This window comes from Alligator mississippiensis, chromosome 7 (genome assembly GCF_030867095.1).
Source record: "Alligator mississippiensis isolate rAllMis1 chromosome 7, rAllMis1, whole genome shotgun sequence".
Lineage (NCBI taxonomy): Eukaryota > Metazoa > Chordata > Crocodylia > Alligatoridae > Alligator > Alligator mississippiensis.
The window spans coordinates 51,258,248-51,327,628 of NC_081830.1; the positions used below are offsets into that span (position 1 = coordinate 51,258,248).

The window sequence follows — 69,381 nt, forward strand, 5'->3', positions numbered from 1 at the left end:
GAACTAGGCTGAAACCAGGACATACTTCACAAATAATCCACTAAATAATTATCAGAGGTTAACAGCCTGAACTGAATTTGATATTAGAGAAGTGAAGGGTTCTGTATCTTTTTACCAATGCATGTATTGTTTCAATCGCACAGGCTTTTGTTTTATTTTTATTATTCTTTTAGATTCTTTCAGATCAAGAGTTTTTCAGAGTATTATAGCCAAAAGAATGAATGTCAGGAATGTGGAACAGGAACTGATATAAAATTAAATTATGACTATACCTCAGTTAAACAAAAAAATGTGCATGTATTTACAAAATAAATTAGAGGCAGCAGTGTAGCATGCTAATAATGCACCCAGGGCAGACCTCTCTCACTACTCCATTAAACAGCATGCAGAACAAGCTTGGGCAGCCAAGTCACAGAGTGCAAGGCATTCTTGGAATTGTAGTTTTCTAGACTGGTAATGGAGTTTACTGCTAAGGGATGGGACTTTTACCCTGCCCCCCCCCCTTTCTTTTTTTTTTGGTTTTTTTGTTTTGTTTTGTTTTGCTACTAAAGCCTATGTTGGGAGGGTGAAAAAATGCTGATTTCAGTGGCAAAACAAGGGGTTAATTCAGTCCCCAGAAGCAGCACTGCCACTCTACAAACTCCACTGCCATTTTACAAAACTACAGTTCCCAAGACATCTTGCACTTCATGACACAGATTGCCCTCAGTACTGCTATGTGCAGCCAGGAAGTGCAAGCAGAGCAAGGAATGAATGGGAGAATGAGGAGCTCCCTCCTCTTTCTAGCACCCATCCCCTTACACAGTGCCCGGGGCGTGTATCCCAAGGCTCACCCACATCACATTAAGCTACTGGAAAGAGTTTGAGAACACTTTTTAGATTTCTTTTTTCCTACAAAATAAGTCTTCTGCCCTCCAAAATGTCAAGGCAAACATCTTCAAGTCTCACCTACCACACTGCTCTGCACCTCTTGCTAGCCTTCCTTGACACTTTCCAGTGTTTATAATGTCATGACCCAAAGGTCTGATTTTTTTTTGTGTGTGTGTGCTTCAGCACTAAGAATTATCCCCGTGGGTTTACTGCTTCGTTGCACGGAGGAGTTCTGCTGCGCAGAGAACCCGCGTGCAGGGAAGTGTTCCCGCCACTTTGCAGCGATCTTTGCAGGGTGCATTTCCTTTGCAGCACAGAAATGCATGGTGCAAAGGTTTCCCGCTCGTCGTATGCAAATTCGTGCCCTGCAATTGGCTAGTTCTAAATTACTCACACGTGGCGGCTGCCGACTGGCCTGCTAGCCGTATAAGAGGCTTGAGCAGTTTCCGCCCAAGCTGAAGAGGACTCCGCATCCATCTCGTGGGGACTCTGGGTGTGCGCGGCAGGGTAATAGAAACCCTGTGTGTCGCTCAGAGGAGTTTGGCGGCCTGATCCACCGCCCACCTCTTCCCGTCCTCGAACGGAGCCTACTATAGGACGTAACGACGAGTTTAATGCGCGCTTGTCCTGGACATCCGGAGTTTGTCATGTTCTGTCTGCGTGGAGCCTTGCAACCTCCACGTGTGTTCGTGTTTTTTGTTGTAACCGCAACTCAAGCAAGTTCTCAGCCTACACCACGACCATCTCGGTGTAAGTAAAATAATCTTAAAATCAACCGTTACATGTCTGTGCCTAATTCTAGCTCGGCGCCCGCCCTCTCCGACCCGGCCTGCCCGGGCTGCTGGCCACAGTCCGCGTGCAGAACGACGTAAGTGACCCGGGGTCAGACCCGGCGCGCACATGGTGACGAGGATGGGATCGGGATCTCCGCGACCCATGATGGGATCAGGATCACCGCGGCCCATGATGGGATCCAGTGAAATCCTCGCCGCGCACATGGCGACAAGGATGAGCTCAGGAGAGGGCTCGCTAGAGTTAGAATTAGTTGAGAACTGCCCTTGGAGAAGTGGGAGACGCAGCGTAGCAAGCGTCGGAGAACTGGAGGCGCACCTCGCGTACCACCAGGTGGGTGGAACGGGCCGGAGATGTGTCCATGGACACCTTTCGTTAAGGGGAGAAGAGGGAACTCCAGAAGTCGGAGCCCTGGAAGGGAAAGAGATAAATCTTCACCCCGCGGCGTTCAAGCGTATCATGGGCGATGAGCGGGTCCTGTATAGGCCCCTCGAAGCTGTGACCCTTGCCGAAGTCGACCCGGCGAGCGCAGTAAGCCCGACCCCCACCCGGGAGTGTGTCCGTTGCTCACGGTGTGCCCGAGAGATGGGAGAGACGATGCCAATCGGCTGGTTTTCCCCGTGTATGGTGGTGCCTAGACTGAGGGGTTGTGAGCGTCCGTCCGAGCTCCACGAGGACCCGGAGACGGAGGATCGCACCGTAGATGAGAGAGTGGTCCTACGGTACGACAAAGGGGGAAAAATGAATACAGCTTTTCAAACTATGGCTGATTTAATGACTGAAACTTTAAGTTTAAAGACCCAGCTGCATATGGCCGTTCGAGCGGTCGGAGAAGCGGCTGAGAAAGGGGATCTTGAAAAGCCTCGACAAGATGGCGCCGAGCAGAGGGAAGACCGCGTGGAGGAGCCGGAAGTGAGGGATGGAGCTTCGGGAGAGCCTGCGAGGGTTCGGCCAGTGACTCCGCCCAGCGACGCAGCGTCGGTTCCGCCGACCACGCCCCTTTGCCGAAGGGAGGGGGAGTCAAGCGGAGGAGTGCATCCGCCCCTCCCGCCTGAGACAGCGACAACTCCCACTGTAACAATGACTGCAGCTCCGAAAGAAACAGCAACAGCAATGACAACTCACGAGGAGATTGATCAGCCTACAGTATCAAGCAGCCCAGTCATCGGTCCGCAGAATGCAGTTCAAGCTACCACCTATTACGCTCGTTCCAGAGCCGAACTGCAGAATTTGTGTAGGGAATCCAGGATCCGATCCGACAAAACTCTGGCTGTGTTGTTGGGACATCTGGTTGTGGAACTTGGGTCCGACCTCCTGGACCAGGAAGAAGCAAGCTTCTTGGTGAGACAAGCTTCATGGAGTAGGGGACATGTCACCGACATCGACATGGTGGCGTTTAGCGTCCATTGGCCTATTCCGATTCCAGCGCTTGTGGCAGGAGTGATTGAACAGAAGGTCCACGCATGGCACGACAACCGACCAGAGCACACCAGTGCAGAACAGCTTGTACTGGCTATTATCGGAGTTTCATACTGCGCCTGGAACCCAAGAGAATGCACGTTGGGACTAACACCGCTCCAACGAATGCGACCGTGGCCTCATCGTCACCTGCGAGACCCTGGAACCGTTCCAGTGACTCTCGACAGCATAGATAGTTGCCTTAAAGTTTACGGGCAGAGAAACATCGTGGTTCTGCGAATTGTGCTGAACCCACTGGTCGATCATCCTGTGAGTAGTCTCCTTCATCAGTTGTCAAGACTGCGCGTCCTAATGGAGCCAAGACTATCCAGTGATCGGGAGTGTCAACGCCCGACTGAGGCTCAGAACACGAAACACCGCGAATCCGAGCATCCAGTGTTACGCCAGAGAACACAGGAGGAGAGATATATGTTTGGATACCTCCTGCAGCGTTCTGGACTTAATAAGAGACAGCTTCGGATTTTAGGAGACGCGGGACAATGGCAGCTAGCCTACGAGTTAGGTTTTCATTATTTAGAAGAAGGCAACGAAGACTCATCGACAATTTCGTCGAGTTGCTGAGTCGGAAAAGAAAGAGAGCTGTCCAGTATAAAATCGTGTTTTTGTATTTGTATTTAATAGTACTGATAAGTTTAATTGACTGCATTATCGTGCGGTCCTGTGTGATTTTATAGATAGTATTGAATAACCATTTTAAGAGAGTTCTTTTGCAGATCTGGGATTCGGAGTGCGTGGTGGAGAGAGGCCCCGAGAGGGACAACATCACTGAAAGGAACGAAGACCTGACGCGCGATTCCACCATGACGCCCACCGAAGTCATGATTGTTCAGTTTTTTGTTATGAATGTGATTTTATGTATATGTGTGTGTGCCAGCTATTATTTGACTCAATCCCTTGAGGACGAACTTTTATTGTTGACTGATTTTGTTTTTGCTCGTTTAGTTTCGCGAACCATTGACAGAGCTATGAATAACCCGGATGATAGGTTTGAAGTATTGTGCCTTCAGCAAGGGGGGATGTCATGACCCAAAGGTCTGATTTTTTTTTTTGTGTGTGTGCTTCGGCACTAAGAATTATCCCCGTGGGTTTACCGCTTCATTGCACGGAGGAGTTCTGCTGTACAGAGAACCTGTGTGCAGGGAAGTGTTCCCGCCACTTTGCAGCGATCTTTGCAGGGTGCATTTCCTTTGCAGCACAGAAATGCACGGTGCAAAGGTTTCCCGCTCGTCGTATGCAAATTCGTGCCCCGCAATTGATTAGTTCTAAATTATTCACACGTGGCGGCTGCCGATTGGCCTGCTAGCCGTATGAGAGGCTTGAGCAGTTTCCGCCCAAGCTGAAGAGGACTCCGCATCCATCTCGTGGGGACTCTGGGTGTGCGCGGCAGGGTAATAGAAACCCTGTGTGTCGCTCAGAGGAGTTTGGCGGCCTGATCCACCGCCCACCTCTTCCCGTCCTCGAACGGAGCCTACTATAGGACGTAACGACGAGTTTAATGCGCTTGTCCTGGACATCCGGAGTTTGTCGTGTTCTGTCTGCGTGGAGCCTTGCAACCTCCACGTGTGTTCATGTTTTTTGTTGTAACCGCAACTCAAGCAAGTTCTCAGCCTACACCACGACCATCTCGGTGTAAGTAAAATAATCTTAAAATCAACCATTACGTGTCTGTGCCTAATTCTAGCTTGGCGCCCGCCCTGTCCGACCCGGCCTGCCCGGGTTGCTGGCCACAGTCCGCGTGCAGAGCGACGTAAGCGACCCGGGGTCAGACCCGGCGCGCACACATAACATATACCAGAAGTTGGACAGTCCTTACTGCTTTTGGGAACCAGACACAGATGACTTCTCGTTGAGCTGTACTCAAGTGAAGCCATCAATTTCAGAACAGGCCTCACATGGCCAATCCCTAGAAGTGGCTCTTAGAGCAGTGGTCACCAACTGATTGATCGGGATCAACCAATGGATCCTAGAGCCTCTTGCAGTCAAATGTGGGCTGGTAGGGCTGAGCACATGTGCATGTGTGCACATGCCCCCCAACCCAGCAGGTAAGTTGGTGGGGGAAGGGGCAGGGGCCAGATCGAGGTCCCCTGCAGTGAGGGGCAGCCCAGTGAGTGAGGCCTCAGCTGGGAGGGTGGTTGGTTGGAGGATCAAGCCTGGGCAGCTCGTCCAGGGGCTCCTGCCGCTGTGTGCACCCTGGTGGAAGCTCCGGGGGGCATGTATCCCTCCATCTGTGCCTGGCAGAGGTGGCTGCCACTGCAGGCTAGGCTTTGCCCTGCTGCAGCTGGCTCAGGAGCAGCCTGACACCACGTGCATCCCAGCCTTGGCTGAACATCATCTCCTGCCCACCCGGTGACTGGACGCACGTGGTGTCTGGCCATTCCTGGGCCAGCTGCAGTGGGGCTTGGGGTGCAAAGCCCAGCCTGCAATGGGAGCTGCTTCCACCATGCACAGATCAGGGGGGCACCTGCCTCCCCAAATGTGGGGCAGCATAGGCAGCTGCAGCAGCGGTGAGGGGGAGTAGGGCTGGAGCAGGGGCAGGCCCTGCACAGGCAGGGCAGGACAGAGCCATGAGCGGCTCATCTTGGGGGTGCAGAGAGGGGGGGCATGCACCCCAGGAGGGCACATTGAGGTGCATGGCCCCAGAATTGCACGGGGCAGGGTGAGGCAGGGCTGCAGCTGCAGGCTGGGGCCAGGCTATTCTCAATGGAGGCTGGCACCGCACTGCTATCGGGCTGTGTGGTGGCACTGGGAGCTGAAGCATGCTGGCTTGTAAGGTGCCGGTTAACGGAGCTTTTACTGTGCATTGTATTGATGAGATTCTGGCAGTGGCATGATTTTTAGCCATTACAGTTGTGAAAAAACAACAAAAAACAAAAAGCAAATGAAAAGAAATTAAGTTTGATTTCACTGACACCCAAGATTTTACCCCAAATACCATATTTTTTTATGGTCTCAGTTTACATCTTTCAGTACAGTACTTGGGGTTAGCATATTGATATTACTAGAAGTAGAGGTTCTTTAGTTCAATCTCTACTTTTGTCAACACCTATACAAATCCATGGTATCTTGATTCTGCCCTCAATGGGTTTTCACGGATGCCACTAAAATAATATTTTGAAGAAACACAATATCATAGCACTAATGTCCCAAATCTCTTTTCAGGGAGGAACACTGGAGCTGAAATGAAGCAATGGCAGGAGAATGGAGTGCTGCATTACATTATGCAGCCAGGAGTGGTGTTTCTATGGCAGCTGTTCACAGTATTTATAGAATCAAACATACCTCATGAAAACAGAGGTACACAGAACAGTTTTACCTATGGCAGTGACATTAACCTGGAGATAAATGCTGCTGCCACCAGGTAGATCTGCCCCACAAGCCTCTGTCTTTAGGAGGTCCATGAGTCGAATGGGGAAGAGCTGCAAGGCAGCATGCCTTCCTGCTGTAGCCATTTCTCCATTTGTCTCCACTGTGCCTCATGAAGACAGAGGAAGGCAGAACAGTTCCATCTACCTCTGCTGCTGGGAGACATCACGCAGGCTCCTGCCAGAGCTTCCTTCAAAACTGGCTCTGTAGGAGGCACATGGTGCAGATTCACTTGGCTACAGCAGTTGTGGCAGCAGTGTAAGCATAATATTATAAGGATCTAATCAATTAATAACTAATTAATAATCAGCATGCAGTTATAATATTTATATTATAATCATGATGTATTTATATTAGGGGGGGGTTTAATGGAGACTGCAAAATTTTGAAGTGTTTTGGAGGGGTGCCTAGAGTTTTAAATGGTTGAAAACCACTGCTTTAATCACTGCAAATTAGCCAGTAGCCATGGCTTATATCCCATCCAACAGAAAACAGCACAACACTTCCAAACACCATGGAGAGGCAGTGGGTCATCATTAATTCAGGAGTTGACTGTGATCTATAAAATAACTTAAATTCCTTCTTGGAGCACCAATGGTTGCACAGGAAACCTCTAAACAAGTGTGGCTTACCTGGCTGAGCATGGCGGCATGCTAAAAATACCAGTAGCATATGTCAGTAAAAAGAAACTGTGATCTCTTACTAAAATAAATGTCTTCTCATACACAACATAAATACTAGTTTCCCCAAAAAATCTTTCCCCATTTGTTTCTCTTTCAACAAGTCTGTGTGTGGAGAGTTCACAAGTGCGGGAACTATAGTAAGAGCCAAGATACATATTTTTGCTATGAAGTTGGCAAATCCTGCGTATGTTTAATTGATATAGATAACACCCCAGAAGCTATTTACAAATGTATAACTAGAGAAGGCCTCAAAAAAGAAAACTTTTTTAGTGCTCAGATTCTCACAGATCCTTATCACAAATCAACGAAGTCCCCATAATGAAAAGTGAAATTTAATTATTCACAAGCATTTCCCTTGAACTTTCTCTGAGCTTTCTGTGAATGATTAACAGACCAGCTGCTGCAGACAGAGCTTAATGTCTTCTTGCTGCCCTGTTAAAAGCAGTGAGTCATCAACACATGACGTCAAACTCTGCACTCCTCTGAAATGACAGGAAGAGGTTTCATTAAAAAGAGGAGCAAAAAAGAATATCAACGTAACAGCCTGACCTTCCTCCCAAACACTGCAGCTTTGGCCAGGAAGTCTCTTGATGTCATAAAAAAATCCAGCAGAATAAGAGTCAAACTATACTTTTCAAGTTCAGTCTGTCAATTTCTATTTAAAAGTCAACTAGTAAAACATGCTTCCCCACAAAAGCTGTTAATTACATAGTCACTGTTAAGAATTGGAGGCAGTGGCATTCCCTTGATTCAAGGATGATCTCTGCCATGGCTCACTGAAAGGTCTTGAGGTGACTTAAGAGTCCAATCCTTGAGCATCGACCTGTCCACAGAAGTTACATGTCTTTCCTCAGGGGAGGGTAGGCCGTAAGCCAGGATTTCTCTCCTTTCCCTTCCTCGGTGCTCTCTTCTGTGCTTCAAGACACTTTACCTCAAAACAGGCAGTCACTTGGTTGAGGTTTCAGTGCCATTAGTGTCTGTCAGCAGCCAGCTCTTCCCAGGTCTTGATGTCAGCATAAGTTTTCTTGAGGTATGCCTTCAGTGTGTCCTTGCAGCATTTCCTCTGGCCACCACAAGATCTCAGGCCATTATTAAGCTGGGAGTAGAGCACTTGTTTTGGGAGTTGAAAGTCGGGTATCTGCAGTCTACTGACACAATGCTGATAACAATGAGTGCCTGTACTGTATATGTGCCAGAAAGCTTCTCTGACATGCTGTAATTACACGGATACATGAGACACTCCAGGTGATTTAATTAGAGAAGCACTCAGAACCACTAATTAAAGCCCCCCCCCCAGAGCACATGTAAATATGCCCAATGGCTTCAGCAAGGATGTTGGCATTTGTGTGGCAGACTTTCCATTTGATGTGGAGGACTTTTCAGAAGCATCATTCGTGATACCTCTCCAAGTTCTTGAGATGACAATGGTAGGTCACTCACATTCCACATCTGTAGAGGAGCGTGAGGATGGCAACTGCATTGTAGACCTGGATCTTGGTGTCCTTTCAGAGATCACAATGAATAAAGACAAGTCAAAACAATTTCCCAAAGGCATTTGTGCTGTATTTCCTCAATGTTTACTCTTAAAGAGCAGTGGCTACTGAGGTAAGAGAAGTGCTTGACTACCTCCAGGGTCTTTCAATGGTAATTTGGGAAGGGGAGTCACATTTGTGGCCTGGGGCAAGCTGATAGAGCACTTTAGGTTTCTTGACATTAAAGAGAAGCCCAAACTTCAGGCAGCTTCCCTGAAAAGTTCCAGCATAGTCTGGAGGTTTTCTTCAGTGTGTGCAAGGATGATTCAGTCATCAACATACTAAAAATCAAGGATGGTTGTTTCGAGTACCTTGGTCTATGACCAAAAACATCCAAGATTGAAGAGCCCTCCATCCATTTCAGCATTCAGTGTCAATACCAGAAGGAAGGCAGTCCTTACTGAGAACCAAGATGACTGCCAGATAAACAGAGAACAGAGTTGGGGTGACACATTCTTGCCTGACATCAGTTTAAATGACAAATGGATCTGTCACCAATCCACTACATAGAAGGGTTGCAGACTTCTGTTCATGGATAAGGCTCAGGACCTTAATGCACTTTTCACGACATCCAAATCTGGCCAGTACTTTCCACAAGGCTTCACAATTGATGGAATCAAAGGCCTTAGTGAGGTCATTGAAGGCCATATATGCAGGCCTTGGTGTTGTTTCTTATACTTTCCTTGGACCTGGTGGGCAACAAAGATCATGTCAGTTGTCCCATGGGATGATCTGAAGCCACACTGAGATTCCAGTAAGACTTCCTCAGCAAGAGGAAGAAAATGGTTCAGAAGGATCCAAACAAGGATTTTCCCTGCTGTGAAAAGGAGGGTGAAACCTTAATAGTTCCCACACACAAACTTATCTCCTTTCTTGAAAGATGACAAGACCATGCCCTGTACATTTGCTCAGGAGAAAGATGCCACTGGAGTTGGCTTTCCCTCATCCTTCCTTCCTAGTGGTGCCACTCCAGAGTCCAGGTCACATCCAACTCTGATGCTGAAGTCACCAAGGATAATCATCTTCTCCTCCTTGCAAGTGTTAGTCAGTACGTGGTCAAGGGTGGAGTAGAACCATTCTTTGACATCATGTCAGCATCAAGTTTTGGGGTATATGCACTGATAACGGTGGCATATTGTTTGCTGCTGAGCTTAAGATGGAGGGTCATAAGATGTTTGTTAATGCCCGTGGGAAGCTCCATAAGTTAACTGACAAGCCGATTCTTGAAGCTGACACTGTGAATACATCCATCCAGGGCCAGTTTCCTTTTCCAGAAGGTATAGCCTCCACCCTCTTCCCTCAGCTGACCTTCATCTGGTCATCTTGTTTCACTCACAGCTGCAGTGTCAATATTGTATTTTGCTAGTTCCCTGAAGATGATGGCAGTTCTTTTTTCTGGTCGTTCTTTGGCATGGTTATCCATCACTGTCTGAATGCTCCATGTTGCAAAAATCATTGTCTTTTTATGATAGTTTCGACCGCAGAGAGCATGATCCTGCTGGACACAGTTGTCCAGCCAGAAGCAGATAAGATAGCCTATGTTTAGGGCACTTTTTGAAGCCCTCTCCCCTATGTGGGGTAAACAAAGGGGATCCTGAAAAGGACTGCTCAGTCATAACAGCAGCTGACAAATTGCACCCCTGTCTTATCTTGCACACCATCAGGCTACAACTGCCTGCATGCTGATTCATGGCTGGAGACTACTGGATTCACTAGTTTTGTCTCTGTCACCACTGATCCACCACTGCAGGGCTTTTGGATGTTATTACAGGAAAGCATGTTGTTTCCTGCAGTATTTATCATGAGGAGGCATGATATGGAAGCTGGTATGTGGAACAGCAACCACACAATCTTGACAAGGTGGAGATCTGAGTGCAGTGGCAAGGGAGAACCCTAGATGACAGGAGACCTCCATCTTGCTGAAGCCTTCTTCCATCTTTACAAATGCTGAGATCCCTTCATCATCATCTTCCACCTTATCTGCCATTGAGGATTTGGGGTTTGGACTGTGGTTTGTCTGGAACCTCCCCTCAAGCCTGTTTGCCATGAGTGACCCTGACAAGAGTGCAAGACTCTGGGCAACATACCTCTGAGGACCACTGGGGGACACAAGTCTCTCAGTCACTACTACAAGATATCAGTCCATAGAGAGGATTAACCCTTATGGCAGAACCAAAATGTGCATTTTTCACAGGAGTGATTCATCACTAAGTGCTCACCAAACTCCAAGGAAAATAATAAAAAATAAGGAGATGAAACTAACAAAAGGAAGATTGAAAGCCAAATACTACACTTATTTGATGTTTCTGAAGTGTTGATGAAAGGTTCTAGAAATTGGTCAGGTACCACTTTACAGGAAGAAATTGTAACAGAACCCTTACAAGTATGTTATCAAGCATCAGCAACCATAATGGTGCTATCTAATATATTTTCAAAAATACATTAATGAAGCATTAAGTTTGCACAGCAAATCAAGAAGCATGAAAATTACAGTGATGGCACAACCATAGCTTTTGCTTGTGTAAAACCCATTATACTTTCATGGCTGTAAGATCAAAGCAAATGGCAAAACTGGTAGTCTAGAAAGTACCTGGGGTTGGGTTTTGGTGGGTTTTGGGGATTTGGGGGTTTTTTTTGGGGGGGGGGGGAGGGGTTGTAGGTTTGAAAGCAAGACTTGTATTCAGCAGAGCAAGCTATTCTGTCATAAGGGAAAAGGGATGGCATTTTATTTACAAAAGACTACAAAGCAGTGGGGAAAAAAGAAACGCATTCAATAAATTAAGATGTAGCTCTTACATAGGATTCTGTATATTCTGACAGCTGTACTATTTTACCCACTTAACTGGATAATCTGAAACCAGGAGTTTATCCACCAGATTCAAGCTTCATTCTCAGTGGTTGTAAAATAAATTAAGTGCAAGCTCCCTCAGAGTGTTTTACAAGTCAAAACCCTTCTCTTTTTCCTTCAACCAACATGAAAATGTAATGAAGTAAGGGGAGCATCTCTCTCCAAGAAATTAATTTATCTGAATTCCTGGCTGCCCTGAGGATAGAATTGCTTATAACCAGCATCAGTTTACAACTTTCTCAAAACAGTTATGCTAGAAGCAAAAATACAAGAATTACCACCTTAGAGTCTTCAGTCTCTTGGCAAAGGGAATTCAAATAGGCATTGAAAGACCAAGAGAAGGTGGCACTGAGAATTTAGGTAACATACCTGTCTTGAATAGAATTGTGTGACGTACTGTGACAGAATCTGGGAGTTGAACCCACGACCTCTGAAAACCATGCACATGCTTCCTCATAGGTCAGCTGCTTCTGGTGTTATGTGCTCAACTTAGGCATTTAAGTTCCAAGCATGACTGACCAAACATATTGCAGTACCATAGGACACCAGCTCCAGGATGTGTTTTATAATCAATCAGTGAAGAGAACATGGTAATGCAGACAGCTCAAAAATTGCTGCTATACAAGACTGACCCAACATCTAGTTTCTGTTCACAATCATTTGGCGCTACATACCAGAGATGTTTTTACTGTTTGAATGTTTAAGCATTAGCTCCATTCTTAATGCTATCCTCACCTACATTTTCCACAATGCTATTTTTCCAGTAACACTTTAAATAGTATCCCTAGAGATAGGCTTCAAAAAATGTCTTCAGGATTGTCTTCTTAGTTTCTGAGGTATTGTCATGTACTGTTTTACTGCTAGCAGTTCCAAGAGGAAAAGAAACACCAGAAGCCTCAACTTAACATGTGCTTACCTCTAAGCATGTAGCAAGGGGAGGGAATGGATGATCTAAAATATGGAAGACAGAGAAAGTAAGGCCTACAAGGGAAGGAGCATGGGAAGCAAGACAGAAAGAAGTCAGGGCAAACGTTGTTGACAAGCAGAAAACAGGTTCCAAATAAGACACTGTGAAAAAAGGCTGTAAAGGTTGAATGTGGACTTCTCTTTTTTTAGAACAGATATAAAAATTGTCCTGCTTTTCTTTTCCCATTCCATGTATATGTGGTAGGAAAATATTGCACCTAGGCAGGATGCACACAGAGGCAGGGCCATCCCTGGGGGGGCATGAATTGGGGTGACCACAGCAGCATCTTCATGACTAGGGTCTGTGGGATCGGAGCGGGGGCCCCACATGGGCTGATTTGCCCCGGGCCCTGCACCCTGCTCAAGTCAGCCCCTCTTGAAATGAGTCCTTCCTTTATTTGCTGGGGATTATCTACTGTTCTTGGAAATCAGCACCCATTAAGGAGATTTGGCATTGCTTTCTCCAGCCCTGTTACTGGGTAAGCACAGACAGAATCACTTTTTCTGTCTTTAAGATGCTCCATTTTTACTGGCCATCAGTATCTGGGAACAGGAAGAGCAAGCTTTTTTCCTTCCCTTCCTCTGTGACTGTTGCTTTCTCTCACATCTATACCTTTCAAATTTCAGAAGACATTTCTGTCCCTCCACAAAGGGCTTGATATATCATTAAAAATATTTATACAACTTTTTCCTTTAACAGTAATGAAAAACTGGACAAAGTCCTAACATCTCCCCTAAATTAGCACATTTCTTGTTTTGGTGTTTGGCAACACTCTCCCCCTTCCCCACCAGGTTTTGATTGTACTGACTGAGTCAATTTGCAAAGCATGAGAAAATGCATTGGGGTTCTGTTCATGGAATGGCTTTGTGGAGCTGCTCCACAAGCCTACTACGCTCTCATTCAAATACTTTCTTATGGTCTACTTTTTCAGCAGCACCTAGAACAAGGTAATTAATACAACATTTGTTCATTATGGCAAGCTCATCAGGCCTTCATGCTGTGAACTGGCTTTCATTAAGCATTCATGTGACCGGAGCCTTAGTCCAAATCCCTTGACACACCTTCCTTCTCTTATTGCTGTTGCCCCTTTGCCCTAAGAAATTAACAAATATTTGGGGCTCCATGGGTTAGTTTTCCTGTTCATTGAAACCCACTGATTGTACAAGCCAGGTGTCTCATTAGAGGAAGCCTTGTTTGTTTATTTATTCCTTTGATTTACATGCATACAAATTTCTGTTTCGTAAGTGAACCAAAGCAGCAGGTCCCTTGCTTAGGATTTCCAAATTTTCCTCTCTAATGAATTTGGTTCCTCAAAGGGCTCAATACTTCTCCATGTTTTCAGGACCATGCTAATGATTGCTCCCACTGCCTGCTCACTGTTGACTGACATATACTACTTGCCAATCCATTCCTTACCTCCCTCTCTTTCCTAGCAAGTTCCTGTTGAACCACTTCCTAGGCATTGCATACATTACAGATTTCTGCCAGCGTAGCTAGGTCAACTGGCTACATGAAAAAGAGCATGGCCAATAGCTGTGACTCTCAAACTTTGGTACCTTATGTACCCCCTGCCAATCAATGTGGCAAAACTAAACCAGAAGTCCCACCATGGCACTTCCGGGTTCACGGCTGCGAGCCAAGTCCCACTTTTTCCTCATGGACCCTGGCCCAGGGCAAAACAGCCTGCACAGGGTCTCCCTCCCTATCCCCCAGTACACTGATGCTGGGGAGTGAAAGCCCCGGTGCACCAGACACGGTGGGAGGGGCAGCAGCCGGAACTTCTGGCCCGAGCAGACAAAGATGTCTCTAACCTGCCAGGTGAGGGGGTGGGCCAAACTCAAAACGCAGCACCCACGTACCCCCTGCCCGTGTCTCATGTATCCCCAGGGGTACACGTACCATGGGTTGAGAAACACTGGCCTATAGCCAGCTTAGTTGTGCCAGCAAAACAAGCATGAATGCACCTGCAAATGAACAGAAGAAAGTTTTTACCAGCAAAGCATCTGCTATTCTTGGGAGCTGTTCTGACTCTACTGCAAAAAAAAAATCTGTCACTGCATTATATCTACACAGGAAGGGTCTGCATAGCAGGAATGCTAAGACAAGATGCAGGAGGATGCTGGAGAATGGTAATTGCCATGCTCCAGAAGACCTGACTAATTGAGTCTGCTCCAATGTGCTGGAATTCTAGCACATCAGAGCAGCCTCCCTGCTCATGTATAGGCACTGCCAGGGACTTGCCTTCTTTTGTTTCCATCTATCACAATGTAAATAGAGTTTAACTGCTCCGTTTATTGGCTTTGATTAGATTTGTGATTGTTCAGTCATAGAAGACCTGCTTGATGATCTTCCAGCATAATTCTGAGGTTGCCTTCACCCACCTCTAAGGCTAGAGACAGACATTACACATAAACTGGTTTAAGTGATCAGAAACTGCTTTAAACCTGTAACAGAAAAGATGTTCACTGCACATAAACCAGTTTGAAGATGGCTGAAACCAGTTTAAGATTAACCTGGTTAAATGTAGTATCAGACTTAACTGATTTGGGTCAAACCAGTTTATGCAATGTCTGTCCCAGACGCCTTGCTGGTTTAAGATAAACGAGACTCCCCCAGCGTCCTGGCATGCTCTCTGAGCAGGGTGGGGCTCTCTGCTCCCCGGCTGCAGCTCTGGCAGAGACTAGGGATTTAAACTAGGCTTCTCCCTGCTAAGCCGGGATTATTCCCCCTGCCCCTCTGCCTTACATCTCTCAACATTAGTGAGTTGACAACACGCTGGCTATCTGTGCTGTGGGAGACAACAAAGGCAGACAGGCTTTTTGGAGCTAACCAACAGGCAGTTGGTAATATGCTTCCTTGGAAAAGCTGTCTAAAAAGAGTTTGAACTAATGGAGAGAGGCTTTGTTTTGTTAATGGGTTGATAAACAGTGAGTTAGGGGTGATAAATACTTCCTGTTGGGCTGCTGGGAAGTATGGGAGGGAAACATCACAGCAGCCTGCAACCCCTCCCCCCTCAACTCGCCACTGTCTAAGGGAAGGGAGGGCTGCTCTAGTGCCCTCTGGCTTCTACCCTGAGCCACTGCAGGCATGTGCCTGATTTTTTTCAGTCCAGAGGGGATGTCTAGACGGTTACAAACCAGTTTAGCCTAGCCAGGTTGGACTAACCTGCAAAGATTGAATCAATTCAGGCTTTTTGAATGTTTGTCCCTAGCCTAAATACTAAAATGCACACATTGTTGTAGTGTGCCCAAAGTTATTTAGGAAATTCTGTGATGCAGGATCACATCTTCCTTGCACTGTGGTGTTCAGCTACCACAGCACACTAAAGGGAGCTGTCCTGGTGCTGAATTCCAACTCCAGTAAATTTACAGTGAAGAGCCAAGGTTACTTCCAATTTGACTTCACTATGGAATCTCCATGCCACTGTCCTATTTTCTCCACAGCAGAAAGGACAAAGGTACTCAGTAGTACTGTGGCAGGTACAGGGAGAGTGCTAAGGCTCACCTGCAACTTTAAACAGACAAACTGCCATATCTGCCTGCCCATGTGTTATGAAAAAGGGAGCTAAACTCAGATGCAGCAAGTTACTGAATCCCCAGAAGGACACTCCCCTAGCAATTCTCTTAATTTAGCTTCTCCAGCCATAGGAACCAAATCTTCTCTCCAGGGAAGGAGAGTGTTTAGCATAAAAATAGCACTTCTATAATGCACAAGGGAGAAAAGGGAAGCAGAGGAAGAGAGGCTCTTTTAAGGTGTGTTCCTATTTTCCTTATTTCCTTATTCATTATTAGAGGTAAGCAATCCTGACTGGACTGAAACAGGTGCACTGTTTGCATGGGTTTGTAGATTAATATACCTGGGATCAAGCAGAAGGCATCTCCTGATGTGGTGTAGGTACTAAATGGACCTGGAGCATACTTTAAAATGAATACATAGTATTAGCCACATGGCATTAGGGGCAGAACCTTAGCTGTTATAAATGGCTGTAGCTCCATCGACTTAACAGAATATGCAAAAATTCACACCAGCCATGAATGTATCTGGAACATGTGAAAATGTCTCATATATGCTCAGATTAAAGAGACATTTGACTGGGGGGGAAATTACAAAGAGGGACCAGCTCAGTTCTGGTTAAAATGGGAAAGTCACAAAATGGTTTTATGGCCATCTGCATATTAAAACATCCCATCACAGGCTGACACCCTTGGAATTGCAATAATTAGCCACAGGAAAATAGCATATCTGTAGCTTAATTTTTTTTACACATCATTGCTCTTTGGGATTGCTGACTGATAATCTCATCAGTTGTTGTATCTTCTCTCTTAGCCTGGATATCATTAGTCATATCCTGAGCTAACAGGTTTCCATAACAGCAAGTATTAAGTTTCTTCCAGTACAGTCCTTTATTTCTGCTCTAACCTTTAATTTGCATACATGTGTCAGGCTAGGAATTCTATTCTTATAAAATAAAATCCCTTAAATAAGAAAAGATAGTTTGCACAACTAGATTTTATTTGTTATATGACCTTGCTGAAGCATATGCACTCTTAATGAATTTATTAAAGGTCACCAGATTTCACAGAATGATGCTTTTTTTAGCAGGTTGTGGCAGATTCCTGATAGTACTTAAAAACAAAAACCAAAAAACATCAACCAACAAAACAAAACAATAACCCATTACTGTATGAGTTGATTCCATGTCTAGGAAGAGGCACATGAAGTTAATGAGAGTCTGTCTACATGAATGGGACCAAAGTTTCCAACTTAAATTGATTTCACATGGAGGTAAAGCAACTTATTCCACAAGAACTGAAATTGTAGTGGCAAAAACATTGTGTTTTGAGGGGAAGTAGAATGTTATTAACTCATTGAAGTAGGAAGCTCTTCTCCTTAACATCTATTTCATCCTTTTCTATCAATAGGGAAGAATGTGCAAATATTTTTTTTCCAATGCATATCTACATTTTCTAGGTATTTTTGAAAGTCTCAGTGCTCAGTACTTAGCTCTTTATCTTCTCTCAAACTAATCCAAACTGCCCCCTAATGTATCATTATTGCATCTGTATTACTTCTATGGAGGCTAATGCTAAATAAAAGGATGAAGCTACATATAAATACTGAAAAATCTATATTTAGCCTTCTTACAGCACCATGTTGCTCATGCTGTTTGGTTCAACAAATAATTTTCAAAAGATAATCCTGAACCAGATATTACCACTATTTTCCCTGAAGACTGATTTACTTCTTTGAAAGCATGCACTCTTCATAAGTGTTGTTTGTACAGGAAACCTTCGCTATTCGTAAATCTGCTATTCATAGATTTGAATATTCATGGTGTGCCACACCAATGGGGTGGGTCAGTGCAAGCACCGCCACGGCTCCCTCTGGCGCTGCATCGAGCTCCTGCCACCATGTAAGCAGGCATGGAGCGCTGCGCGGGGCAGGGGAGGGCAGAGCCGAGGAGCATGGAGCGGAGAGTAGAGCCAGGCATGCGGAGAGCAAACACTGGGGACGGGGAGGGAGGCAGTGGCAACGTCGGCATCTTCTCCCCCAGAAGCAGCCCCAGGTGCTGTGGGGGAGCCCCATGCTTCCAGCTTCTCATGGGGGGGTGGAGCAGGGGGCGGCTGTGCGGCTTGACAGGGAGCCCCGTCGGTATTTGCAGATTTTTCCATTCACAGGGATCTCCAGAACGGATCCCCCATGAATGGCAAGGGTCTCCTGTACTTGTCTTGAACACCTCCATTTTGGAAGTGCTTCATTACAAAACAAAAACAGTTTTGAATAGCTTATAGTTATTTCCCCTAAAATGTTTGTAAACAGGCAAAATATTTCAGTGAACTAGAAATTGTAGACAGAGAGACAGAGAGAGATAAATCCAGTGACCTCATGAGACTTTGAGAGGTCTTGTAATACCCTCTGATCTTTTTCACCCCAAAACATCTTTTAACATCATACTTTTTCATACTTCCTTGGATAAAAATAAGTGTAATGATGTCAAAGTCTAAAGATGTCTCTCCAGTTGCCCTGATACATTCAATGATGCCACAATCCATGAGTCACAATTAGTAGCATAACAAAGAACTAGCCCTGTCACAACTGATAGGTGACAAGATCAGAATAAGAAGCCTGCAGGCAGAGAATGCTAATAAGAGAGAAAAGCTTCTCATTAGACACAGTCCACAGAAGCAAGCAAGGAAGGAAAATCTAGGCCACAAACATGACCGGATTCAATGGCTATTTTGGTAGAAGTAATTTTGTAAACTAGGCCAATTTTGCTCCAAGTGCTTCATCAAGGTTAGAGTTTAGATAACTGCATTGTATTTTATCTTGATATTGAGGCTGGCTATTAAGAATAGCATTACATAATAGACTATCTGAAAACCTGCTTTACTGATATGAATTGGACAACATTATTACTGAATGATTAAACAATCTAAAACTTTAGTAAGCTTCTGGTAGAATAAAGTGCTGTTGAAATTGAGTAAAGCAAAATACCAATGCTACCAAACTGGACAAACCACCAAGATATTTTTAATTTTGTGCTTTGGCTACTTTAAGAAGATCTAAGACCAAAGATAATGTAAGGACGCCTGATCCAGCAATGCACTACATGTAGCTAAGCCCCTTGCACAGATTCCATGGTAAAGACAGTGGGGATCCATAGAGATGGAAGGGCACACAGAGCCAGGGAGACTTTATGGATGCATTTGGTTCCAGCAGCTCTCTAATGATCCTTTGGTCCACTATCATAGGCTACAGTAATTCCTAACATATTCTAGTCTATACCATGTCTAGGATAGAACTAACCCAAGAATGAGAGCTACATTAGCTCCCCTGCAGTCCCCTAACTGAGCAGAGCAGAAAGTTTGCACCACACTATTTAACTCAGGTTCTATACTGATTGTGAACAACATAAGTACCTAGGCTATTCCACTAAATAGACAAATTCATAAAGCAATCCGTCTAATTATCTGCCATATTGTTGATACTAGGATCATTATTAAAGATGACAGGAAGCCTTCTGTTCCTTATCAGAAAGGCAAAAAAACTTGCGACTCTGTTGCACACAAGCAGCAACCACCAAGAACCTCTATTTTTATTAGACTGTCAGTGTAATATGATCATTATTATCTGGCCTGAAACAAAATCAAAGGAAAAAATAAAGCTTATTTAACATTTAAATGGCTATTAAAGGCATTCCTATAAGTGCTAACATTTCAAAAGATCCTTTCTGTACATTATGAACTGCTTTATTTTACAGACCAATATTTCTAAATGACCTCATTTTAATCCATGAAAAAAAATACTGGAGTGGCTATACAATGTCATGAATTGAATGTTAAAAATGAAAGCTATTTAAAGCCCTTTAGAAATGTTGCTATTCCTTTCTGTAGTACTGGAAGTATTCCTTTGACATCAATATGGGGAAAACAGATGGGAAGAGCAATTATAAAGTGAGCAGTGTGATACTACCAGCTGACTACTCACAGTTTTACTGGCAAACAGATTAGATAACAGAAAGAAAAAAGAGGTAGGTTGGTAATTAGCAAATGTGGTACTTTGTGTCAATGAGTCAGAGAGACGATGTCAATGAGTTTAGAAAATCATTAATGGATGAATGCACCAAGAACGGGGGAGTGGTGAAATAGTTAGAGTAATGATGTAAGAAGTTTATAGATGAAAAAAGTGAATTAGACATTGGCAACAGGCGGAGAAGACTGGAAGTGAATAAAGCCATTCATCTACACTTCTGGATGAAGTTTCATGTGTTATGTATAAGAGAACTTTATGATTAGATAAGTAGACAAAAAGGGTCTCACTAAGGGAAATGGAATAAAAGAAAGCATACCAGGAAAAACGTCTTCACTCTGAAGCTTATTATATTCTAGAATACTCTCTCAGGGGAAGTGGGCTCAAACCACAGAGAGAGCAAAGCGTTCAAGATTTTACAAAACAAAATAGTTCATTGGCAAAAGGTGAAGGAGCTCAGCAAATTCAACTTGTCAAAAAGGCACTTAAGAGGGGACACGATAGCAAACTTCAAATACCTGAAGGGCTCCCAGAAGGAAGAGGGAAAGCACCTTTTCTCTCATGCTGCAGAGGTGGGTGCAGACCAATGGTCTGAAGTTGCAGCATATAGATCGGATATCCAAAACAAACTTCTTCACTGTGAGAATAGTGAGGTAGTTGGAACAGACTGCCTAGGTAAGTTGTGGACTCTCTATCACTGGAGGTGTTCACAAAGAAGGTGCACAGCCACTGGTCAGGGATGATCTAAACAGAGTTATGCCTACTTTCTACCATGGATATTTCCCATGATTCTGGGCTTTGCTAGTTGCTTCTGCTCCGCCTGTTCTTTATTTAGGCCTGTGCAAAGCAGCAAGTATTCAATTAAGATTTGGCCGATTTGAGGGACAGTGATTCAATTTGGTAATTTGAATCACTGTCCTGATTTGATTTGGCTGATTCGGATTCGGAAATCTGGCTGCTGAATTGGCTACTGAAGCTTCGGACAGCCTTAACAGATAGGGATATGTTCCCAGGTGGTGAGGGAAGAAGGAAGCGAGGCTGGGACTAGGGAAGGAGTAGGGGAGAGGTCCCATCCCCACTCACCCCAGCTCCTGAGCTGCACTGTGCCATGGTGCAGGCAGCTGGTGTCAGCTGCTGCCAAGGCTACTGCAGCAGGGGATGGGGGGAATGGCAGCAAGTGGAGCCCTGGGCAGCACAGGAGGCAGCACAGCTTGTCCGCACTCACCCTAGCCCCCGCTGCAGCAGCCCCGGGAGCGACCAGCATCAGCTGCAATGAGAACTATCAGTGGATATGTGAGGTGGGTGGGGCACGCCTCTTGCTGCTCCATGCCCTCTGGGAGGGCTGGGGGCTGTGTCAGGCTCTTCCCAGGGCATGTGCCCCAGTATCTGTGCGTGGGATGACAGCAGACTGGCAGCACCAGGCTAATTCTTCCCGGCGCTCAGGGTGGGTGCACCAAGCGCTCAGAACAGCCCAGTGCCCCTGGATTTGGATGCAGGATGACAGCAGGCTACCGCTGTAGGCTAGAGCCACCCGGGGCTCCACTTGCTGCCACTCCCCCCAGCCCCTTCTGCAGTGGCCCTGGGAGCAGCTGACACAAGCAGCCTGCACCACGGCACAGTGCAGCCCAGAATATTTACATAAGTGGGTTCACTTTATGCAAGGGAAATCTGTATAGCCGATTGCTGAATCTCCGAATTGGCCCTGAATCTCTCCAAATTGATTCAGAGGCTTCCAATTAGATTCAGACCTCTTAATAAGTCACCCAATTTAAGAGATTCAGCCGCCGAATTGGGCCGAATCTCCTCAAAATCGAATTGGCTACTGAAGCTTTGCACTGCCTATTGCTCTTCCCTTAATCCCCTTTTCTGCTGTGTGCCAGGGTGTTTTTAAGCCTCCCCAGAAGCACTGGGTGCTGGCTACAGCTAAGGCTGGGGACTTCAACTGGGGTGTGTTGATTCTTCTGCTAGGAACAAAGGCAGAAGTTCCTGGCTAGCAGCATTCCCTCTAAGCTGTGTGGCTATGCAGGCATCTTAGAAGGAATGCTGCTGGCTAGAGGATCTTGTCCCTCTGCTCAGGGTCAGAGTGATCACCATATTTAGGGCCAGGAAGGAAGCTTACCCCATGATCAGACTGGTATGGGCTGCAGGGGTTTCTACTTCCCTCTATAGCATTAGGTGTGGCCCTCTACCTGGGACATCTTGAGTATGTATTTACAACCATTTTATAGAAACAGGACATTAGATACCATGTTTCCCCTACTTTACCTGTCCTTGGTTAGGGTGTTAGGTCAATGTTGTATCAGGGTTGAGAGTAGTCTTATGTAGGGTTTAGATCAGTGGTCTCCAACCTTTTTAAGTACGAATCACTTTTTTAATTGAAGTCCAACCCAGGGTCTACTAGGCACCAGTGCCACCCCTCCCCCCAGCCCTCCCCCAGCATGTCAGGCTCCTGCAGTGGGAAAGTGGGGCAGGGGCAAGTGGGAGGATCGGAGTCTGGGTGGCTTGTCCAGGTGTGAAGGGGGCTCCCGCCACTGCATGCACCCAGGCAGAGGCCCTGGGGGCCTGTGACTCCTCCCACCTGTACTTGGGGCACAAAGGGTAGTGCACAGCAGCAAGACATCCCTCATTAGACTCAAGGTACCCTTTGAAAAATGCCAGTTCTTGTTTTTCAGTAGTTTTTTGACTCAGAAAGCCCAAAGCAGGTCAGAATGGTTTTAACACTATGGAACCCTATTTGAAATCTCTGAGTTTGTCTTGTGAATCACGTTTGCACACCGAACAGTGCTAACATTGTGTGGCATCCTGTGACACCCTTAAAAGGATCTCCAGGTACCCAAGGATGCTACAGCTCCCCGACTGAAAATCACGGCTAGAGCAGGTGTTAAATGAAAGGAAGGGTAGTACCAGAAAAGAGCGATATTTTGGATGTGCATAATCAAGTGCTTTGTTGTTACTGAATTAATTATATAAGCTACAAACTATAATACATACTATGCCAGCCCCATATATGCACAGGGCAGGGTCAATTTTCACTGCACCTCAAGCCCCACTGCAGCTGGCCTGGCAGTGGCCCAATGCCACATGCAGCCCGCTGCTGAGCGGGAAGGGAGCAAGGCTCAGTCCAACGGTAGAATGCACATGGCATCGGGCCGCTTCCAGGCCAGCTGCAGCAGGGCTTGAAGCGCAGCAGTGGGACTTGCGTGGGGTCTGGGACTACCCACTGGTCCAGAGGTATCTGTGTTGGGGGGGCTCCTGCCCTGGGTGTACCCTGGCAGCCTGTGCCCCCCAACCTGTGCTCAGGGTGGAGGTGGATGCTGCTGCCTTCTGCACCTTGCACCCCACTGCAGCTGCCCATGTTCAGGCACAACTCAGCTCAGCAATGGCACTCACATGGGGTCAGGCCCTGGCCTGGCTGGTCCAGGGATGCATGGTGGGGCTCCTGCCGCTAGGTGCAGGCTGGTGGAGGCCTCAAGGGCCTGTGCCTCCCCCCATCCCTTCCCAAGCACAGGTGGGGGGCACAGGTCCCCGGTGCCTCTGCTGTGCTGCGTTTAGTAGTGGGAGCCCCCGCACAATGTGCTCCTGGACAACCAGATCTTCAGAGACCTAGCTGGACCAGGGCCAGACCCCACGGGAGTCCTGCTGCTACACTGAGCCATGCCCACACGTGACTAGTTGCAGTGGGGCTTGAGGTGCAGCGGCAACTGCCTCTGCAGAGATGGGGGGGCACATTCCCTTTGGGCTTCTGCCAGTGTGTGCCCAGCAGCCCAGGGGCCCCACTCACCTTCCCCTGCTCCTGGCTGGGCCGCGCTGTCCATCCCTCACTGTGAGGGCCTCAATCTGGCCCCTGCCCCTTCCCTCCCCAACAGACTGACCTGCTGGGCTAGGGGCAGGGAGGGGAGTATGTGGATGCATGCATGCACACCCCTCCCTCCCCCCCCAGCCCAGGATTGGCCAAAAGAGTCTCTGCAATCAAATTGTCAGTCATGATGGACCAGTTGGGGACCACTGGTTTAGATTATGGTTGTAAAGGATTGTTTGCAGAGGGATGATACTGCCTCAGGCAGGGGGTTGGACGAGATGACCTCTGGAAGTCCCTCTGAGCACTACTTCTCTATGACTATGAGAGAGTTAGACAAGGTAATAGGCAAGGTTCCACTCCTCCTCTCTTCCAATCTGCAATATTTTAGCAAAATGTCCCACAAACACATGCATAAAACTGGTCCAGATACCCAGTTCTTCTCACGTTCTCTCATTTTCTTGCCATCTCTAAGTGCAGTCTGCAGAACTACAAATGGTTGTTTAAAGTACTCATTCTTATGAAAAATTAGAGTAACTTGCAATATTTAGAAAACTGGGACTGGCCCATTTCAGACAGATTTAAGAGGTCTAGCTGTTCCTGGACTTTGAGATGTAGGGGAAGTTGGGACTCCAGGAAGGGGTGGAATCTAACTCCTTCTTGCTAGGAGTAACCTCTCATTAAAGACCAACATTTCTAAGGTGATTTTAGTCCCCAGCCTTCCCCTGGACTCCCAAGTTCCAACAAAAAGGAAGGTTAGATCAGCAGCTCAGGCCAGTTTCAAAAGAAAAGTATGATACTGGGCCAAAAGCACAGAGCATCAGAGAAATGGGTTCTAACAGTACAGTGGAATGGAAGATCGTAAGGCAGCTAGGAGGAGTGACATAACTTTATGGAATTAAGTAGAAACAGTGGGCTTCAGGAGTGAAAGGACAGTATTTTCAATCAAAAGGGGTAAGAAAGGGTCTGAGCTGATGAGAAGCAGATGAATTTTTGGTTAACAACTTCAGAGAAAATCTGTGAAATCAGACCCCACAAAAAACTTTTGTCTTTAGAAAAATTATTAGACCAGGACAATCATTACATTCAAAATAATGAACATTTCTACAAAAAGTGTAGTGTAGTCAGCAGTAGACCAAAACTAGTATAAATATCTGTTGCAAGTATTTTCTTAATATCCAAGTGAAAAAGCTTGTAGCCAGAAGTCATAAAACAAGGAATCCACCCTAGGGGGCGAAGATGGTAGCTAGATTAAGTTTTATAACAGTTTAACAAACTCATATACAGTATAATACAGGTATGCAGTTGTGACCCATACACTGCTGTAGATGACCTTCATTTTGACTATTATACAAGCAAATCCCTTTAGTTATTGCTTTTTGGTATCTCTCAGAGGATCTGGCACATAGGAAAACAAATTTCAACAACTGAACTTTACAAGTAATATGCAGCATCTCTGTCTCTTCAGATGGATTTAAAGTTAAAATGCAGGTTTGTTCATGTATTCTTCCATTGTCTGCAAGAAAAAGCAATCAAGGTGTTACAGATTCATAAAGTACAACCAAAAGTCACTCTAATTCTGCTCCTGTTGAATATGATTGGATTTTGGTATGATGTACATATTACAACTGTTAATGGACTAATCCAAAAACCACTATACATGTAATTTGCTCTTTGCCTATCTAGCTGGACATTAGTATATGTCATGAATGAAAACTAGCCTACACAGAAAATGTGGCTAGAAAGAAGAGCTTATTCTTATGGTATTTCTCTGATTATTTGCCTCTGCCTTACCTCTTAACAAGTGAAAAAAGTCTACAGATTTCACTGCAGATCTAAGGTTTCTTATATTTCTATACCCATGGGCCACAATAAACTCATTTAACTATTTCTCTCATACTAAGGTAATCTTGAAAGTGGAGTCACTCTATAACATTCACCATTTCTTACTATCCTTGGCTCACTTGGATAAATTACAACATGAAAAGATTCCTGCAGGTTGCTAAAGAAAGGTCCCATACTTACTCCTCATGGGAACAACAATAAAGTCTATTTATGGACAAAAATAGAGGTTTCCAGCACATACGTATTCTGATTTTAATATCAGTACAGTAAAAGCTGTGTTGACTGGCATTTTACTAACCAGAATATTCCATTAACCCAAGTAAAAGACAACAAGAAATTGTTTTTTAGATATATTGGGAGTAAAAGGAAGGCCCAGGGAGGAATAGGACCTCTGCTAAATGGGCAGAAACAATTGGTGACAGACAGGGGGGACAAGGCTGAACTCCTCAATGAGTTCTTTGCCTCAGTGTTCCTAAGTGAGGGACACGACAAGTCTCTCACTGGGGTTGTAGAGAGGCAGCAGCAAGGCGCCAGACTTCCATACGTAGATCCTGAGGTGGTGCAGAGTCACTTGGAAGAACTGGATGCCTTTAAGTCGGCAGGCCCGGACAAGCTCCATCCAAGGGTGCTGAAGGCACTGGCCGACATCATTGCAGAGCCACTGGCGGGAATATTCGAACGCTCGTGGCGCACGGGCCAAGTCCCAGAGGATTGGAAAAGGGCTAACGTGGTCCCCATTTTCAAGAAGGGGAGGAAGGAGGACCCGGGCAACTATAGGCCAGTCAGTCTCACCTCCATCCTTGGTAAAGTCTTTGAAAAAATTATCAAGGCTCACATTTGTGAGAGCCCGGCAGGGCAAATTATGCTGAGGGGAAACCAGCACGGGTTTGTGGCGGGCAGATCGTGCCTGACCAATCTAGTCTTCTTCTATGACCAGGTTACAAAATGCCTGGACACAGGAGGAGGGGTGGATGTCGTATACTTAGACTTCAGGAAGGCCTTCGATACGGTATCCCACCCCAAACTGGTGAACAAGTTAAGAGGCTGTGATGTGGATGACTACACAGTCCGGTGGGTGGCGAACTGGCTAGAGGGTCGCACCCAGAGAGTCATGGTGGATGGGTCGGTCTCGACCTGGAAGGGTGTGGGCAGTGGGGTGCCGCAGGGCTCGGTCCTTGGACCGATACTCTTTAATGTCTTCATCAGCGACTTGGACGAGGGAGTCAAATGTACTCTGTCCAAGTTTGCAGATGACACAAAGCTATGGGGAGAAGTGGACATGCCGGAGGGCAGGGAACAGCTGCAGGCAGACCTGGATAGGTTGGACAAGTGGGCAGAAAACAACAGGATGCAGTTCAACAAGGAGAAATGCAAAGTGCTGCACCTAGGGAGGAAAAATGTCCAGCACACCTACAGCCTAGGGAATGACCTGCTGGGTGGCACAGAGGTGGAAAGGGATCTTGGAGTCCTAGTGGACTCCAAGATGAACATGAGCCGGCAGTATGACGAAGCCATCAGAAAAGCCAATGGCACTTTATCGTGCATCAGCAGATGCATGACGAATAGGTCCAGGGAGGTGATACTTCCCCTCTATAGGGCGCTGGTCAGACCGCAGTTGGAGTACTGCATGCAATTCTGGGCGCCGCACTTCAAGGAGGATGCGGATAACCTGGAGAGGGTCCAGAGAAGGGCAACTCGTATGGTCAAGGGCCTGCAGACCAAGCCCTATGAGGAGAGACTAGAGAAACTGGACCTTTTCAGCCTCCGCAAGAGAAGGTTGAGAGGCGACCTTGTGGCTGCCTTTAAGTTCATCACGGGAGCACAGAAGGGAATTGGTGAGTATTTATTCACCAAGGCGCCCCCGGGGGTCACAAGAAACAATGGCCACAAGCTAGCAGAGAGCAGATTTAGATTGGATATCAGGAAGAACTTCTTCACAGTTAGAGTGGCCAAGGTCTGGAACAGGCTCCTAAGGGAGGTGGTGCTCTCCCCTACCCTGGGGGTCTTCAAGAGGAGGTTAGATGAGTATCTAGCTGGGGTCATCTAGACCCAGCACTCTTTCCTGCTTATGCAGGGGGTCGGACTCGATGATCTATTGAGGTCCCTTCCGACCCTAACATCTATGAATCTATGAATTAACTGGAATTTCCAATATCTCCCAATACAAATCTTCACTTTAGCAACTGGAAACTTTGCCGAGTCTATCCAACATGCACATCAAGTATTTCTGTTGTTTACACTAGTTAGTGATGCTGCTGAAAGAGGAGGTGCCTGGAGTTTGCAGGGGAGGGGAAAGAGATCTGCATAGGGCAGGGTGGGCTGGGGCCGGTATAATTGTCAGATAACTGGAATTTTTAAGATAACCAGCACCCCCTCTTACCCCGCTCATGCCAGATAACAAAGCTTTTATTGTATATAGGTAGGGTGACCATACATCCTGGTTTGTCCAGTACAGTCCCAGATTTTGTAGGCTATCCCAGCAGGTTGGCAAAAATTCAAGCAAAAGAAGTCACAGAGTGCAGTCTGGCAGGGAGGCATGCTGCTTCCTCCCATACTTGCCCAGTCTAGTTGCTCCTGAGCTAGGCTGGACTGGGTACTGCTCCTGCCTCAGGCAGGGATCAGCCAGGGCAGGGCAGGGTTGGGGGAAAGCACTGCTGTGAGCATGGGCTGCTCGCATGTATGCATGCGTGCCCCCCAAACATGGTTTCCTGGGCAGTTGCCCATGTCACCCACCCCTAAGGCTAGCACTGTGCAGCAGACATGCTCACCCTGCCAAATTCTTCTCAGTGTCAAGAGAGAGCATCCTTTTCCATTAGAAAAACACTGAGAAAAGGATTTGGCAGGGTGAACTTGTCTGCTACAATGCCAGCCTTAGAGGGATGGGCAACCAGCCAGGGCACCATGGTCAGGAGGCACCACACACACAAGTCACGTGCACTCACAAGAGTGCTCTCTCCCCACCCTGCCCTGTGCAGGAGAAGTGCCCAGCGCAGCCTGCCTCCCAACCTCCAGCTGCTGGTCAGGAGGAGGCAGGCTGGGTACATGAGAGCGGGATGTGGTGCCTGCTCCAGCACTGCCTGCCCACCTGGCATACCATGCTGCTCCACCTCACCACCAGACTGCAGCAGCACTGCTAACATTGGGGGGTGCAAAGGAATACAGCATCTCAGATTTCCTTAAAAATATTATGGTCACCTTATTGATGAAACAATAAAAAAAAAAAAAAAAAAAAAAAAGATGACAAAGATATTTTGGCATCTACCTTGGAGCCAAACAAATGATTACATCATAAAACAAAGTCTTAATACAGGTTCTAATAATTAGTAAATATGAATTAATAACCACTATATTTCAAAGAAAGTAGTGGCCACATATATATTTTTAATACCCAGTTAACAGAATGCAGTATGGTTGAATGAAAAAAAGTTACAAAATGTTGCCACCTGTCTCAAATACATTGCTATACTGTGTGATACCCAATAATCAAATACTAAGGTGTTTTTCTACTGTGTTTTACACTCCTGTCAAACAAGAAACCTGTGTGAAACTGAAGCATGCATCTTGTCTGCTGGTGCCTTACCTCTTGTAACATGTCAGAATCTTCTATAGCTTTTACTGCAGATTTCTTTGAAGTCTCTTGTATCTCTCCACCCAGAATAAATTCATCAAGAATAAAATAAGCCTTTTCAAAATTAAAGATAATATCCAGCTCACATACCTGGTGGAGCAAAATACATATTTAGGCAAAATTTTACAGCATTATGAATTAGCTTGCTAAGAGCTGTTACACTGTCAAACCTATTTGAAATATGCACCATGTAGCAAAGAGTAACATTTAAAAAAAAGCAAAAACCCTACACTACCCCCTCATCCCCAGAATATTAGGTATACATTTTCACCATTCACACAGAAAGAATTACTTCATTTGTGCAGACAACATAGATATTGGATGGGGGAGAGGTGAGGGAAAGAGAGAGAGAGAAAGAAAAAAAAAATCAACATTTATAACGAATGTTTTAAGTACTTGTCTAGCACTGTAGTCACACTGTGCATGTCACAGAGTAAGACACATTCCCTGTCCCAAAGACATTATAATCTCTGACAGACAAAACAAGGAGACAATGTAAAACGTAGCTCAATGGTTAGTTACTTTTTGAATCATCCTTTAACTAGAGAGCAAATAGAAAATATTCGCAGACATGGGCCTCCTGCAGGTCATATTTAAAAGAACTCAGCAAGAGGGAATTAAAAAAAATACTGTTTTAAAATTCTTTTTTTTTTTCCACTTTTTTCCCCAAACAATCTATTAAATGTCACCCCTGGGAAGAGTTGCAGAAAACAAAATTGGGTTTTTTTGAGGAAGGGCTCATAATGGAAAGCTATCTCCTTATAATAGCCTTGGCACTATTTTTCTGTCTGATCCTGCTGATATACTTCACATGGGAGGCACATATGCAGTCAAAGGGGAAAGCAGGCGGATGGAAAGGTAGGACAAGAGCAGCTATAGATATTTGCATTCCTTGTTATATGACAAAGAACTAAAGTGAACAACATATCCTGAGTAACTGAAGGAAGAAAAAGAAACTTACATTTCCAAAATACCTATCCAGTAGCTCTACATAACGATGAACAACTTCTAGTGCCAGCAGCTCATTATCTCGGTCTTCTATTGCACAGCAAAAATATAAACTAGCATACCTACGAACACAGAAGGGAAAATAGGAAAGTGATTAATGTTGGCTTAGAAAATGATATTTAAGAGGTTTGTTCTTTGGGAATTGGCTTACAGGTATATGTATATGCATTAGAAAGGTTTAGGATGGGCAGATGGGCATCAGTTTCTAAACTGATTTCTAAAAAGCCTGGGTTTTATGCACAGCCCTGGAAGCAGACAGGCTATCTAACACAAGGCCAACAGATATACATACAATCTGAGAAAGAGGAGGCATGTACCACACTGTTCCATAACACAAGGTAAGGGTGGCACCAGCTAACAAGACCCCGGAGCAGGGGCGGGCAGGGAAGCAAGTCCTGGTTTTGCAGGAACAGACTAAATTAGAAGGCCCAGAAAGTCCAAATTAGCATATATGCACCTGATGAGTTACATGGATGTGTAACAAACACAGAAAGACCAACCAGCAACAGCCACAGATCAAGAGTCATCAGGAAGGAAGGACAATACAAAAGAAGGACTTTGAAGTAGCAAAGGGTTTCTCCCCATCCCTCTTCCTCCTCCTCCCCAAGTGGGGTCCCTGAGGCCACCATGGACAGAGGGCACACCACCAGTTCGTCTCATCCACACCACGGGAGGAGGGGAGGGGTGTAGGCTTCAGCATCCCACTGCCAGGCTGCTGACATCCAAGAGAGAGTCTATGAGGGAAGACTGCATCCTGGTCAGATGTACTTTGACTCTGATGACAGCCCTAGGATTTGGTAGATATATAGAATTGCTTGATTGTTTGTGTTATTTCTTTTCTGTTATCACTGTGTATCAATAAGTTTGCCTACTATCGAATGGAAAGGTCATGGTTGGTCTGAGGGTGGATTCCCACCCCCCTCCCCCCGAACTCCCCCCCCTCCTAGAACAAGGTATACAAGTCCTAAATCCAGAGTCAACAGTTTCTAAAGCCCAAAGTGCATTGCAGTGCATTGCTCTGCACTCAATCACAACAGTTAGATATAATGCAATTCATTTCCCTGCCTGTGCATACCTATTCTCTATAGTAACTGTTAAGGTTTCTCTTTTTCACATAGGACCTGTAGGCAGACCTCTTTGGGTCCATCTACACTGTAGAAGAGGCATGTAACCAGAAACATGGGTGGTAGAGGGTGTATTAAAGCCCAAGGCCATTGGTGCACTCCAGACTCAGATGCTCACTAAACTGTTCTAGGCTCATCCTCAGAACTCTTCCTCTGAGACCTGCCAGAGATTAACAGCTCAGGCATGGGCCTAAAGCAGGAGTGTCCAACTCATCAGGCCCAGAGAGCTGGTTGAGTAGCATGAGGCCACCCCGTGGGCCTGACTAGGCCCAAAAACTGGCCCTGCATGCTAGATCCAGCACACAGGGCTGTGAGTGCCCTCGATTGGTCCAGTGTGCTGCTTGCCACACTTGTGCACATGGCATGGAGGGCCAGATCCAGCACTGGAATTGACACTGTGTGCCATGGGGAGCGCACGCAAAATCCACAGTGCATGGGTCCAGCATGGGTCTAGTCTAAGACTCACAGGCAGGCACAAAGGGCTGAATGATAGGACTTCACAGGCTAGATCCAGCCAGCAGGCCTTCTGACATCCTTGACCCTTGATCTGTAGGACCATGGTCTGATGGGGAAGGGAGTACAAAAAGAGTGGTCATTTCTCAAGGAAGTGATCCTTGGAATACAAAGGAAGTCCATTCTTTTTTATAAAAAAGGCAGCAAAAGGGCTGGGAGACCCCCTTGGCTCAATAGGGAAGACATAGACCTTATATTGAAAAGAGAAGCTTATAAGGGATGGAAATCAGAAATTACCACCAAAGAGGAGTACACAGCAATAGCCCGCACCTGTAGGGAGTGGATTAGAAAAGCAAAGGCAAAGGCAAAAACCAAAGTCAAATGGGCAACTGGAACCAAAGATAACAAAAAGTCCTTCTTTAGAGATGTAAGCATTTTGTAATCTTTAGAAATAAATTAAACAAAAATTATATTAATAATCATTTTTGAAAAAGAGGGTAGGAAGATTTACTGAATACATTCTCAAACATTTACATTGGAATGCTGCCCTTACACCACCAAAAAGACCAACGGTAAATGACATCTGCATGAATACTATGACAACCCTATTGTAGACTACAAGTTGGTAGACTGTGGAATGATTTAATGTTTTTTATTAAAAATAAAAGGAATAAAAAATAATACTTGAGAAAATATAGTCTCCTAGAAGTTTAAAAGGATATGATGTGAGCACTTGAGAAAATAGATTATAAATTAACTCAAGCTGATCAACTGTCTTATCTTATTTATTGCAAATTTTAATATTTAGTTAATCCACTTCTGGGTTAAACAATCCAACCGATCATTAATCTCAGCATAACAGCTGGAGCTTCAGTTCAGAGCAATATGCAACTAGGTCTATCCCTCTTCAGCAAAATGCTTAAACATGTGCTTATATTTTCTGCTTTGCTAGATACAGATGGCCTACTGAGTTAAAGCTTTCTTTTCTCTATAGTGACTAAGCAGGAATTGATAATCAGGCAACTAACTAGGAAGACACAAGAAACAAGTTTCAGGTTGGTAAATGCTTCAAAGACAATTTGGCAGAATGCAAGAGGCTTCTCAGTATACCATGGATAGCCTCAAATAAACACTGACAAAGCATAGGGTGCTTCTAAATAAGGATACCTTTAAATTAAGAGGATTAAATTACAGGAGGAGACTCCGTGTCTAACTCAAGTGTGAAAACTTAATTCAAGATTTTACTACCCTTTTTCCTCTATGGTAAATGAAAGTATTTTTTTCCCCAACTGCATTTCACCTTATCAGCTTCTCCCCTAGGGAAAGGCAGGTTGCTTTAGTTTATTTAGAATCAAGTTGTCTTGTTCCTAGTTTTAGGTTCTTAACTGAAGCATTTTTAAAAATTCCTGCCCATCAACTGTTTCTCTTGTGCTGCCTCCTAACAGTGTTTACAACATTAATGTAAATATGTGTTTATATCTATTCTTATAAAACTACTCACACCTTTTGTAAACAAGCTTCAGGTCTTTCCAGTCAACAAAACTGCTCATCTTTTGATTGCGAGCCAGAATAATCTGAACAATTTCCCGTATGATCTTTTTCTTCTCTTTGTCAGGTAGTGTAGCATACCACTTCTGAAGTCTTAGCTTCCCTTGTCGGCTGAACAGCAGTATAAAGTGTATCTAGAGTAAATAGAAAAAAACACAGTAATGCCAGTTAATACATAATTTCCCACTGAATGGTGCTTCACCTGCCATCACTACTAATAGAGAATATGGAAACCGACAAAAAACCATTCATCGCTACCAGGCATAAGGCACCTAAGCTTTCAAGTACTTCGTCTATACTGTACTTGCCTAAAAGTCTTCCCTAGTAAAACTCATTCCTCCAGTAAGCAAGTGAATGTCATGAAGGTTCAATCAGATGCACAATTAGTTCATCCAGAGTTGTTAAAGACTATTCCAAATTACACCTGGTCAGGATATTTTTTTTTAAAGTTTTTTTAATAAAAATGTTGATTTGTCAAAAAACAAATGTGGAAGGGTTTTATTGCATTTTATCTTAAACAGAAAAAGGTACAAGTTTCAATTAAACTGGGTTTGGGAAGCTTCCTACAATCCATGTTAGATGATTTTGCCAGTAGGGGAGATAGAACAGAGGGAAGTGAGTACACAAAAAGGAAGAGAAGCCAGAATAGCAAGATTCAGTTTCTCTCAAGCTCCCCTGTTCCATTTTGAAAGATACTTGGTCAAGGAGGGGGGCAGAGACCATATAACCCAGTGATTAATAGATTTCATAGATTTCTAGGGTCGGAAGGGATTTGGTAGATCACTGAGTCCGACCCCCTGCTCCAGGCAGGAAAAAGCACTGGGGTTAAGTAACCCCAGCCAGGTGCCTGTCTAATCTCTTCTTGAACACCTCCAAGTAGGGGATAGCACCACCACCCTTGGAAGCCCAATCCATATTTTGGCAACCCTCACCATAAAGAATTTCTTCCTTATCTCCAATCTAAATCTATTCTCCTTCAGTTTGTGGCCATTATTTCTGGTAGCCCCAAGGGACACCCTAGTAAACAGTGTCCCCTACTCCCTGCTGACACCCTCGATGAATTTGTAGACAGCCACAAGACTGCGTCTCAGCCTTCTCTTGCGGAAGCTGAAGAGATTCAGGTCCCTCAGTCAGTCTTCATAGGGTCTTACCAATTAAGGAACTCAGCTGGAATACAAACGATCAGGTCCAAGTCTTTGCTCTTCCAAACTTGGAGTGGAGATTTCCAGTCAGATTTCCCAGATGGCTACTCTAACCACTGGGTCACAGAGTCCTCCCTCTCTCTCAACCACGTATCTATACAAAGTGGAACAGGGGAGCTTGAGAGACAAACTGACTCTTGCTCAGGGTCTTCCGGCAAACATGGTAAACATCCTTATCTACAAAATATGAATTTTAGTGTGAACTATAGATCAAGAAGTGGAAAGCTTACTGTCTAAGCCCCTGCCAAACTACTCCATGCAGGCACATGTTCTGTGACCGTGAAGATCAGCCTGCCCTGGCCCTGTGCAGCTCTGCCTGTGAAAAGCCTTTAGTATTTGCTAGGACACTGTCTGCAGCAAGAAGATCAAGCATTTTCAGTGTTTGGGTCCAATCCCCGTAAGTGATGAATACCTTTCAACTCCTATTTAATGAAGTTTCTTGTCTGTGATTAACATAGAATTAAAGTTACCCTGAATTGCCTTGTGTCCTTCCAGACTTTTGGTTTTAGAGATCTGGAAACCTCTGAAAAACTGAAGTGTAGAGTTAAAGCATAGGCCAGTGACAAAACATAGCTGCCAGGTCCTTCTTTCCCAACATCCTGTGTCACACCATGGCAGACAGTGAATGCTGAAAGGGAAAGTGAACAGAATGTGACCCAGATGTTTCCCCTGTTCCTGTCCCACTTGTAGACTCCAGCAAGTCCAGATATACTGTGTCAACTGTAATCACCCTGATCTACCTGTTGATTGTTACCTTTACTCTGCCCTCCTTGGAGCTGACAGCACCCTCCAAAAATTAGCTCACCCAGCTACATTTACTGTTTTACATACAACCGCATTGACTCATAGGAGAATTGATTCAAAGAGCAGCTTGACAAAACTATGCCTATGATACAAGGAGATGAGGGGGGAGGAGGGGAGGGTTTCCCTTCTGCAAGCAAACAGAGGGAAGGGGCATGCGTATACTTCTGGTGATCCATCATGCCTCATTTCAGTGCTGAGCTGCAAAGGGAGTATCAGGTAGGGGTCTTGGTACCATGGGGACTGCCAGCAGTGAGATGGCAGACTAGCCTCTCTAGATTGAAACATGGTAGGTGGTAGTACAGTGTTAAGTAGAATCCTGTGGGCAAGAGCCAGTGGGCTGTCAAGTAGGATGAAGGGCAGGGGGTAAAATATAGCAAATGTGGGGTTATTCCTGGGACATATTCCTCAGCATTTTGACCATGGAAATGTTCCTGTTCAGTGCTGTTCAGTAGCTGTACTGTTCAGTACAGCTCTCCTAAACTCTAGTTTGGTCTTCACAACAGGAAAACATTAAATTGTCATGTGCCCCACCTGCAAAGCGCAAGTATGTGAGTTATGGGGCCACTGAGTTGCTGATCAAAGAAAGTCGAGTTAAAGTTGTTTTGGAACATACCTGAAGTCTTCATTTCATAATATTTAGACTGAAGGCATGCAGAAAGCAGGGCACGTGGCACACATGAGTAGCTTGTTCACAGATGCATAAGCTTTCATCAGTGACATCCTACTTTGTCAGAAGCATCTAATGCTTTAAGCCTTTCTGAGCAAGTTATTCCCGGGGTGCCACCCTGCCCTGATGTCTGCCTTGTTTTCAGATGTCACTAGAACATTCTGGAAGGGCATGGCACACCACAGGGCAGCCCTACCTCTGCATTAACATTTTTCTGGTAAGAGAATTTCCTTGGAGTGGAGGGGTGGGGGGTGAAAGAGGGGAAAATTAAACAGGAAGTGCTTGTTGGGAAGTTTGCCTGTCATTTAGGCAGTTGTTCTCATGTAGGTTTGTAATTCCACGTGATTATTCACTACATAATGACAGTAAGACCTAGCATGCACATAGTATTATTTGTCAGCATGTCTCAAAGCAATTAACATCAAGATTACAAAGAAATGAAGGGACTCACCACAAAATCCCCTTAGTGAGATAGTGGTAAAGCTGAAATAGAGCTGCAGAGCTCAGTGCTCCCTCCACTAGGCTATATAGCTTCTCTGCGATTTCCAAGTGTTTCTCCCCCTCCTGGTTGTAGGGACTTGGGGGCAACAGTCATACTCTGAAGGGTTGGGAGTGTGCAGATGCAAACAGGGGCAGTAGGAGAAATTGCAGATATGGGCTATGTCAAAAAATCATGATCTAGTTGTGGACAGGACAGTCATAGTAATTAAATACATACCCACAAACTCCATGCCCCAAGACATGCATCCTAACTTTTCCAAATCACCCTCCCCTTTATGTACCATTAATATTATGAAATCCATTAACAAGTAAAAGATCAGTCTGTCTCATACCTGGTTTACTATATGTGTACATATCAGAGGTATCCAGCTTTTTAGAGAGTCACATACCTCCTTTGTACATCCAAGACATACACCAAGCCAGGCCCTTTGTCCCTCATTGTGTCCTCCCAGTCCTTCTCCCTCCCCCCATTTTGTCCAGGACTCCAAAGCCATAGCATGGACCCACCTACATGGCTTTCCTTCTGAAGTGCTGCTTCATTTGGTGTATCCTGGCTTTCAGAGGCATGATCTTGTATTGTGTTCAAGACTACCCCCTTATGTGTGGGGTCACAGAGAAGGGATGAAACACCACCCCCCCTCTCCAGGAGCATGCCCTCCATAGCACATGTACAGGAAAGTAGAGTTCAGGACTGTCAGGCCCTGCTCTCTATTTGCTTTACCACCCACACACACTTCCATGTCCACATCCTTCTTAATCACCCTCAAAGTCCTTTCCTCTTCCAAATTTCCCACTCCTTTTATTGCTTCTCATAATCAGTCCCCTACCCCTTGCCACAGCCCTAGCCCATTCCCCATCATATTCTCATCCCAGTCTTCTACCCCCAATACTCCTTCACCGTCAACAAGCATTCATGTGTAGTTATGTGCTTTAGGAAAATAGTGCGAGTGCTTTACGAATGTTCCGCTAGACTTGGATGATATTCCTGCACCTCCCCAAAACACTCCCCATCCCTGATAGAAGCAGTTTTCACTAAACCATTGCCATTTTTATACCAAGAGTAGGCTTCAGACTTGCATTATCAAAGTATAGGTCAAATTGAATGCCCACAACATACATCTCCATACCAACCACACCATATGAAATTAGACTGGCTGGAAATGAATTTTGCTTAGTATTTCTACACGGGTGTGCATGCATGCACACACAGAGCAATCTTTTCAGTATGCACCAATTCAGGGAGCCAACCTACTGTGCTTCAGAGGCAGGGGGTGCTAAGGACAAGCTGGCATAAATGCTGAATAACTGAGATCAGTGAGGGGACAATCAAAGCCAATGTTTGGGACTCAGATGTGTGAAGAAAAAATGATAGATTCCACTAACTTTATGAAAAAGGAACCGGATGCATCTCAGCAACCTATTGCCCAAATGATGCCAAACTTGGAGCACCATATTTAACCTCCCCTCCACACCTCCCCCTCCCCCCCCAAAGCAGCACAGAAAGTTCAATGTAATGTGAAAGAATTTAAAGTTCAGAGCACTTAAACTCAAATCATCATACACAGGAACAGCTTTTCATCCTTAACTATAGTACTGCTAGTAGTTCACTATAATATTGTGCAAGATTAAACATTAGCATTTGTTTTGCTATGCCAGGATCCCTAGGACAGGATAACCAAGAGTGTGGATGGAAGGAAGGAGCTCTACACATCCTTCTATAGCACAGAAAGCTAACGAAAGTGTGAAGTGGTCCATTCATCTCAGTGCAATATTCTCAGCTAAATGAGAACAAAGACCCAATGGACAAGACTTCATCTTCAAATAATAGCCAAGACATTCACTGCTCCACACATCTCACCAGTATTCTCATCCTCACTCCTCCTTGCTGTCAATGCCTCAGATGCAATGACTTGGATCAAGCCTGCCTGTTCCCATCTCTTCACTCTAGCCTTAACACTGTGTATTAGGAGCATGCAGCCAGCACACCTGCTCTCAGCTCCACGCACAAACAGAAGCAGGATCTCTAAGGATACCAGCACACATGGAAGCCAGTGAAAGGAATTCAAAATCTCTTACGTGTTGGGGGGCCCTATTTCTGGATCGCACACAGGGGAGAAGGGAATACAAGGCTGACAGGTTATTTTCCCTCCAATTACTCTATCATCTTTACCCATGCCCCAGTAACACCCTTCCTCTCCCCAGCCAGTGTCCCAAACTCCTCTCCACATAATTTATTTGATTCCTCTACCCCCTGGCTTGAATCCCTGCTGAGGGGATTGGGGATGGTAATAAGGTTTGCCATTACAATTATAATTAAAGAATTGCAACTAAGTATTTTATGAAAATATCTATATGGAGAGAAGTCCAGTACATTACCAAACACATGTAACAAACAGAAGTGCAGCAAAATGTCTATTAAAAAAATAACACTCCTAATTTCTCAGCAGCTGGATTTAAAAAAAAAGTTTATTCATAGTTCAGAAGTTCTCTGTGGCTAATAAAAACATTTAAATATTTTATATAGAACAAAGCTCAGTAGGAGGGAAACCACTTTTTTGTGGGTTAATTTTAGAATAGTTTGCTTAAATATTTAAAAGTAAATCACACCAGCAGCCAGAGAGATAGCTGTGTAAGACAATTCAAGATATAAAAATAAAGTCTCACTGCTTCTTCTAGCTGTAAATATTTGGGAAGTGGTAATAAAGTTGGCTTAGTGCACATACAATTATATATTCAAATTGTGTGTGTGGGCGTGCACATGGAAGAAACAATTTCTCTAAGGCTATTTATATGTATTTCTTTTTCTTATGGAAAATATACTACATCTTATTTTTTTCAGTTTTTATTTCGCAAATTAGCTGAGCTACAGTTCATTTGTGTTTGTTATGTTTTATAGGGGGAAAGCCAATGGCTTCAAGGCATCTAACTTTATAAAGTTCTTTATAGTGGGTTCTTTTGAAGAGTCCCTCCTATTTTCTAAGAGGTCAGACACTTCTCTAGAGCACTAGATTCACAAAGCAGCATGTAAATGCACATTCCCATCCTTGATACTGCGAGGTGAGTTATCTGGAAACTAAGACTTATGAATTAAGCAGGAAGGCTCCAAAAATGTAATATTTTTTCTGCAAAGTTAAATGATCCTATTCATACATGTTTATGCCAGGATGAGTCAAGATCTAGGAAACAGTTTTTATGAATACAGTATTAAATTCACCTGACAAAATTCTGAGGATTGTGTAACTGCCTAGAATCTAGTAGTTTAATTGCAACCAGATGAGTTGGCTAAATGAAAAATATCAAGCTTCAAGGTTGGCAAAAATAGCCTGATTAAAGGGAAGATTGATGCACAATGTCCCAGCCCTTCTATTTGTGCTACCAACTTGTTCTGCCCTGATGATACTACAGTTGTCAAGGCTACCCCCCCCCCCCCCCCAGCAGATTAAGATACAGCTCTTCTTGTACATATACTTGTCTGCTGACTCAGGAGTCAGGTGAGTATAAAGGGTTGTTTTGCCAGCTACACAGCATGGTACCTCTACAGCTTTTGTTAAGATAATTGTATTTGCAAAAGCACAGAATCAACTCTCCAGAGATGAAGGCAGCGGGTCAGCAGGAATGCATTTCAGAGTGGACAGGAGCAAGCAATGGCCATTTAATAAATACACTTCTAAAAATAACTCTGAATGAGTTTGCAGAGATGTAGAATACACCAAGAATGGAGGGGACACTCAACAGAATGTGTGCTCAACTTTCACAAGAGACTTATTAAAACCTGCAGTTGTTTTTGCTGATCACTCTTGTCTTTTCTTGGACAAAAAAAATAAAAATCAAATGCATTTAATCAGGACTTTAGAAGACTTCCTAATAATCTTGCATTTTGTTAGGAAAATACACCTTGAAATGGCTTGGCTAATATCTAGCAACAGCTTCCCAGGTAATCTTTATGAGCTGTATAGGTCTGCAAACAACAATATTGCAGATGGAGCAGAAACTAATAAAAAGGTGAAGTAGAATGTTAAATGACTCCAGGACCTGGTTATAACCATAAAGACATTAATATATACCTTTTAAAACACAACATACAGAAAATGCATTGCTGTGTGCAAACAGAACTGTTCTTCACATTCCAATAATTACCTAAAACCAGAACTTACTATTAACTTTCTCTACTGTCCAAGACAAGAGCTCAAGATTAGTCTCCACAATTAAGTATAGATATTCAGAACAGTTCAATTTCCATTAAAGTACCTTCAATAAGGGGAAGCTCTTTTACAGCAGTCTGTGTCTAGAATATCGGCTGTAATATATTTAGACATTACAACCAATTTATTCCAAACAGCTTGATAACTAACATGCCCTGAATGTGCTGAGTTCTTTTGAAAACTGGCCAACCATTTAGTGAGCTGAGTTACTTAAAAAAAAAAATTGTTAAAAATTCTGGCCTAGAGAAGTTGAAGCAAACAAAAGGTACATGGAGGTAGAGAGGAGAGGATAGAACATTTAAGGCAAATCTTTGCAATTTATTATTGCACATAAAGAAACTCATAATGCCTAAAGGGCATCTGCACCCATTGAACTGCACAGGGCACCTCCAAAGCATCAAGTTGTCCTTCGACATGCCAATTATAAAGTAATTACAGTATTTAGTTAAATATTCCAATTTTCCTGTAGACTTAGACATTCAAATAAATGAAACACCCAGCTCTTTGAACAACTATATTTATGTACAAAAATAGAGGTGCACCAATACATCGGTCCCATATCGTACTGGCACCAATATAAGGAAAGTTGACATTATTGGCAGTCAGCTTTTTTGTCTGATGTGGCCAATAATGTCGCCAGTAAATGCCCCGTGCACACACATGTAGGTGCAGCACAGCACACAGGCAGACAAGAGCACAACCCAGCAGTGTGGAGAGCAGCATCAGGCCGATACATCTATTGTGGGGGAAGAGGAGGAGGGAGGGAAGGGGCATGGCAGGGGCAGATTGAGGGAGGGAATGGGGCACGGGCAGGCACTGCATAACTGGGGTGGGGTGCAGGACAGCTGTGATTTGTCCAAGGGACTCAGGGAGGGGAGGGGAGGGGGTGAGACAGCTCCTGATGCTGCACACACCCTGGGAAGGCCTGTAGGGGTGTGTGCCCCCCAGATCTGCATGCAGGGCAAGGGCAGGCTGCCGCTGCAGGCTGGGGCCAGGGGCAGCACCAGGCTCTTCCTGGCAGGGGGCTGAGCTGGGCCGCATGTGGGGCAGGGGGAAATTATTTTTCCAATGATTGTGTATGTGTTTTTGGAGTGGGGCAGGATTCTATATATTTCTGTTTGGATGCAAGTAAAACATCATCACTTCCAGACCAAAGAATTGGGACTTATTATATCAGGATCCCTAAAGAAAATTTTCAAACTTTCCCTTTGTTGAGAACCCCTCCTTGGTTGAACTGCATTTAATAATTTGGAAACTGTTATAGGCAGCCTACTGTTTGCTGACACTGTTTTCAGGACTTTGTACATTTCAGCAACAGAGGAAACCATTCAGAAACATTGATAGTATGGTAGACTCTAGCACAAGGACAGGCAAAATATGGCCAGTAGGCCGAATCTGGCCTGCAGGACTCCTAAAAATATATATCTATATAAATAAATAAATAAGGCTTGTCATCTTTGACAGGCAGCCACAAGAAGATACCAATTAATTTTTATATATAAAGATATATATAAAATTAATTCATTTTATTTAAATAAATAAATAAATAAATAAAAATAATTAATGAGTACCTTCCCATGGCTGCCTGTCAAAGATGACAAGGTACCAGCAGCATCAGGACCCAGGAAGAACCGGAGGCAGAACCCAGTGGCCCCAACAGCAAGGCCTGTTCAGCTGCACCCCAACCCCAGCCTCCCCCAGCCCTAGCCAAAAGCTTCTGCCTACCAGAGGCTTCTGGCCTGGCAACCCTGGAGATGTTCTCCCACCATCCTCCATCAAGGAGTGGAGAATCAGATAAGAATGGGTGGCTGTGGGGTGGGGGCAAAGGACTGTCCATGCAGCAGGAGCCAGCCTGGCCCAGCTGGCTCCTGCTGTGCCATGTGGACCCAGCCCTGCAGCTGAGAACTGCACACTGCCAGAGCAGTGGGCAGGTGAGGAAGGGAAGCAGTGGCAGGCATGGGGAGAGGCAGGAAGTGGAAGCACGCAGGATCACAGGGCCCTGGGGATCAGGGCTGGCAGCAGCAGGAGCCAGCTGGGAATTGTGGGTGCTAGGTTGGCTCCTCATGCGTTCTGTGGTCCCAGTGTTGCAGCTGGGAACTCCACGGTGCAGCATGGAGCTTGCTGGGCTGGCCTGGCCAGGCACCTCCCAGCAGCATGCACTTTTAGGCTGCAACATCAGGACTGCAGAACATAGGAGCCAGTCTAACTCCCACAGTTCCCAGGAGGCTCCAGCTGCTGCCTCTATCGTGGAGGCTGCAAACCTGCAGCTCCTGCGCTGAAGGCTTGCAGTCTTCCCCACTCCCTGCTGCACAGGTCCGTGGACTCCATTGGGAGTGGAAGGAGACCCACCCCCTGCTTCCCTGCCTCCAGGGTGGGGCTTTCCCTGCTGCTCTTGGCAGTGGGGACTATGTGCCATGTGGGGGGGGGGGGGTCCACAGTCCCCACCTTCCCTCACACACCCACACTGCCCCCCCAATCCCCTACACCCCAATATACTATAATCCCCCCTGCACAGCCACACCCCTTCAACTCCCCCCAACACACACACACAACCCCCACACCCAATATAAAAGAGTGAGACTTTATTTTTGAGTTATTATGCAATCCCTTCTATATACAGTACACAAACTCATCATGACAAATATTTTTTGTAATAAAATTAAAGTAAGTTTTAGTAGGTGTTTGACTTCTAGTGTATGATCTGTTTTTTTTCTGGTTCTAAGATGGCATCGCCCCCCTCCCAAGAAGAATATTTCTGTGTGGGCAGCCTCAAAAAAAAAACCGAGGCAAGTTAAACCATTTTGAAATGTTTGCCTGCAGGGAAACAGAAACTAAAGTAAGGAGAGGGAGGGGGAAAAGGGGGGGGAAGGAGTGCTCTCATTATTGACTGTGTAGCTGGCCAGCGACTGTCACCCTTCCTGAGGTCTCTTCCAATCCCAGCGATTGGAGGGAGGGATGGAAAAACTGCATAAAAGGCAGCATTGTTTGAACTGCCTTGCTTTCTGCCTTGGTGTCAGTTGAGTGAGGGCACACCTTAGCACAGTGTCACCTACCCATGTCACGAGTTTTGCCTGTCAGCAGCCAGAGGTGCAGGGCCCCAGAACCCAGAACCCCTGCACCCATCTCCTTGAAAGCTGGCAGGCTTTGTGGCCTCAGCAGGGGCTAGCAGGCCTGCAGCTGTCACCCTGCTGCGCCTTAACATACAGTGTCACCCGTGTCACAAGTTTTGCTTGTCTGCAGCTCAAGGTGCAGTTTCCCCCAAACCCCTGCACCCATCTCCTTGAAATTTGACAGCCTTCATGCTCTCAAAAGGGGCTACCATTCCTGTAAATTTAATCCAAATCAGGCCAGAAATGACAAACTTATAGGTTGTTTCAAGCTTCCCCATTATAGCCTATGGACAAAACGTCAAAACAGCTAAACTGTTTCAACGAAACGAAACAGAACAGCAGTTTCAAATTGAAATGAAACACTGTTCCATTGAAATGTTGAAATACAAGTCAAAATGGAATAGTGCCATTTTGCACAGCCCTAATGTTTATGTTAATTTAAGAGTACAGATAAAAGTTATTAGTAATCATACTCTTAAATAAATTGTATGATGACGTCATTTTTCTCAGATTTCACTATGATCTCGGTATGAATCACATTTCAAATCTTTGAAAATTCAGGAATGCATTTGTAACTGGCACCTAAAATCATTAGTATCTGTCATGAACAGAATCTTTAACTGTCAGTGCTTTTATTTGAATCAGTTTATCTAGAAGTGGTTGGATAGTCTGGAACAAAGCTGGCTGAGACATTTTCATTGAAACTTTTTACAGTGAAAGATTGGGGCGAAAGACAGGGATGGTTGAATGGGGAGAAAAGCACTTTTTGACTAGCTCTACTTTTGGTAAACCAAATTTTACTTAGTATAGGAACCAAAGAGGAAATTGGGAACAGTAAAAGCTCGGCAGAATATCAACATAAAATCAAAATGAAAAAAAAAAAAAAAGGTAACTAGACTTCCCAGATGATTTAAATGAAATGCTTGGTTAAATGGAATGAAAACATACACAAGTCATTTAGTCATAATCAGCTGTGGCCACCCAGTCAGTTTTCTCAGTGTGTATCATGTCACAGCAAATGAAGGCGTGTCTCTTCCTTCCTCCTACCATCTTTTAACAGACTTTGAGTTTGTCTTGTGTCTTATTATTGCCTCATCCTGTTGTGCCAACATCAGTGCAAAAGTATAATTATAATTGGTAATTAAGATATATTTTAAGCTCCAGTAGTCAGTCTATCTTAGCACAGTTTCCCCACTCTCCACACACAGTCTTTAATTTCCTTCTTCCAAGGTGCTTATTAATGAATGTAAAAAACCCATCAGCATTTTCAAAAGAGACTTTTTCCACAGGAATGAGTAAGGCTTTAAGTCAGATATATAAAGCTAATGCCTAAATTAAGGAGTGTAGAGCTGGGCTACTGAACTGGTAAAGCATGGTCTAGGAGTGGATTATACCTGGGGAGGGAGTGGAAATCTGGCAAAATGCCATGGACACAAGAACTCAGACTATAGGATGAAAAGGAGAGAGAAGCTTGTCTGCTGCTTCTTCCTCCTGCAGCTCCACTCCTTTCCAGTCTTCTCTCTTGTTTAAACCAAAGCTGCTCAGCCTTTTGGCTGCACATACCAAATCAGTGGCAGGGGGCCAGTCTTTTGGCTGGATTGGACCCTGGACTTCAGGATTGGACACACACACAGATTTGGATCATGTGCTTGTATTGGGGCCCACAGCACCCCTGCTGGGCTCTGCACACCAAGATTGGGATGTCTGCCCCACAAGTTCTTTGGGACAACTCGCAGGAAGAAGTTTTATGCCTTTAAGTATTTGCAGTGTTGGGGCATAAGCTTGAAAAATAAAGCCTTTGGGAGTTGGGGGAAAAAAATAATTTCTTAAATGCAGCTTTGCTTCTGTTTTTTATTTTCAAAGATTGTACATCTCATTTTCTAGTTTTATACATTGTCTAATTTCACATATAGAAAACAGACTGGAAATGTGTGTACAGTTTAGCTGTATGTTACTGTACAATGTTTTAAAATCTCTGAGATCTACAAACAATTAAAATTTGAAACTACTGATTTTCTGCAAAATAATAAACATTTGAAGTTGAACAGCCAACAGTTTGACATAGCCCAGCAATATGAACCAAAACTGAGGCAAGAGAGGATGTCAACTCTCAGACAATTGTTGGAAGGAGATAATGTAGGTTGTTTTCAGACTAGCAGTGCCAGATTGTGTCCAAGTCCATTAGCAGAAAACAGAAGAGGGAAAGAGTCTCTTAGGGCTAGAAACAGACATTACCTAATTAAACAGATTAGCTGTGCCACAATGTGTCACAGCACAGCTGATCTTCACTGGGTGAAATGCACATCACCAGTTGCCACATGATGTGATTTTACTTTTCCTGCCCAGCTAGACCTGTCCTCTGAGATCACTGGGAAGCAGGTCTGGCTGAGCTTGGAAGAGTAGAGGTGGCTGGAGAGTATGAGCAGCTCAGGCTGCTCTACTCTCCCGTCACAGAGGTAATAGACATCTGCTTCAATAAAGTGACTTATTACCTTTTGTTATTCCACTGATTTTTTTTCCCTTTGATGTGACAAAAAAAATTATAGCAATTATCTCTTAGCTTACCATGTGTGCTTCCATATAAACTTTTTTGGTGACACAAATTAACTGTCAAGTGATGTGTTTCAAACCTTAGTATTACAGAGAAGCAAGCTGGTGGCAGGGGGTAAAGATCCATTGGACTGCTGGAGGGAAAACAAAGCACATCCACTCTGGGTTTGCTGTCTGAATGCCTGACAGCTGAGAAGGAGAGAGAGAAGGCGTATTGTAGGAATGGGTAACATGGGCCAGCCAATCAACTCTGACCTATGCCCTCACCTGCCGTCAGCTGTCTGCAGACAGGCTAAGGAGCCTACTAAGCATGCTGAAATGCATGCTTTGGGGCCCCAGGCTGGGTGCCAGCAACAGTGCAGTCTGCCTGCACAGCATGCACCTTCCCTGCCCCCACCGAGCACGAGTATGATGGCCTATCAGTAGGGTTTCCAGCCATTCAGACTAAATTGCTAAACTTCTAATCATTCATTGGAATGCTTGCACACACCCCGAGAGCCCAGTACTGCACCACAGCATAACATATAATGCCAGGAGTAAGGGATGCCGACTTTCCAAACTGTTTTGCTGGGCCCAAAGCATTTTTTTATGCAGAGCAGGGGAGGAGGGAAGCCTGGAAAAAGTTAGATCAATCTACAATGAATGTTGTTTTTTTGTTTGTTTGTTAAACTGAAAAAACGGTTATTTGAATGGCCTTAGTTACTAATGATGTGAAAAAGCAAGCGTGTTTCTAATCTTAAAAAACTAATCAAATATTATGCATGTGTTTAAACAGAACTTGAGCTTTCAAGTTCACTAAGATACAATATACTCAAAGAAGACTGTAGTAATGAGCACAACTGTCACTGCAAGAAATATGATATATTATGTCAATACTACTGAGCAGAGCAAAGGGGAAGTGAAGAAATATAGCTGGAAATGAAATTTGGTGTGTTTGCTTTTGGGAAGCAGTTACTTTCTTGTGGAAGTAATATTGTTGTTTTCTTCCCTGAGGGTTCTCCAGGTTGTATGAACTTTAGGGGTTTAAAAAAGGAGGAGAGGAATGGAAAGAGGAAAGAAATAACTTTTGTCTAAGTGTAATTGTTGCTTTCTCATAAACTGCTTCTACTGCAGTTCTAGACTGGCCAAAGAAAGTTTTTCAATAAAGCTTGAACTTTCTGCATATTATTTTACTGCAGTCAGTGACATTAAGAGTGGGAGAAGGGAGAGTATGTTTATGGTACATCTTTCCTATTTTCTACTTGTAAACATTTTGAAAGAAGTAATAAGCATACTTGTACTATTATCTAAGACAACATTTTGTGAATATTGAATGGAAAGCCTAAATGCGAAGGTTGTTGGAGCCTGTGTCCATACATACGCACTTAAGAGCAAATATAGGCATTTAATAGTGCTTTTTAAAATTGTTTTATATGCAGGACCCAATCAAATTCATAGCGGAAGTGCGCTGCACAGCAGCAACTTTAATTTTTCAGGTTCCCCTCTGTGCTGCCCTCCCCCCGGCAACTGTCAGAGGGGCCCAGCCATTCACTCCTGATCAGCAGGATCACCATAGTTTTAAAAATGGCACCGCTTTTACCTTCCGGCCAGTCAACGGCAAGCAGCAGGTCCACCAAGGCCCCATTAGCCAGTCAGCAACAGGAGAGTGGGGAGCATGTGGGGGAACCTGCAAGATTAAAGGAGCCACTGCACAGCTCACTTCCACCATAAATTCAGTAAGGTTCTAATTATATGGAAAGCAGCTCAACTACTGGACAAACTTGGGATGGAGGAAGCTTAACATTTTGAAAGCAATCAATGAATGGAAAAGGGAAGTAATGAATCCATGACTCATTTAAGAGGTTAAATTTTAACATGTTTTGTTTTCAAAGCATGTGTGACGATTCACTTACAAAAGTTTGTATTGCATAGAGACACTCAAAATTTTAGGGTCCCATAGATAAGTTTAGCAACTGAATATAAAGCAAGACAGACATCCTTTCATCATTTTGCCCATTACAAACTCTTACTTTTTCCAAAAGCATAAGGAATTATTTCAAATGAGTGTAATCTACCATGCATTCATAAATATCAAACATCATTAAACTAAAGCAAATTCTAGTGGTTTTAAAACTTGTTTCATTTTATATACTCAAAATGAAAACCCTGTCCTATAAGAAAATACAGTGAAAAAAGCAGAAGAAACTAAGATAAAGACACAAGAGCACATGGTAAGGCAGGTAGGAATGCTTGCCAAAAATAATAACACAGTCAAAATCTCTTTGCTTTATTATTGCTGCTAAATAATTTGGTCCGTGGCTTCGGCTTGCTTTAAAATAGACTGTCATGAAGGTTCTGTACAGATTATTTATAAAACAATCAAGTTAGTACAATTATACATGAACATATGCATCATTTTAGTTTTAATTTTATTGGTATTAAATTTAATAGTTAATATAGTGATTAATTTTATTTTAATATTATTTCAATAACACAAACAGCCTTTAATCTCCTCAAGTCACCCACAATCTCTGTAATTGTGGTGACAGTTTTTAATTTTGGCATTAGAGGAACTTAAAAGCTATTTGTGTTATTTAATATTGATCCATCAGAGAAAAACCTTCTGATGCCAATGGCCTCAGTTAAGCTTTAAGAACACAATTACAATGTCTAAGCAACATGGTGGAGTGCTTGCTATCTGGGCCAGAATTATTTTACAGAGTACTAAAATGCACCACCCTATATAGAAGAGCTACCTTATGGTTGCCAGCTTTCTGTCCTTTTTCATTAGCCAAGGCTGTACCGGGACAGGTTGGACAAGTCTAGTCCTTTTTGACCTAGTACCACACCTCAAATTTTAACATTCTCTCTTAATGACTTCCTCTTGAATATACAGGCAGGGTTGTACCACTACTGCCTGCAGGCAGTAACGCTAGTCTTCTTTCCAACAGGATTATCAAGTTTCTAGCATTTTTGACAATAGAAAAACGACACAAGAACTCCCTTCTTGTATTTTCACTACACCCAGTGACGGAACTTCTGTTTCCAGACAGCTGGACATAGGCAGAACCCAGGAGTTCTCATGATCCAATACAAACTAAATGCAGCTTCTTCTACTTCCTACTTTTACTACACTATTGGCCCCATTCTTTCCCTTTCACTTACACTGGCATATCTTCATTGACTTAAGTCAGGGTAGGGCAAAATACAGCCTGTGGGCTGGATCTGGCTTACCAAGAGATTCTACCTAGCCTGTGGCAGGTCCCTTTGCCATGGCTGGCCCAGGTGCAACCCAGGCCATGGCACATAACACTTCCAGGCATGGAAGTTCCACCTGGTGCAGAGTGCAGCCCATCCTACCCCCACATGCAGCTCTCAGGCACACTGGGAGCTGCAGTCCACAAGGTCAGGTGGCGCATTGGTGGGACAGCTGGGCTCCGCTTCCTGGCAGCAGTTTGCACCCCACTTCACACCCATCACCAGGGGCAATGGACAGAGGGGGCAGGCAGGGTGTCTCAGTGCCCCTGACCAAAGAACTGGTGCCCATCACAGGGATGTGCAGGGAATAGATAGCAGCTTTGCCCCAGCCCCACACTGTTACTGCCCTGTGATTCCAGCCCCACCCACCCATCCTGCTCCCAGGCACCACTCCCCGCCCACCCGCGTCCCTATCCCATCTGCACCACACCCCCCGCAGTGGGTGTGGAATGCACAAGCCTGGAGCCAGATAGGATCAGTTGGTATCTCCCTAGTCCCTGCTGCCCCCCCCACCCCACCATAAGATAGTGTAGACAGCCGTGACAGGGGACCAAGGCCAGGTCAGTACTCACCCACCCCCCTGGCCCTCAACAGCTCACCAAAACTCCTTAAATGGCCCTCCAGACCAAATAATTACCCACCCCTAATTTAAGTACAGGCACTTCAAATTGTACAGTTGAGAGAAGGGGTGGGGGGTGGGGGAAGTAGGCCTAAAAGCCTCCTAAAATCCTTGCCTAAACACAGTATTCTAGAAGAATTTGCTTCAAATCAGCAGAAACAAAAGAAATGTTTGCTTGGGAAGATGACATTTAAAAAACTGACAAACTTCAACCTTTAACCTCAGTGCTAGTTCAATAATTTTACTTATAGGATGCACTGGCATGCAAGACATTCAGAACGTGTGTACATGACCATGCCCACTTTCTCATACAACTAGTTTTAATGCAGCCTGACTCCAAACTAGAGTTTCTCTTATCATGGCACAAAACAGAAGTATCTACCCCTGCAATTCAGAGCTGTTTTTATAACTATTTGTATGCAGATGAAAAAATTCTGCTTAGTTACAACAGATAACAAGAGACAGGCCACTTTCTCATACAACTAATTTCTTTAGCTGTGGCTCTCAGCTGTTATATGAACACAAAAAAAAAAAAGTCAGCTGTGACCCACAGCTAAAGAAATTACACAATGGGGGTGGTGGGGGAGAACAGGGGTCTCAGTCAGCCAGGCCTCCTCTTCCCAAGAAATGTTCCAGCAATAACTTAAATTGAATAGATATTCCCATATCTTGAGATTTAGTCCCACCATTCTGCATTGCAAGCATCCTACACACTGTTCTCCAAGCAGCCACTCTTCTGGCCTTCTCTGTGATTATCTATGCAAAGAGCAATGGAAAATGAGCTAAAATTTAACCTACATTCATGAGGACTGCACTCCAAAGCAGCCTATTTAAACCTAATCCTATATTTTAGCATATCCAAAGTTATTTGCCTAATCCAACCACAAAGACCTGCAATCTGCAAGTTTTACTCCCAGCCTTCTCCCCAGGTTCAGACTTTTTATGAGGTTTTTGTTGTGGTAAAAATATATTCAAGAGCTTTTGACTTTCACCGACTTCTCACCCAGTTGACAATGTTATAGCCGGGGGGGGGGGGGGGGGGGGCGGGAATCACAGCTAAGTAGAACAGGAATGTTCTGAGATATTCAATAGTCTCATGAGTAGAACTAAGGGAATTTTCTACAACAAACAGCATATTCATTGAAAAATGGAGTTTCAGGCAGAACAAAGCCATTCACAAATTTGGTCTGGGCTTGGGGAATGGTTTCAAACAAAAGGGGTAAGGGAAACAGAAAAATCAAAAACATATTTCATCATTGGCTTTGAAGTCATATTTTTCACTTTATAATTTACTTAAATTATAAAGAAACATTAAAGATTAGAAAAAATTAGTTAATGCAACCATGGGGGAAATATTTTGAGTGAAATGAACATAATGTGCATCAACCCAAAACATAAACATTACATTCTATCAAAAAAAGAATAAAAACAACCTTTCTTTTAAAATTTGAACCAAATCAAATTTCCTCATAGTTTTAATTCAGTCACTAAGTAAGTATAAGTATACTACTGCTCTGTGCAGCAAGTAGTTTGAACCATAGATGTCATGCATATAGGCTTGCTTTTGCTTCCTAACCTATGGATCTTATGTCCTGTACTAGCCAATTGCCCGTCAAGAACAATGGGAGGAGGGGAGAGGGCAGAGACAGAGCCCTGCCCCCCGCCACCAGGGCCCACTCCCCCTTCCCTCCTGCTGCTTGGGGTCCCCCCATCCCTACCGCAGTAGCAGGAGGAAGGGAGGAGCAGGCCCAGGCCCAATGCAGGGGCGGACTTGGCCTGAGGGTGGAAAGAAGCTGGGCCGAGGAGCAGTGGGCCCAGGTTGACCTGGAGGTGGCAGGAGGACAGGAGGAGTGGGCTTGGGGCCGACACGACGCAGGGGAGTGGGAGAGGAGACCCGCTTCTCCCCTCCCACCACAGCTGCCATGCTGGGCCAGGCAGTCTCACTGCCCTCCCCACCACAGCAGGCTGGCTTTCCCGCCCTGTGTCGGGCCTGGGGCCAGTCTTCCCCTAGCCCCACCATCACCGCCATGGCACACCCACTCCTCCCCCCTACCTGCCAGGCCTGCTCGGGGATGTGAGGAGCAGGAGAGGGGCCGATGTTGGGGAGGAGTAGGCCCGGGCCCGAGGGGGGGAAGAGCAGGCCTGCTCCTGCCCCCCAGCTGCTGGCGCAGCCATGTTGGGCCAGGTCCGCTGTTCCCCTGCACCCCTCCCACTGCAGCAGGATGGCTTTTCCCCCCACTTGGGTCCACCCCCCCCCGTGTTGGGCCTGGGCCCGCTCCCCTCATGCCCCCCCACATGTTACCTGCAGGGAGCTATCTGCTCTGTTGCCGCCGGCGCCTCCAGGGAGCAGGCCAGCTGTGCTGGCCGCACCCCCCACTCCGTCCCCTGTGTCCCCACCATCATGGCAGCAGGCTGCCTTCTGTCAAAATGCTTCTTTGCACTCTGATCGACTGTTTGTCAGCCAATCAGAGTGCGAATGAAGTGTGACGGACGGACTTAGGCTTTTATAATATTAGAATTACCAATGATTGACAAACATTGCCTTGCTTTGAAGAGGCCAGCCTGTGTCACCACCATCTGCATCTTAAACAGATCCCAAGAGGGTAAATTTTCTAATCCTAACCCTAATCTCCTCTGGACCCACCGGCAGATCTGCAGTGAAATCAGAAATGCCGATGCCAAGGACACTGTCCGACTAGCAAGGACCATAGGAATCCCCCTGCAAAAAGCATAAGGCTCAGGGCCTTCACTACATGTATACTCAGAGAGACTGTACCTGCTTTACAAGTGAAAATCTTTCACACTCATGGTTATACTGTAATTTGTTCAAAATCAAAACACTTAAGCAACTTTCATCATAACCCACCAAGGTATTTGTCTACCAAAAACATAAGATTAAGAATAATCTTTTTTAAATTTCTTGTCCAATTCTATCTATCCCTATTTTTTAGTGATGGTGGAGTGCAGCCACCCCTCAAAATTCCAGGTTTTCCCCTTCCTAACGCACTCTTCCTTAGGAACTCTTCCCCTTCCTCCCAGCAATATCATCTTCTACCATCAGATGGTCCATTAAATTTTTTCCCTCACTTTCCAGAAGTGTTCTACATGGAGCTGCTCACAGTGTGGCAACTGGCTATGTAGTACTTTTCCCTTTCTTTTTCCACAATGTTTAAAATAAATTTTCGAAACTACTGATAAGATTTAAAAGTTAGTAGTTTATTCTTTTTTTTCCAGGCTTCCCTTGTCATATCATCAAATATCCTGTTCCACAGGAATGATTAACCAGTTCATCTTCTTTAGATTGGGAAATCTGAAACAGTGATTAGCCAACAAAACCAAATTGGATTATGTTGCAAATATTATAAGATGTAGAAGTGAAAGAATGCTTAAAAAAGTGGACAAGGCTAACACTGGACACTTTAAAATAGAAAGCCAACCAATAGACCTTTGCGGAAGAGGCCACAGGAACAGCAGAGAATGAAATCCTTGCTACCAAATGCAATATGACTTCAAAAATTCAATTGAAAAAGCTTCCATTCTCACACAAAGCATTAGATTTTTCAGAGTAACTCCTATAGAATTGTGTGTAGTTTCCAAGTTTTTCCCCTATGAAACTTTTAACATAAAAAACCCTTATTACCTTCCACTGCAGACTAGTCTGTTTACTGGAGAACATACCTGTTCCCACAGTAGCACCCAACTGCAGAGGAATGAAAAAAGGAATGCAGAAGCACTGCCTGCTTTCCCTGTAAAAACCTTCCTCAACAATGTCATGTATTTTTTCTCCCTGCCACCACTTCCTTGATCTACTGTAATCTGTTGTTGTTCTTTACCTGCCTGGCTTGGATTTTAAAATTCCTTGGAACAGAAAGACTGCTTTTTATAGTGCTATATTTATTTTTAGTAATTAAAAGCAAATCTAAGAATTCATGGGACATTCCAAACTGGCAGAAGTTAGAAGGCCTCAGCCCCAGTGAGAACATATTTCTCCCAAAGCCTCTGAATCAGGGAAAAATATAGCAGTTTTGCCCAGGTAGAAAGCCAGTTTCTCAATACCCTATTTCACGTGTATTTGTATCCAAATAAGTATTAACCTAAATAATTTTCCAGAATTTTTCAAATTAAATTTCATATTTTAAACTAGATTGGCATTCCAATAAGCAGCATAATGATAGCAAAGATAGATCCACAGGGTGTGATCCAGAGCCCATAAAATGATTCTTTTGACCGAGTTCAGGGAGATTTAGATCAGGACCTCAATCCCAAATCCTTCTCAACATGCCTACATACCTGTGCCATAGGAGACTAATAGCTATTGCTGTGCTATATACTGTGACACTAGTCCTGCTATGGAAGCAGTCTTGTACCTACTGATATAATTGTGAAGTCATGGCATTGCAGTGTTTACAAGTACAAAGGACTGACTTGCTGTGTGGCTTTGGACAAACAAACTCTTCCTCTTCTCCATTCCTCCCCCACACTTTGCCTGGCTTGTCTGTTTAGAAGACAAATTCTTCAAGGAAAGCCTCAGCTGTGGCCCCAGTACAAATAAGTATCATCATCTGAAACAGTTTACCACATTAAATGGGTTCTTTTTAAAGAATCCTTTCCCATAATGAAAATGATACATGGGCAGGAAAACAAAAAGTGAACTTCACAGCATGGTTTGAAATAGTTTCTGCTAAACAAACTGTTTTCAGGGTATTTCCTGGAAGTCTCCAACAGATTTTTTCCACTAGAATAGCTTTGTTGCTGTGACAAGATACTACTTTTCACCCACAAATGCCAATACACATGCTAAAAGGGGTACACATTAGAAATATGTTTTGAAAGAACCTTTAAGGTCACCTAGTCTCTGCAAAACTAAACCATTCCAAACAAATACCTACCCAGAATCTTATAAACTTCCAGGGAAGATTCTACAACTTCCATGGGTAGCTTGTTCCACTGTCCTGCAGTTCTTGGTGCCAAGTGTTTTCTGATGTTTAATCTAAACCTGCATTGTTCTTTGCTGCATTTTAAACCCATTGCTTCATGACTTGTCCTCTGTGGCAAGGGAGAGCAGCTGTTCTCTCTCTCTATGGTAGCCTTTCAAATATTTGAAATCTGCTATCACCACCCTGATCCCCCCCCCCACTTAATCTGTTCTCCAAATTAAACATACCAAGCTCTCTCAACCCTTCCTGGTACAGCTTGCATGCCAACCTTTTATCATATTTGCTGCTCACCTTTGGACCCTATTTTCTCTATATCCTTCTTAAAATGCTGAGCCCAGAACTGCACACACCTCCAGCCAGGCAACACCAAGTAAACTGATAAGAGCACAAAGCCCAGAGAAGTCAATGGAATTCTTTCAGTTGACTTCAGAAGAATTTTGGATTAAGGGCCTGGTCCCAAATCATCTGAATTCTTATCGTTTCCCTTGCCTTTTATAAAATGTTTCTGTTAATGCACCCCAAAATGGCATTTTTTTTGTAACTGCATTACACTGCTAACTCACATGAAGCTTGCGATCCATCATAACCACCCGCAACTTCTCAGCCAAGCTAACGTCAAGCCATTCTATATACCTAACATTTGGTTTCCGTTCCCTACATACAGCATCTTAAATTTCTCTTTGCTGATTTTTATTTTGCTTATCTACCTATTCCTATACAGCAGTGTTTGCAAACCCTCCCAGTTTTATCAGGAAATTTTCATCCAAGTGATTAATAAAAATGTTAAAAAGTGTTGGACTGAGAACAGACCGCTGTGGTATCTTCCTGGAAACCTCCTGCCATTCTGACATGGATCCATTTATTTGATTTCTATCCTGTGCTATTCAAAAGGCTCGTAGCAGCATACAATAAAACCACCAACCCACAGACATGATTCCACAAACCACCACCCTCCCCCAAGATATATGGGAACATTAATGTAAATCAATTTTTGAAGCACAATTATTCATCCAAAATATGTCCACAATATAGTAAAAAATTACTGACCTTACAAGTTATTTGTGCATGCAGTAAGCTCCCCACTCACTCATCAGTAACATAAATGCACTAAGTTAGGACATAATGAAAAAAAAATTAATTATTCTTGACTTGCAATTATTCAGCTAGATATGGATCCATCAAACAACCACGTTGCACTTTGCCAGAAGCCTTACAGAAGTCTAGGTATTTATTATGTTCACCACATTCTCATCAGCCACTAAAGTAGCTACTCCATCAAAGAAAATCAAGTTAGTTTGGTGCGATTCATTCTTAACAAATCCATGTTGGCTGGTAGTGATCACCCCCTTCCTCCTCCAGGGATTTACAAATTGTTTTATAATTAGTTCTTGTAATTGCTCAGGTATCGAATCAAGGTTGACCAGTCTATAATTTCCTATAATTGCCCCCATTCTAAATGGAATAAAAAGCCCAGGCATTGATAGTTTAAGAGACTTACCCAACATTACACAGTGAGCTACCAACAGAGCTTTCAAAATAATTCTAATTTCATGATTTGTAATCTACTAGGGACCAACCTACATTAGGGCTTGTATATGCTAGGAAAGCTTCTGCCGTTCAATGTAGATGTTGGCAGTGTCCCATAGTCGAAGCACAAGTATAGCTACACCATGCCCCAAACAACTTAAGTTAAACTGACAAAAAAAGCACTTTTTCCATAGCAGAGCTGCACATCTGCTACACTGGTTAATCGAGTGTAATATTATTATATTGCCAAACTAACTATTTTGCTGGCAAAACCTTGTAGTACAGACAAGGCTGCAGATAAGAGGCACAGTAACCACACACACTTGCCTTAAAGGTTTAAGCCTGTGAAAAACTGGCATTATTGGCAGTCTTAAAAATGTCAATAAGCAGCAAAGCTTTAGGCAACGTTTCCTTATCCCATGTCCTAGGGGCCAGAGTGAAAGCAGACCTTTCTAAAGCACAGATCAGGGATATTCTGAAATTAGCTTCCACTCCTGCTCATACTTGTTAACCTTCAGAGCAAACTGGAAGCTCCATTTATTCACTAAGATTTTCAACCAAAGGAACAGACTAAGCAGGGTGAACTCCGGCTGCAATCAGAAGACGGTGTAAGAAGAAATAGGGAAAAAGAATAATTTGCATTGACATTTATGACTATTATTTTGGATACGCTACGTACACCCAGCCAGAGTAGTGATGGGCACAATGCAAATGCACTCAGTGCAACTGACACATTTGCATGCTTGATCCTAGCTGAGCCAGTGAGAATATAGCACTTTTTGGCTACAGCCAAAATCCAAACTCTGACCTCCAAGTAAAGGAAGAACTGGAAGTTGCTGTTTAGTGTCAGAGGCCCCTAATTCAGAACCTTTGCCTGATGTTTGAACTATTGACCAATGGGCAGTATTATCTAGTAACAGGCATCACAGACATGCCTATGTCTGAAAACCCCAGCTCCTATAGAGAAAAGTATGGCCATTAGCTCAAGGAAGTCAGTCATTACATTTTGTGAGAAATATCCTTAGAAAGCCCATGCCAAACCCAAAGGGCTGCCATCTGCTGCTTCCACAGCTACTAGACAGGCCAGGTAGCTGGCAGAGTGCTTCCTTTTCACACACCCTTTTCATGACCCATCAGACTGGAGGGTTTCTGTCTGTAGCCACACCATAGCTTTTAGTACATGTTTTGCAGGGACAGGGTAGACTTGGAGATTAAGCAAGAGCATGACCTTTTGTGGGTGTAAGACATACAGTTCCATATGGCTCACTTAGCTCTAATGAAAGTTTTACTGCCGAAAGCAATTCACCGTTAACTCTCATACAAAAAAAATAGAACTCTTGGTTCCAAAATGATACCTTTTATTAGACCAACTGGAAAATGGCAAGAAAATTGTCCTTTTCTGCAAGCTTGCCGGACCAAAGTCCCTTCATCAGGCTCTGGGAAGAGTGTAGATGGTACAAGATGGTAAAAACTTTGATCCCGCAAGCTTGCAGAAAAGGACAATTTTCTTGCCATTTTCCAGTTGGTCTAATAAAAGGTATCATTTTGGAACCAAGAGTTCTAGCTTTTTGCATGTCTTTTTGTCTCAGACCAAGCACCTTCATTGAACACCTTCAAGATGAAACTGGATGCTTATCTTGCTGGGATCCTGTGACCCCAGCTGACTTCCTGCTCTTTGGGCGGGGGGCTGGACTCGATGATCTTCCGAGGTCCCTTCCAGCCCTAATGTCTATGAAATCTATGAAATCAACACGGCTACCAAATACACCCCTGTTAATTCTCAGCATTTTGTCCTGATCCTCACCACATTATCAAGCTCCAGCTCCTCAAATTGCATGACATTTTCAGGGTTTGTTTTAAAAGAAAGTGTTTCAACCCTCTAGATTGTAGGAAAAAAAAATATTGACAACAAGACTCAAATTCACTATAAGGCATCAAAAGCCAGAAGGGAATCAGAATTCAGCACTTATCTTTTACAAGTGTCATGCATCTAACCAATTACATAACATCTAGCAACTGACTCATGTTCTTTGAGCACAGGGACAACACTACCAAACACTGACAATGTAACATCTTTCCCTGCATTTTAAAAGTAACTCAGATCATTAAAAAAGAGAAATTTTCAAAATCTAAATTACTTTTCCCCTCCCCCATCTCTTGCAGGGTTGGAAACAGAAATAATTTCCACTTTTTCCACCCCCCAGCATTTATCCCATACCCTAGTTAGTACTACTACAGCAATGTTTGCATTGCAGAGACTGTTGGAGAAAGACTTATTTGTTTAAAGACCTGTTTCCACTGGAACTCTTTTAAGTGCCAGGCAAACATTTCTACTTGTCTTCAGCTTCCACAGAATTTAACTCTGTGGCCACATCTGAACAGCTGCCTTGTGCTCTGCCTACACAACATCTTGCTTCAATGGGCCTAGTTAAGGACACAAAAAAAACAAGTGTCGCAGAGAATTATCATCTTCTGCCTGGTCTACCGACAAAAATGCCCTGATTTTCTTACCCGTTTACAACCCAGGCAAGTACATAGTTATTTTAATTGTTTTAACATGATCACTTTGGCATGGCTGCCTATATGGGTGCATTGGGGGTGGGTGAGAAAGAAGTGTTTTAATTAGAGCAGTTGCTGGACAGCCACTCTAATCAAAATGGCTCACTGTCAGGTGTATTAAGCCCACTCACACTTCAAAATGGATGTGGGAGCACCTTAACTAAAGCTCATTTGACAAGGTTTGGTTAAAGCACCCCCCTGCAGTGACTCTGAAGTGTGGGGGGGCTTAATATAGCTGGCGGTGAGGCAACGCCAGAGCATTCTAGTAACAACGCGGAGCAGACCTGATCAGTCCAGCGTGTCTGGATGCGTTCCAGTTAGCAAGAGAGCACGTCTATAGGTAGTTAATGCATGTAAACTAAACGGCACCTGGTAACCTTAAGTGAGGGTGCCCAGACAGCCTGGGGCACCAGTTACACCCAGCTGGTTAAAAACTACACTGTGTTCTACTGAGCCAAACTCTGTGCAGTTAGCGTCGTCCTTACAGGGAAAGAGCCACACATGGGTGACACGCTGGGAGGCTACACATAGCATTCGGGAGCAAGCCTGGCCAGGGGCAGACTGGGAGCAGTTGCATCCCCTTCGAGTCCTGTTCCACCCAAACTTTAAAACCAACTGCCTGGGAGGGACAGAGAAATTTCTATTCAGGAAGAGCTGACAGAGTCAACTGACTTCATGGCTCAGTCATTCCCATCTGCCTGAGCACTGCTAATCTTTGCCACTCCACAGGTGCTAACGGCCCCCTTTCTCCACGTGAATGGCTCCGCTCATCCCTTGCAGTCTCACGGCCTGGCAGCCATCCCTGTACCGCCCCTCCTCTGGCTCACAGCCCCGGCAAACTTTCCAGCTGCAGCTAAAAAAACAAAGCGGCAAACCCAACAAACCCCGAAGTCAGGCCGGGCTGTAGGAGCCCAGGCACGGACACGTCCCGGGGCGCCCCAAAGCCCGGCGTGTGCGGGGGGCTCAGGCGGGAGCCGAGCTGTTCGAGGCGCCGGCGGCGAAGCTGGAAGCACCCGGGACCGGGGCACCGCTCTCTGCTGACCACGGCCACCTTTTCTCGCCGGCGCCTTGTGCCGTTTATAAAAAGGCTCAACACCGCACCTGGCCAGCGGCGCCGCCGAGTCGGCGCGCGGCTCATCCCCCAGCCGTGCCCCCGCGCCGCTGCACGGGCCTCCACCCCGCCGGGGCCGCCGCCGCTCCCGGGCCCAACAGGAAAGTTTCCCGCCGCCGCAGAGCGCAGCCCGCCCGCACTCACCATGGCGCCGCCGCCGCGCCTCAGTGGCCGGTGCGGTCCCGACCCCGGCCCCGGCCGCGCATCGCGCTTCCCACAATGCCCGAAACTGAAAGTTGCCCAACTCCTCCCGCCCCGTCACGCGGCGCCCGCCTCACCTGCCCACCCCACGCACCTGGCGGGGCGGGGCCCGGCAACTCCCCGCCTCGGGCCCGGCCCCCCTGGAGAAAGTCCCCGCGCCGCAGAGCCCGGCCAGCCCGCGGGGCCGGGCGCTCCGCCGGAGGGGCAGGGCAGGGCAGGGCGGGGCGGCGGCGGCGGCCGTGACCTGTGGCGCTGGCCCGCCTCGGCCTGCCAGGGCCCTGGACAAGGGCAGCAGGGTCGGGCCCGGGTCTGGGCCCCGCCGCGTGGCAGCGGACGAGACGAGCCCCCGCCGGCACTCCGCAGCCTCGTGTGACAGGCCTTGCCCGCAAGCGCTAACTCGCCCTCGGTGTCCCCGCGGGGTGTGCTTGATGCTGGGGCACACGAGGGCAGGCCGTGTCCAGGCCCAAACCCCTTACTCGAGGCTCCTCGGTTCTCCCGCGCGGGGAGCTGCGCGCGAGCGCTGGCAGGGCACACGGGGTGCTGCAGAGTGGGGCGCGCGGCCTGTTCCCACCCACAGGTTGCACCAGGTGGTTGTTGACGGCTGCTTGAGGACAGGCACAGCCTCAGGACACCGTGAGCTGGGCAGAAAGGCAGGGATCGTTAGCTCAGGTGCAGCACTGCACCTGTGGCTTGCACCGCTTCCAAACAGACCCGGCTCCGCGCGGGGAAGTCTCTGCCGAGTCCGAGTGCCTGTGTACCGTTATAAGAAGCTAGTTTGCCATCTGCTACTTCTCTGGTGCATTGCCATGCATTTTGGGGTAACTAACCCACCTGCAGCAGCCTGCTGATCCTGCAGATAATGGGCAGAGAGTACAGAGCAGTGTGGTCCATCCTTCCTTCCTGGTGTCCTTGTTGTGACAAGGTATTTAGCAGAATTCACACGTTCGTTTTGGAATCCAACAGGTGGTGTCTCAGTATATAATGCCTGATGCTGCACGAAGGCTTAGGTGTCCAGCCAACCTCCCAAGCCCCATAGCTGTCTCTGTAGACCATGTATAGACCTGTTGTCACCTTCTGCAGCCACCGGATGAGAGCTACTGTTGTAGAAGATTCAAATTCAGCAAAACACTTGAACACATGGGTGGTCCCATTGGGTGTCTAGACGTGTGCTGGAAGGGGTGTTTAAATTAGAGCGGCTCCTGGACAGCTGCTCTAATTAAAACACTGCAGCGTCACGTGTATTCAATGTCCTGCATTTCAAAATGGCGGCAGGGCTGTTTTAACTAAAGTTCATTCAACGAGTTTTAGTTAAAGCACCCCCACCGCCATTTTTAAATGTGGGACGCTGAATGTATGCGACGCTGCAGCATGCTGGAGCCTAATTGGAGCACGTCGAAGCAAATGTATAGGTTCCCATTGGCTTTAATGGGACTAAAACCAATTTTAGTGAGAAGGTGACAGAGGATCATTGCCTGTGTTGTTTTAGTTTATTTGTGTCTCATTTTCACTTAATTATTTCTTAGGAGTGGCCAGAGGGGCCTACAGTCTTGTCAGAATGATGATACAATGCATCTTCACATTTTAACATGAACAGGGTAAAAGTACCTGAACTTATATGGAAAGAAGAATCAAAGAAGCATGGTGGGAGCCACTTAGCATTATAATACAGGCTGCCAACTATTTTAAAACCTCTGCAATGTGATCCTGAAACTCTGTGAGTTTTCAGCATGTTGTCTAACCTCAGGTGGCATCGCATATTTCAATTGAAAAGAGAATTACTGAAACGGAGCCTTTACAATCTCAGTGGACAGATTATAGTGACCAATTGAAGCAACACAGGGCTCAAAGACCCAGATGAAAGTTCAGAGAGAGCATGTCACCCAGGATTGCAGTGAGACTGTTTAAAACAAATGGAAAATAAACAAATGTGGGTTTAAAAGGTCAGTGTCAGATTAAAAATCCAAATCTGCAAGTTTCCTCTGAGAGTAAAGAGAGTAAATTAATGATTATAGTGAAGGAATTTAAAATCAAATTTACCTTCTGCTTGTTTTTAGAATGTCACACAATTGTACAGAATGGAAATAATCTCCAGCAGATTCTCAGGCACTAGCTCTGGGTTGCAGCATCTGGGAAAGCAGGAAAGATATAAAGCAAAATGGAACCCCAGACAAACTTTTCACTAACTTTTACAAAATAATTACAGCATTTATGTTAATGAGGCTTCCTAACCATTCAGAATTAAGGACCTTACTTATATTTCTTTAAAAACACTAAATGTCTGAATCAAAATTCCAAGATTACGGATTGCCCCAGGCCTGTCTCTCACCTACTGACTTCTCAATTTACATCTTCACTCACTGCCTTTCATGCATGCATACCAGCCTCTGGCTTCTTTATTATTCATTCCATCCAGGAAGAGCACACACCAGCTGCAGATGCTTCCTCAGCCTGACAAAGGGTATTTATACCTGAAAGCTTGCAAAGAAGAATTTTTCCAATGATTTGAGTTGGTTTAATAAAAGATATCAGATTTACCCAAAGAACCTTGTCTGCCTATGTCCCTAGACCCGTGGTCTCCAGCTTTTTTGGGTAGGAGATAACTTTTTTAATTAAAAAGCAAACCAAGATCTACCTTATGCCGTCACCCCCTCCACCCCGCACAGGTCAGTCTGTTGGAGGGGGGGAGGGGAGAAGCAGATTAAGGTTGAGAGAGAAAAAAATTATTTGGGAGCTTGCCACCCCCAGCAGGTAAATCTGTGGGGGAAGGGGCAGATCGAGGCCCCAGCGGTCAGGGAGGGAGAGGGGCACAGGCAGGAGCAGGGGGTGGAGGGAGTGGGCCTGGCTGGGCCAGGTGGTGGGACAAGTGGAGGCCCGGGGGCCACCCAGGCCTTCGCTTGTCTCCCACCCCCCAGAGAACTACAGGCCAATCAGTTTGACCTCAATCCCTGGAAAGATCTTAGAAAAAATCAAAGAAACCATCAACAACAGGCTAACGGAAGGCAACATTCTGAGAGAGAGCCAACATGGCTTCATTGTGGGTAGGTCTTGCCTGATCAACCTAACATTTCCTTCTATGACCAAGTCACACACCACCTGGACAAAGGAGAAGAGATCAATGTCATATCTTTAGATTTCAAAAAAGCCCTTGACTTGGTCTCCCATGATGTCCTCATGGAAAAAGTGGAGAATTGTGGCCTCAACAACCTTACGGTCTGGTGGCTGGGGAACTGACTCCATGGTCGGACCCAGAGAATGATAATCAGTGGAAACGAGTCAACATGGCACATGATGATGAGCCCCCAGGGCTCAGTACTTGGACAAGCACTCTTTAATATATTCATAAATTATCTAGATTCGGGTGTCAGAAGCAGACTGGCTAAGTTCATGGACAACACCAAATTATGGGGAAGTGTGGTCACGCTAGAGCAGGGGTCGGCAAAATACAGCCCCTGGACTGGATCTGGCCTAGTAAGCCATTCTACCCGGCCCACAGGACCTCTAGAAAAATTTGGAAAATTAATATTTATCTATCCCATATTGCACCATGGTAGGCTGCGATGTGGCTGCCACCATTGCCTCTGTGCTGCCCAGTGTGCAAGCTCCGGGCAGGCAGCAACAGCAACACGGCCCGGCGCAGCAAGCAGTGGGGCTGCTTTCTTCCACACCGAGCAGCTGCTGCCACCACAGCGCAGCCCCAACGGGCGAGCTCAGAGCTGGGGGGGAACCCAGGTTGGCAGTGGCAGCGGGTTGTAAGCTGGTGCTGAGCATGGGGAAAAGCAGCCCTGCCAGCCACCTGTGCTGCAGCTGCTAGCAACCCACATAAGGCTGCCTGTGCCTGCTCAGGACAGCCCCATGCGGGCTGCAAGTGGCTTCAGTAGGGAGAACCAGCCACGGGGCAGGAGAGGGGCTTCTTTTTCCCTGCATTCAGCACCAGCTTGTTCCCTGCCAGTGGGAGTGAGTGGGCACAGGAGCTAGTGGGAGCATGGGGCCTGCACCAGTGTCCTGGGGCCAGCACTGGCAGGGCCCAGAGCAGGGCGGCAGGAGTACAGGGTCCCAGCCAGCAGGGGCTCAATGGAGCTGGGTCAGCTTCCTGCTCTCCCTGCTGGTGCAGCCCAGCTCAGCTTCACAGCTCCCTGCCAGCCTGTGCCCTGCTTTGGGCCCCACCAGTGCTGGCCCTGGGACACTGGTCCCAAGATGGTGACCAGGGGACGGGACACCTGTCAAAGGGCAGAGCTACCCACGTGGCCCTCGACAGCTTGCCAAAACTGGGTAAGTGGCCCTCCACACAAAATAATTGCCCGCCGCTGAATTAGAGGATAGGCTGGCAATTCAGGCTGACCAGGACAGGCTCATGAGGTGGGCAGATCAAAAACTGATGACATTCAACATGGAGAAGTGCAAGGTGCTCTACCTCAGGAGAAAAAACCTATATCATACTTATAGGCTCAGCAGTGCTACACTCCCTAGCATCACCAGCGAAAGAGACTTGGGGGTCATGATTGACCACAAGATGAACATGAGCTACCAATATGATGCCGCAGCTGGCAAAGCAAATAAAACTCTGGCTTGCATCTACCAATGTATCTCAAGCAAAACCCAAGAAATCATCTTTCTGCTTTACTCGGCCTTGGTGAGGCCACAGCTGGAGTACTGCATCCAATTCTGGGCTCCACACTTTAAAAAGGATGTGGAAAATTTGAGAAAGTCCAGAGGAGAGCCACACACATGATTAGAGGTCAAGAGAACAGGCTTTATGAGGAGAGGCTGAGAGGCATGGGTCTTTTCAGCCTGGAGAAGTGAAGGCTCAGGGGTGACTTGGTGACAGCCTATAAGTATTTAACGGGTGTGCATCAGGAACTGGCAGAATGTCTGTTCACCAAGGCACCCCAAGGGAAGACAAAATCTAACAGTCACAAGACCGTAAGACTGTTTTAGACTGGACCTAAGGAAAAATGTCTTCACCGTCTAAGTCTTCAGAGTTTGGAATAGACTCCCCTCGGAATTGGTGGTACTCTGGATACCTTTAAGAAACACTTGGATGCTTATCTTGCTGGGATGATCTGACCACAGCTGATTTCCTGCCCTTTGGGCAGGGGGCTGGACCTGATGATCTTGTGAGGTCCCTTCCAGCCCTAATATCTATGAAATCTATGAAAGTGATCAGGAACTGGTTGAAACCTGTAACAGAACAGATGTTCAGTGCACATAAACCAGTTTGAAAATGGCTGAAACCAGTTTGAGATAAATCTGGTTGAATGTAATATCAGACTTAACTGATTTGGCTTAAACCAGTTTATGCAATGTCTGTCCAAGACCCCTTCCTGGTTTAAGTTAAACCAGACTTCCCCAGCATCCCGACATGCTCTCTGGGCTGGACTCTCCACTCTACAGCAGAGCTGGCCCTGCCCCTCTGCTCCATGGCAGCAGCTCTGGCAGAGACTGCAGGTACAGGGTGCCTGCCTGGATCCCCCCTGCTCCCCCCCTCTCCTCACCACTCCCTCCTAAACAGGGATTCCCCCCCTTCCCTCTGTCTTACACAGACACCTCTCAGCATCAGCTAGCATCACACATGCTGGCTACAGTCCATGCTGTGGGAGACTGGTTCCTTCTTGGAAAAGCTGTTTAAAAAGAGCTTGAACTAGTGGAGAGAGGCTTTGTTTTCTGATGGGGTGATCAACACTGTTATCAACTGCCTGCTGGGCTGCTTGGAGTTGGGGGGGGATTTCCTAATCAGAGCATCCTGCTGGTGCTTGGCCAGCCCTCCCCCCACCACCCCAGCTCAGCACCATAGAAGGGGAGGGAGGACTGCTCTAGCACCCCCTGGCTTCTAGTTTGAGCCACTGCAGGCATGATCCTGCATTTTTGGGATGTCTATATGGTTACAAACTGGTTTAGCCTGGCAGGTTAGACTTACCTACAAAGATTGAATCAATTCAGGCTCAGGCTTCTTGAATGTCTGTCCCTAGCCCTGGAGAATCCTGTGACAGCCAGCCAGACTCTAACCCTTTCCCAGATATTCCACCACATCATACACAAGCATACAGGTCAGTCATATTCACAGATGGAAAACTCTATCAGACCAGGAACTGTAATAATTCAGTGGGATGTGTAAGTCCACAAGTAATAACATCAAAAGGATATAAGAATGGGCTTTATACAAGGTAGATAGTGCTACCTGGGGTTTATTATTGATTATAGAGGGTCAAGAATTTTTTTGAGGATTTCTTTAAAAAAAAAATGTCAATTCATAGAAATCAACACTTTTATTTTTTGCAGCAACTAACCAGTTTTGTGGAGAAGCTCTTTGGATTCAGGATGGAACCCATACCAGAACAGACAACAGACTTATAGCTAGGGCACTTGCTAGGATGTGGGAAACTGATCTCATTCAGCCAGAGCAGGAACTTAACTTTGGATCTTCCTTGTTTCAGGTGAGTGCCTTGCCCTTCAAGATATAGTCTGTTCTGCTCTAGTACTATCATTTTTCACAATAAAATTTGAAAGCATATGGTTTCACCCCAGCACAAAATAGTAAATCTTGAAATAATTTTGGAGGAAGGAAAATTATTTCCTTCCCAGATCTGTTACTGACTACTTGTGTGCCATGATGCTCTTTTTTTTTTTTTTTTTTTTTTTAACAGTTGTAATTGTAAGTCTCAGACAGATGGAGTTTCAATCCTGAAACAAGTTTCCTACTGGATCCAGTTAAGTTCAGTAATACTTAGGTTGAATTCTAGGTCCCAGAGGACCTAATGGGCTAATCATGGGCCATAGCAAGCAGAATTCTGCATTAATTTACATTCAAGAGTTAGCTGGGAATTATGTTTTTGTATATTTCTGATGAAGCTAGATGGAAATGGACAGCAGTTATTAGATACATAGTAGAAGGCATTAAGAGAATAAGATGTACCACTCTTGTTTTCTTCTGACAGGAAGCAAATCTTGCCTGCCTTAGCCTCACTAAGTTAGTGTTTCCCAGCCAGTGTGCCACGGCACAAAAGTGTGCCATCAGAAATGAACAGGTGTGCCATGGAATTTTGCCATGGCAATGAGCTACAATAGGTATAAGGATGGGGAATGCCTTAACAGGTGTGCTGTGGAAATTTTTTATTAATGTGTGACTTGGGCTGGAAAAGGTAGGGAAACACTGCACTAAGTTACCTCTAGACAACACATAGAACAAAACATTCACCAAATGAAACTAGTTCTTGCCAGCAGGACATTCACTGTTCACACCATTTCTAGGCAACAATGGGAGTGTCTACACAAGACATTTACTGTGGACATAGAGAGAGACAGAAAAACATTGGGGGGGCTGAGTGCATGTGTTCATGTGCATGCCCCCCCCAGGTGGGAAAGTTTGTGAGGGAAGGGGCTGGGGAAGGGCCTTGGGGAGTGGGGGAAAAGGGAGTGAGACTGGGGCTGGGACTGGGCAGGAATCAGGAGGGAGCAGAGCTAAGCCAGACCCAGGATTGGGATCAGGGCTGGGACTCAGCCCACTGCGCCCATGCAGCCGCCCCTTCCCCCATGCATGGGGTCAGTGCCTGGTGCCGGTGCCCCTATTGCCAGTGAATCCACCGCCCCCCTAGCCCCACACCTGCCCTGACTGCCTCCCTGCACTGGCCCCGTACCACCTGGGGGGGCCTGGAGCCGGGAGCCAGAGCAGAGCCACCGTCAGCTGCACCATAGGCTGTGCCATAGAGCCCCTGGGACCCCTGCACCTGCCCTGCCCCAATTCATCATTGTTCATAATAATAACAATAATAATATTACAAAAGCCTAAGTCATTTTGTCTGTCTGTTTGTCTGTAATGCTTTATTCGCACTCTGATTGGCTGACGGAAACAGCTCCATGTGTGGGGGAGCACCACCGTGGTTCCGAAGCCGTGCTGAGGACTGGGCAGAGGGTGGGGGAGTCCTTGGCTCCCCCACCCTGCTCTCTGCAAGAGGCAGAACAGCGGCAGCATGGGGTGTTAGGTGGTGGCACTCCATCCCAGCCTCTTCCCTCCCACTCCCCATCATTTTTGGTAGGCAATTGGCTAGTAAAAATAAGAATAAAAATAATGATTATAACAACACTAATGCTGTTGCTGCTGGGGCAGGTTCTGCCTAGCCAGGGTGGAGCAGGGCATGGGATGAAGCCACGGCTTGTCTGGAGGGCATGGGGAAGGGGTGGTGGCTCCCACTACTGCATGTATCCTGGAAGTGCATGGGGAGCGTGTGCCCCTGGATCTACACGGGGCAGGGCAGGCTGTCACTGCAGGCTGAGGCCAGGCTGTGCCATGCTCTTCCTGGCAGAGGACAACAGGCTGCACTCAGGATGGGTGACAGTGGCACTGGGAGGGGGGTTGGGTGGGCTATGGCAAATTTTGGGGTGGCTGCAGCCCCCCTCGCCCCAATAGCCTCTCCCAGCACCGCCACTGCCTGCTCTGAGTTCAGCCTGGCCGCCCCCTCTGGGACGAGCCCGGTGCAGTGGCAGCCTGCCCTGCCCCACGGAGATCCAGGGTCACACCACGCACAATGCCTCCCAGGATGCACATAATAGCAGAAGCCATGCTCCCTGGATGACCCACTCACAACTCAGTCCCATGCCCCTCCGGCTGTGCAGCACCTGCCCCTCCCCTAGCCCCAGCCCCAGCCCTGCTGCAGCTGCTGGAAGCCCTCAGCCCGGCTGCCTTGTAGCCCTACC

At 45.4% G+C, this 69,381-nt stretch overlaps 1 protein-coding gene across 1 annotated transcript; it reads right to left on the minus strand.

Annotated features, from left to right (window-relative positions):
* Positions 1-17,025: 17,025 nt before the first annotated feature.
* Positions 17,026-60,721, minus strand: AP1S3 (adaptor related protein complex 1 subunit sigma 3). The gene is made up of 5 exons (XM_014602792.3): positions 60,637-60,721; positions 33,422-33,600; positions 30,295-30,403; positions 29,286-29,423; positions 17,026-25,376 (listed from the first exon to the last, which is right to left on the minus strand). The coding sequence occupies exons 1-5, from the start codon at positions 60,637-60,639 to the stop codon at positions 25,341-25,343; spliced, it is 465 nt and encodes a 154-aa protein (XP_014458278.1). The 5' UTR covers positions 60,640-60,721; the 3' UTR covers positions 17,026-25,340.
* Positions 60,722-69,381: the final 8,660 nt, after the last annotated feature.

Bases quoted from the DNA above. Each gene is read 5' to 3' on its own strand.
- AP1S3 (XM_014602792.3), bottom strand. The intron at 30,404-33,421 runs GTGTGAGTAGTT...CTGTGTTCGTAG, and splicing joins CTGAAGCTTGTTTACAAAAG to GTATGCTAGTTTATATTTTT. The intron at 29,424-30,294 runs GTAAGTTTCTTT...TTGCTCCACCAG, and splicing joins TGGATAGGTATTTTGGAAAT to GTATGTGAGCTGGATATTAT.